The 66,781-nt window shown below is 34.8% G+C and overlaps 1 protein-coding gene across 2 annotated transcripts; it reads left to right on the top strand.

Annotated features, from left to right (window-relative positions):
* Positions 1-6,039: 6,039 nt before the first annotated feature.
* LOC132563814 (myosin light chain kinase, smooth muscle-like) lies at positions 6,040-42,964 on the top strand. 2 transcript variants are annotated; one of them, XM_060228569.1, is made up of 11 exons: positions 6,040-6,209; positions 14,734-14,807; positions 24,749-24,842; positions 25,307-25,510; positions 32,143-32,284; positions 34,078-34,277; positions 35,931-36,083; positions 36,452-36,497; positions 36,759-36,842; positions 40,050-40,119; positions 40,935-42,964. In XM_060228569.1, the coding sequence occupies exons 2-10, from the start codon at positions 14,738-14,740 to the stop codon at positions 40,101-40,103; spliced, it is 1,047 nt and encodes a 348-aa protein (XP_060084552.1). In that variant the 5' UTR covers positions 6,040-6,209; positions 14,734-14,737; the 3' UTR covers positions 40,104-40,119; positions 40,935-42,964. The 2 variants fall into 2 exon arrangements, with proteins under 2 accessions (XP_060084552.1, XP_060084551.1); XM_060228568.1 differs by lacking the exon at positions 6,040-6,209 and adding an exon at positions 6,521-6,566.
* Positions 42,965-66,781: the final 23,817 nt, after the last annotated feature.

The following is a 66,781-nucleotide window of genomic DNA, read 5'->3' as shown; positions in this document are numbered from 1 at the left end:
TAGTTGAATAGGTAATTCTGCGTTGGAAATATGTTACCATTAATAAGCAAAACCTAACAAAATTCCCATTGTAAACGTCATAGAAACATTCCTCTTCATTTTCTGTGGCCTGTTCTGATGTTCAGGCCTCTTGATGTAGCTTTTTATAGTTGAATGTAACGTTAATGCATGAGGTATAAAATCACCAGTATAATATGCCATTAAACGATTTCAAGTGGTCCTTCATGTTTAATTAAATCGAAACAAAATTGTATGAATATCTCAAATTCTTCCAATTCTTCATTGGCGTAAGATAACTGCATTTGGCTGCGATAGGTAAATAGGTTGGTTAGTTGTTGTTTAGTTAGTTGATTGGTTGGTTTTTGCTGGTTGGTTTGGTAATTTGGTTGGTTGTTGGTTGGTTGTTGGTTGGTGAGTTAGTCACAGATTTCCATCTCCATGACTCTTCCTAATATTAGGCGTTGTCTCATTGACGAAAGGCAGCAATCTGGCGACGTGAGCTCAATTCTAACCGGATTTGATAACATACAATGGGCCTCCCGCCTGGTGTTCAGTGAGGTACATATCAGCTACTACAAAAAGCCCACGTTACTGGCTGGATCCCCTCTTCTGAAGAATTATGAAATTGAATAACATGCTGGGGAGAGGCGATGAGTGGCGGTGATACAACATGCTAGGCCATTGCATTTCGATTCACCTATCATGTGTCTGTTCTCCAGATACTGCACATTTGTATTACGTTTCCCTCCCTCCCAACTCTCGCTCTCCAGTCCGAGGAACAAAGGTAATTGATATAATTATCTATAACTGGCGTCAACATTGGTGTTAAATAAAGGTATATTTCGGTCTGATAATAAACGAAAGTCATGTTTTCCTTTCACCACAGAATATCTTCAGTGATATCTTTTCTTACAAAGGACCACTGACCTGTTTAATTAATCTTTGCATTAAACCAGAATCATTTTTCATTCTCTGATCTCCGACCAGCGGCTTTCTCTAATATACAGTAGAAAAGAGGAGAAATAGCATGATAGATGCCAACGGTATAAGTCGGTGTTTTAATACACTATCAAAATAAACCAAAACAGTACAGAGTTAATGGTTTTGTAAGGTATTGCCATGGCCTGAATATAATACCAGATGCTTGCCTCTCAGGACATTCACATGGACATTCCAGAAATATTGAGATGTCTGGTGAATGAACACTGACCATTTATGAAATTAATTTCAATTTCTATTACCTTAGGGTCTCTCTCCCCTCCCCCCTCTTTCCTCTCCTTCTTTCCTCTCTACCACAACTTTTTTACATCCCTCCTCCTAGCTTCTCTATAACTCATTTTTTTTACTCCCCTCCTCCTACCCTCTTTACCACCACATTTTCACACCCTCCCCCTATCCTCTCTACCTCCACATTTTAACATCCCCTCCCCTATCCAATCTACCTCTACATTTTAACATCCCCTCCCCCTATCTTCTATACATTCACATTTTAACATCCCTTCCTCCTATCCTCTCTACCTCCACATTTTAACATCCCCTCCTCCTATCCAATCTACCTCCACATTTTAACATCCCCTCCCCCTATCCTCTATACATTCACATTTTAACATCCCCTCCCTGTATCCTCTATACATTCACATTTTAACATCCCCTCCCCCTATCCTCTATACATTCACATTTTAACATCCCCTCCCCCTATCTTCTATACATTCACATTTTAACATCCCCTCCCCTATCCTCTATACATTCACATTTTTACACCCCCTCCCCCTATCCTCTCTTCCTCCACATGTTTACACCCCTCCTCCTATCCTCTCTACCTCCACATTTTTACACCCCCTCCTCCTATCCTCTCTACCACCTCATTTTCACACCCTTCCTCCTATTCTCTCTACCTCCACATTTTTACACCCCTCCTCCTATCCTCTCTACCTCCACATTTTTACACCCCCTCCTCCTATCCTCTCTTCCTACAATTTTTTATACCTTTCCTCTTACCCTCTTTACCTCCACATTCTTAAACCACGTCCTCCTATCCTCTCTACTTCCACTTTTTACACTCCCTCCCCCTTTCCTCTCTTCCTCCGCTTTTTACACCCCCTCCTCCTATCCGAGGAGTTACTAAAGTGTCAACGGACAGGAATATGCCAATTGAGCCACTACTACTTCAACACCTGACAAATTACAATACACAGTAACCCGAACATCAATCTACCAAATGACTATGAGTAGGGCCAACGCTTACCAATTCACCGGAAGTTCAATATAATCCTACACCTACCTGTACATCAGGAACCGCACACTTACTTACTAATAGTTTATCCTAGTCTTCCATCTACATGTACACCAGAGTCACACAATCGCCTACTAGTACACAGGAAGTTCCGGCCAATCTTACATTGAAAAGGCACGCCAGAAGTCGAACTCTTGTCTACCCGTACACCGGAAGTTCAACAGAATTTTACACCTAACTGTACTCAAGGAGTCACATCTTTGCTTACCAGTACACTGGAAGTCAAACAATATCTTACGCCGACTTTACCTGTACACCAGGAATCACTTTCTTTGGTACACTTGCCTACCTCTACACCGGAAGTGAGTGACAATTTCATGACAGTGATTGCGTTTCCTGGAATACTCAATCTACTCGAGGATCATGGTTTAGGTAGGGCTGAATAATTGGATTATTGACTTTTCACATGAAAAGTGATAACCTTCAAAGTGGAACTCGATAGGTTCAATTCCTGAATTTGTGATATGTGCAAATATATCATCAAACTACGTCACGAGTTTCTGTGTTGATATCTACACACGAACTTATGACGTTACCTATCAACAAACAGAGTAAATCTATCCAGAACGATCTCGATAGTATCAAGTTTTCAATAACAGATTTCAAATAAAATATTTCATACCCACATTAATGGTGTGTGCGACTCAGTGACAGAACGCTTTAATCTCTATTTTCTCGAAAACCTTTATTTTCAAAAATAATCTTTCAAACTTTGTTTACACGGAAAAGGTTCAAGGGTTCAAGGGCAGCACACTTAAAGAGCACGCCTCGTTAATTTCAATCCGTTTAAGAGTTTTGGAAGTCCGTATATTTTAAGCACCGGCAAGGTTATTTTCATGTCTTTATTATTTAAATGTCAACAGGTTAACTTGGATAAATCAAAGGCAGTCCTTGACCTCTTGCGATAGTGTGCCAGCATAGAACATTAATCTCTTTAAAAGGGATATTCACGCGCACAAGCGAGCGTGTCAGCACGCATTTTGGTTAACACGTGAATTCAGTCAAATAACAAGTAAAAAACATCTGGAAACTTCAGCGATATTCTGTAAAAGGGACATCAAATGTTAAATCTTTGAATAAAATATCACATCTTCGAAGTTGTATGGCACACATCAGTATGTTTTGTTTACAAGTTTTCAATTTAAAAATCAAAATTAGCTTAGATATCTAATTTGATACGGTTAATTCCGAAAAATCCGGGATTTTGTTGTATGTTAATGTATAAATGCCCGATCTACTGTGCAAGAGTTTAATTTTTTGTGGTTCTTGCTAGTCTAGAAAAAACATTGAAAATTGATTTTAACAGAATACAAATCACAACAAGTTACATTCAAGAATTAGATAATTGTTTTTGACAATTTATTATGAATGCTGCTGTATTTTCCATTTAAAAAAGTAGACGAAAATACCTTGACATTTTGAAGATTTAAGACGGTTTTTGAAATCAACCAGACACAATTGAAAAAACCCACATATTAACAAGGAACTCTTGAATTTCGTAGATGGATCACAGAAAATTTGAGAATTATTTCAATTGTTTTTAAGGTAAAGGTAAAAACTTAAAAAACGAGTCAAATTGTGTTGCGTGTTAAAGTTTGCCACATATGACAATGTAATTATTTGTTTGTTGAAAACACACGACTTCTGCTATATTTGATGACGTCATAATCCTTTCCGGATTACAAACAGCATATTCGTGATGTTTATTTGTATATTAGAAATATTCTACCTGACTTATAACTATATCGTATCTTACTCAAACTTGTTATGATGAGGGTTGGTACTGTAAACACATCCCTGTGTCTTTGACCGAATCTCGCGATAATGCTACGTAGGACGACTGTTAATGGATCCGAGATTGAAGCTGTCTGATACTAGCCATGGTGGTTTTCTCCTTCGTCTTTGGTTCACGATTTGACGGGTAAACAGTGAGTTGTATAAATAAATAAGTAGACATACTAATCTGTGTGCCCAGAGCGCGTGCTTTTTGTTCCGACTGTGGGTAGATAACAACCGAAGAGAGATTTCACTTCCACAGTTCTTTGTGTGATAAACGAGGGCAATGGCACCTAGTCATGTTTCTGTATCATACATAGTGCAGTGTTGTTTAACATGCCAAAATGCCGAACATTATTATCAATCAGGCATTCGTCAGCGTCACAAGGTTGTTCCTAAATATCTTTTACATGTTTCGCTTCTTTTGTTTTTCATTTAAGACCAAATACTTATTTTCGCACAAAGCCAAGTAATTAGATATTGATTTTTTTTCTAAAAACAGAATCGCTTAACTTATTTAACTATACAAAACAGAAATTAAAATTGCCCGCCGATATTCTTTTTCCTTATAATACTAGTTACATGTAACAAAAACTTAAAAACAATACAAACCACGGGCGTGGAATATATTCTAAGTCTATGAATAAAGTAACATTCTTCTAGTGCCAAGTCTCTCTGAAAAAAAGGACAGTTGTCACCGTCACAAAAATGTGTGCAATACCAAAACTAATGAAGAGAAATTAGAAAAAAATACAGAGGAGGCGGTTATATCACAGTAACAATCAAAAGGGTATCAGACCAGACCTACAGACTAATGAACTTTCGTGTTAAAGAACATATGGAAAATAATGACATCAGATGCACTGTACCGATGCTATTATCGTTGTTTTATCCTAACAGTCTTAAACGTGAACTTGATTAATTTTACATGTACTAATTTCTTCAGTTCCAGACCTTCGGAGTAACGAGCTTTCGGTATAACGAACATCCGGATTAGCGAACTTTCGGATAAACAACCAAAGATACATTTTTCCCCGAACCATGGTCCATGTAGCACCAAAAGTGATTTTAAACGTGTACTTAATTGTGTTGTACGAAATTGTTGGGCGGGGCATATTCGAGCCAAACCCCTCGTGGTTGTTATTTATATTTCCTTTAACTATGCGATTACAGATGGTCGGTAAATGGTTTAACGCTTCTAAGGTACATGTAACTCGGCCGTGTACTTAACACGTGCATATTTACTACAGTATCGTAAACGTTTATTACGAGCCCCCTATGTAACTCGATATAAAACGCTAATCTCTTGTCCCGGTATCTCACTCTGTGCATGATGATTCTACCTAAAATCAATGTTTGTTTTGCAAATTTCAAAGCTCCATAATGGTTATTTGAGTACTCATGTCGGCCTAATAAGCTTTTAATGCCACGCTGGGTTGTGTAAAGCATGTTAATTATCATGCATGCTTCGTTCGATTGTGTATTGTTTGGTGTTAAGAGCAAGAACAAGGGTGTACATTTCATGCCCAGTATGTAAAGCAGTATCTCAACCTTCCCGACCCTCCTCCCCTTCCCACCTTAACAACAAATAAATGACATCCTATTCCAAGAATGCCAAATCATTTGAAAATCTTCCTGACAACAATTTTATCATTAGGAATATCACTTAACAGTGAAGATAATTAAGAGCCGGTTATCTGTGAGAGCGTCTGCAAAACGATCCGTGTTGCAAGCCTCAATAAACTAGTAATGGTAGACTACCAGGGCTGCGAGTAGGATGTCCCATTTTGTGTTAAAACGCGGACCTAGAATTACGCGGAATTACAGTGTTTTTTCCTCTCTCTAGCTTCCAACATAAACTTTGTAACATCAAGTATCCCGGTCCTCACTGCTCAGCCGAATATATTAAGCTCTGGCTGTTTCAGTAGTGCACCATTAGGCAGCATACAGGTTACAAAATGGAGGAACGCGACGATGTTCGTGCGTTGGTGAAATGACCATTGAACGGACTCCGAGTGACCAAGTGTTATTAGTCGTGGCAGTTGGGAGTAGGCTTTGTGACCTAACCATATGGACATGATCTGATCCCGAGCCAAGAGCGTCGAGAAACACCAAATTACTCAACCCCACTGGCATATTGGTAGGTATCATGGTGTGTGACGTCACACACCAGAAGTTCTGCCCTCGCGCTTTTTGCGCGTGCGAAGCATTGATAGGACCATGTTTCACCCCGCGCATTCCAGTCTGGTAGAGGACTGGTAAGCGATATGGTAACTAGTGGTAAAGGTGTGTCTGTAAAAGTCACAGTGGAATATTTACACCCAAGTAGTTTTCAATATATGTGTCATAAGTTTATAACTTTAAGGCCAATATAGTGTCCGTGAGTGTTCCTTCATTTTGGGCAGTGTATCATTCATGTCATCGTGGATATCATTACAAACGGCGTGGCGGACATGGGGCCCCTTAACACTGAACAGGTCTGCTACTACAAGCTAAAGTAAGTATAGAAAGGATGCTGTTCTATATCTGTCCGGACGTCCGAGATCTCGTTATACACCATACTTTCTATATCTATAATTATCCGTTTCTCCCCGTGTTTCTTTCCGTAGTTACGCGGTTGATACATAGTGAAACTCATCTACTGCTTCATAATGTCTGTCCCTCAAAACATTTTTACAACAGTTTCGATTTTTTGTGGGTAATAACCTAACTACATGTATTGCATGTATTTATCCATGCTTTTTATCTTTTTCTTTCTTTTTAATTATGAGCTACACAAAATAGGATATGGATTTTAACTCGACAAACATTTTACCTCTTAGAGTGAAATTCGTGTCAAATATCTCCTTACGTGGACGAGTTCTTTTTAACTGTCTTAGCAATAAGGAATCAGACAGGCATACTGTATGAAAGCTGTTATTTACAAATCATGTCTTACAGATTCTTTAGTACCACTTCTTTATAAAAAGTATAAGAGCTCAAACATGTACGTTTCATTCTAACAACAAACACAACTTTCCTGGAATAATCTTTAGTCTCTCAGCATTTGCTGTTAACACAAAAGCATTCGACGGATGTCCGTGTTCAGTTGTCCAATCCTGGGATAAGTCGGTCATATTTGCTGTCCATTCGTCTGATACATGTCTGCATAATTTGTAAAAACCTCCAAAATGTCCTAGATATTTTTTCGTGTGGTCTGTTATGTGTAATTGGAATATTTGCTCATTCCTTCGGTATTTCCCTAACATTTCTGTCCGTAATACCCGGTGCATCTGTCCATTTACCTGATATGCCTCTGCATAAATCTTATTCCGAAACTGATATGTGAATCAAATTGAAGTCCATGCCTCCAGAAATATTATATCGACAAAAACTGATTGTGTACATGTTGGCCCACATAAACAGTCTGTAGTTTTAGTTCGTCATTGTTGAACTATCTCGAAAATCGGTTAATAAGAGATGTGTTAACTTTTTCCGGGGTATTCTGTTTATCTGATGAAACTTCCAAACGTTTTCTACTTGTAATATCCGTCCTTATGCCGTGAATTGCATTAGTCTGATAATATGATTATTTACTGCAAACAGTTCAATCTAGTATAAAAATTCAAAACTGAACTGTGCAAAATATGTCTATTAATATATGAAAGATAATTTAAAAAGGATAAAATCTTTGACGAGACTATTTACATATTCTTTCTCCTGTGAAAATTTGTGCGGTCAGATTGGTAGAAAGTTATTTTATCCTGAGTGCTTGCTCGTCAGTTTTACACCTAATTTAATGCATGTAATGCGGACAGATGAACAACTGACACTTTGATGAGCTACAGGGACGTGCATTCTGGTACACATGCTGTAGCCGCTGGTCCGTGAGTCCGGAGTTATTTACGTAGATAATGAACTGCAATGTTCTTAATTACTGAACATCGACTAATTAATCATTGTCCGGTTTATGTGGCAAGAACTGCCTGGGTTCACGCATTGATATACATCTAGCTCATTACACGCACTTAGTTTAGGCGAGTCGATGAGTTATGTAAATGCAGCCCAACCGTTGAGCTCAATGCTCATATCAGGATGTTACATTGCCGGGAGTCCTTTCCAGTGGAGGCGACGAGATTATCGTGCTCGTTGGTCAGTTAGGCAGGTTGATGACATGTATCCAACTCATTTCTCAACGTCGGTGGCGAGACTTTCAAGCTCACTGCTCATTGGTGACAATAAGACTGTCAAGCTCATTTCTCATTTAAAGTTGTAGAGCGGACGTACTGACTGCTCTGCTGGCTGCGACTGGATTGTAGACAAAACATGCCTCCAACAAATGTTGACATTATAATCAATATTCACGCCAAGTTTTAGTTTAATCTGACCAACGGATTTTGTGTCATTGCCTGTTATATCTTAGTCAATTAAAGGCTCTAACGGCCATATTTGATGTATGCTATGCATCTATGCTCATGCACAGTTTCGCTGGAATAGGACCTTCGATTTTCGAGACGGACGAATAAAGATAATAATTAATGAAGTGTTTATATAATATTTATAATTTCTATGTTAATGATATACCAAATATACGATAAATTTCTGAGTACAGCATGATTACATTAGATGCTCTGACCACACGGGGGCGCTGTACAAGGTTTACTTGCCGACTTATACGTTATTGAATCCCAATTCAAGACAACTGGTCGGACATAAGCCACCATTTTGTTTGAATCACTATTGAAAACGCCTATCAGTTATCGACTACTTATTCCTTACGTAACGAGAGTCGATAACTTCATGGTGCTGTAGCTATATTATTTTTAACAAGGACCGTTGAAAACACCAGAAAATTATCGACTACTTTTTCCCTTAAGCAACATGTATGTACCCGCGTTATTTATGGGTTAACTGCTCATGTACTGTGGAGCAAACAGTCGATAAAACCACGGTGCCGTAACTGTATAGTGAACCATCTTGTCAACATTGTAATCTAACTGATAAACCAAACACAATCTGTTACTGCGATGATAAAATAAATCTTATTCGTCTGAATGTAGTTTCCAACCGACGGAATTTGTGTTTAGCAGTATGTATATTTACGGTCTTGTATCTATATCCTAATGTTATTTTGATGGATCCTGCTGGCGGTTTTTATTCAATTAAAACGCTGATTTCATGCATTTATCATCAATATATAAATATTTTTACCGGTTTGCCTGAAAGAAGAATAAATATAGTCTTTATAGTCTGGTTTGCATTGATGTAAGCGCGCGAAGGGTCTTACTGTGGGAGGAAACCAAAGTACCCGGCGGAAACCCACGTGGTCGGGCAGGTGACCTGTTACCTTTTTCACGTCCGTTCCGGGAATTGAACCCCGTACGGCTAGGTGAAAGGCGAGTGCGTTACCACTGCGACACCCAAAAGAAGAAGAAGAAGAAGAGAAGAAGAAGAATGATGATCATGAGGGTAAAAGCAACACGTTTAGTTAAGGGAACTAAATATAACCCTTCTCAGAATGAATTAGCCTTGACAATCACGAGACCTTAGACCCGCAAGGTGGTCAGATAATGATTACTCGGGACAGTGAAGGATCCGAAGCAAAATCTGCTCCCTGTCTACAGTAAAAATTACATTTACAACTTTGGTCACTTGGTGTTTTTTTAACTAATCGAAGTTTCGAACTAGCGGCAGATAACCTACATCTGGTATTTGTTTTTCTATTTTTTTTTTCACAACTCAAATATTTATTGCGCCATTCTAATAACATGAGTAATTTGATGGCAATTGATATACAAACATGTAACGATTTGACAAAATGGGTAGAGTATTAGATTACTCGGAACGCAAATCCAGTCTGCTAAGTTGACTGTTTTAAAAATAGACAAGTTTTTTGTATAATTTCAGAGATATTTAAATTAATTATATCGACATTTCTCTGACATCATCATATAAAAAACATTTGTAGAAAAAAATATGTCGTTTTCAATAACGTTATTACTTTAAAGATTGTCTGAATTTTCAGGTCATGCGTACAGAGTCTAAAACGTTGTATGCGGTCTATATATGATAAGCGGGCTAGTTGTCAGCCGATGGTCTGGTCAGAGGTCGTGTAATAGCGTTAAAATATATGGGGTGTTAACACGCCATCAAAGGGAGTGCTATGAGCAGCGATCAAACGAAATAACTCATTCCTAGAGTGCGAGGTGATTTGTATAAAATTCCGCCTCGTCCTGAGGTTATGGAATACTCAAACACAACGTGAACCTCGACTATCTGTTATATTAAACAAAACACATATATTATATATTAAGTTTACTCGGTATCGGATGACATTCCGTGGTAATGGTCTAGACATAGCGCGATCTTCTTTACGACTGTTTCAAAACCAATCCCTTTTCTAAAAGTGGAAAATCTTCAAAAGTCCACAGGGCCCACATATTGTAGTCTGCCAACACGCGAAAACGCGCACGTGGGAGGCACGTTCCCAGTGTTTAGAAACCACAAATATTCTGTTCTGTATGTAGAGCGGAAAGGCACCAGTTATACGGCCGTCGAAAAACATCCCTATTTAAGGATTTCACAGGTTATATATAGAAAATCTCTTGTCATTTTAAAAAAAAACAGATAAGAGATTTGTTGATACAAAGATATTTATATGTATATAATATTTCTCGCTTGTAAATTTTACTGTTGTAAGTGCCAAGTACACGTGAATAGCGATACAGGTAGACCCGTTTTGATAACTTTTAGATGTTGTTTTCTGACAAGCGTATGTATGACAAGTTAACAGATAAACGTACATAACTTAAACCGATAAGTAAGATACAGTTACTTACAAAGTATATGATATACCGCTGGGATTTCCTTATGTTCCGTCTGTGGTTTCCCGAGTTTTTACATGAATGAAACACCGTCTCGGATTCGCAAATTCCGAGATAGTTGTTTACCTTTATATAATGATATTTCTATATAGAGCTGGATTCAGAGATTATAGTGAAAATTGATAATTCAATAGTATTGAGCTAGATTAGGAGATTATAGTGGAAATTGATATCTCTCATAGAACTGAGCTAGATTCCGAGATTTTAGTGATATTCCGCCTATTGTTGAGCTAGATTCGGAGATTATAGTGAAAATTGATATCCCAATAGTATTGAGCTAGATTCGGAGATTATAGTGAAAATTGATAACCCAATAGTATTGAGCTAGATTCGGAGATTATAGTGAAAATTGATATCCCTCATAGAACTGAGCTAGATTCCGAGATTGGCTAGATTAGGAGATTATAGTGAAAATTGATATCCCAAAAGTATTGAGCTAGATTCCGAGATTTTAGTGATAATCCTCCTATTGTTGAGCTAGATTCGGAGATTATAGTGAAAAATTGATATCCATCATAGTATTGGGCTAGGATCCCAGATTGTGAAGAACGCTGATATTCCTTGTAGTGTTGAGCTAGATTCCGAGATCGTAGGGAAAAAATATTCCACATAGTGTTGCAAATATAGAGGATAATATATGGCGATTCCAAGATTGTTATGATATCAAGTAGAAGACATGTTGAATTTAGAAACGCTCAGGTTGTTGGATGTTTGTTTAATCCGAGAAGTTTAGGTACACTGCTATTCGATACGGTGGTAGTATCAACTTTTTAAATCTCGAGTTTTTGTTTGGTATCAGGCCACGTAGTACTAGTATTGAAAATTTACTTCCCGAGATTGTTTGGTATAACGCTATTCCACACGGTACTACTGTTGAAATTTAAGATTCCGAGATTGTTTGCTATATAGATATTTCGAGACTGTCTGGACAGATATTTACTAACTTGTTGAACTCCGAGATCGTTCGGTCGAGCAGACACATTATTTATCTGGGTTGAATAATTCATGTCAAGTAATTTAGATAAAGAGAAATAGGACGACTTGAATTCCGTTAAATTGTATTTTTCAAAACATAAATCGAAACGTAACATTATCTCTGCGGAAGAGGTTAGTTCATCCACTTTGTTATCACAAAAATGTTTTAACTAAACCATGTCCCTTCTGCTTTTTGAGGACAACTGATTCTTTATTCAGAATCTGCGTAATAAACAGGCTTAACTAATAATGATATACAATTTTCGCCGATATACCATTATTCAACTGTAGTAAATACACAGGTTTTCGGGTTTCGCTCTCTCTAATTCCGACTTAACCGGTCCTTAATTGAATTAATTCCGTGTCTGTGACTTCCCCTCGTCTTGCTTGTTCCACACCCCCAATATTTACTTTGTCTTAGATAAGTTATGTAACAAAAAAGGACTCGTTACAATGACAGTTCATCTATATGATAATCGCCCTACCGGATATCATCGTCCGGGGTTCGATTCCCTGAAAGGACGAGACAAGGTATGGGGTCACTTACCACCTAGGATTTCAATGGGTACTCCGGTTACCTTCCACAGTAAGACCCCTCGCACGCTTCAATCTGGACCAATTCTTGTTTTGCAAGTGTTGTAAAATGAATAAAGTTCATGTTATCTATATTTTTGTTCTTGTCAGAATGAAAATGTCACATGATTTGGTGACTTTTTTTACAAAATATCTCTGTATATCTCTGTATATCCTTCATACATTCTAACCTCGATATATTGTCCTTGTTACGTCTGTCACTTCACTTACTACCAAACTTCCGCTATATCTTGAGGTGATTTTTCTATACTACCTGTCTTTCCATATAAATGACCAATCCTCCTTCACAGAAAAATCTTTTCTCTTGACAAATGGCAATATAACGATTTTTATTTCTTTTTCTGTGAAATGTTTTTGCCAGTGTTCAAAATATTTTAAAGTCAGATCTAAATACTTGCATGTATAGAGTCAATTGAATTCCCAATTGTATTTCTAAACATGAACACGAGGTTTTAAAGTGTAGATTTAAAATTAGAGTCCAAACTCTTATTTATAGTACATAATTGCTATCTTAACGTACTTGCTATAGAGGTTAACACCATGAGTTGTTTTTAGAATTCAATTTCTGAAGTTCTTGTGCACTAAATTTTATCTGCTGAAAGGAATGTGGGTAGGTCTTGTACTTCCGGTAAGGTCACGTGATCGAAAGGATTCTTGAGATGCTTAGACGTATATCGTTTAAAGATGCTTATCGAGAATTTTTTTTATCTCTTACCAGACTTGTTCATTTCGCACATCCCGTTTTTACAAGGTAATCCTGATATCTCTGACCAATCTGTAATATTTCATCACAAACGGTTCTATCGCATCGGTAAATCTTACAAATGGAGTTTAGGGAGAGATCCTGCTTTATAGCGATACACTATGAAAATTTTCATTTTTCTTTTTTTTTTCATAAACTTGAAGAAAAAGTTATATTTTCTAACAGAAGGCATGGAATTGATCATTGTTTTCTGCATAGCATTGTGGGGCTGATATTTATTTTCGCAATTTTATATCATCTCAGGGATAGCAAATATGAAGCATACCCCGAAAATTTCAATTTTTACATTATTTTTGCCGACTTGATCAACTTCGAAATAATAATAATGTCTGTCTATAAAACTGAATATGCCGATATTGATTTCGACGACGTGACCATGTAACGAAACATATATCAACACTGCGCAACCACTGACTGAGGTTTGTCAGAATAATACAATATAGGAGTATGGGCGTTAGATATTTTCCAATTTATCGTTTATATGCATATATACATCTTTTTTTATAAGCTTTAAATCTGAATTGTATGATTTTCAACGAAATCATTTTTGTATACCCTCATATCACAGTTTTACTGGCGTCAGACAAACTCCCGAAATTAACAAACCGAGCAGTACGGTATCAGGTAACTTTTACGATGATACAGACTAAATTTCATTATCAGTTTTACAATCATACAGGTCGATTTTGAGACAAGTAGTTGTTTATAGCGCGCATCAAAGGACGATATTCGTATGGCGCCTCAAAAATTATCAGGGCTAAAACAGAAATCACGCCGCTTTTATTTTGTTCAACTGAAAATATTTTGTAATTGAATCTTCAAACACTCGTCAAAATACAGGATTTTTTTAAATTTCAGAAACAACATGAAGAACCCCGTGCGTAATTAAACTTATTACATAATATTAAGAACCACTGTTCATGAATATATTTTCAGAGCTAAGTGCAACGATTCAGTCTGATCTCATAGTGATAAGCAGCACGCTTCACGCTGGTATTTCACTGTGTTGTGTACATGTGTACAACTATTACTTTTTTTACAATGTTAAAGTATTCCAATCAGAAATTAATTCCTTAATGTTAAGTGCCACGACAAGCGAACCTATTTTAAAATAGCAAATAACAGAATTCATACAATCTTTCCCTAGTTTTGTGTACCGAGGTAGGTATTTCTGGTTTACCTTTATGATCTGTACACTCAATTTTAATTATAGGTTGTCGTCAGGATTTGGAAGTGGTTAGAATGAGTTAGAAGGTAGGAGGACGGCGTGGGTAGGAGGAGGGAGTTGATAGGGAAATGGTTGGATAGGAGGAGGGTGTGGGTAGGAGGGGGGAGTGGTTAGGAGGAGGGAGTGGATAGGAAGAGGGAGTGGGTAGGTATGTACCAGCAATTTCATATTAATTCTTTATAAATGTTAAATTTTTGGAACATTGTAATAATTCATAATGGCTTTCTTTGTTGGATTTCAGGTGTATGGTCCTGGACTCAACAAAGATGCAAAAATACACCAAGGTGCATGTCGACGAGAGCGAACCAACTGCAGGTATGTGCATGTATGGTCTTGACTACAAGCCAAGAACATTCTCGCAGCCGCACTAACTTGCAAAGAAGACTTTAAATAACTCCCAATATTTCCGTCCCTACAAACACCTTTTAGTGAAGTTCAGTTCAGTTTTTGTAAATACTCTACGCAGTTTTAATGATTATGCAATTTCCGCGTCGTCTGTCAGCAAAGAACGATGTAAAGTAGCTATGGAACTGTTAAAATAATAAAGATAATTTAAAGTTTTCAATTTCACAAAAAAGCCTACACGTACCACTTGCGTTGTTTGTATTTAGTGACATTTACATTTTACGAACAGGCATGCGCAAGAGCATATGATCTTGTCTTGTTTTACATGGTTGTACCAATCTATCATGTCTACTTATAATGTACATAACGAAAATGCTTAAATGTTAATAGACAGATATCGAGAGGTAATGCTACATGGGATATGTACAGTATTTGCAAAAAGTTAAAAACATAAATTTGACAATTGAATCATGGAGTTAAAAAAAAAATAATTCTTTTGTTGCTGTTCGCGTTGTCAATGACGTCTAAGTTATGCACCCTATTGCTTCCGGTATGATATAGCTGTTTATTTGAACTCCTCACTGTTCCAACACTGTGTAAAGATAATTGTTTTAAATATATATATTTGAAAAATCTGTTGCTATCAAATGTAAATTTATAGAGCAAGGCAGACATAAATACACTTTGATACATGTACAGCAACAAAATCAATCATGAAATTTAATACTACAAAATCGTATGATTTTAAATGTACGTGACTGAAAAATAAGATAATCACAATATATATAATATCGTTTTATATTGAATCTCAAATGATTTTTCATTTCATATGAGATTTTTAGAACGAGTTTTAGAAGAGTTTTTTTATCTTTATTTTTATTTTTATTTCGAGACAAATTTCATTAAAGCTCATAATAATTGAAAACAAATAAAAGTTTATTTTTATCACACAATTTTTAAAAATACAGTGAAAATTTGGAGGACAAAATCAAATGGGACAGCCATATTGTTGCGCTATTTTCAACTCATGACGTACCGTCATTGTCCACAATGTGATACCACTTTTTTTCTGTCGTGCGCGCCTACTGAAAATCGCCCCTTCGTACATTACAGTAGTTTAAAATGTGACACGACTTTGCCAAATTGCCAAATGATTAGTTAGCTATTTAAACTTTAAGATAAGTTTTCATTTTAAGTTAAACAATCAACTATGCCTTAATTCGTACGACGACAACCTTATTTACATGTTTTAAAAACTAGACATTTTGTGTTTTAAAATAGCAACAAAGAAACACAAAGAGTGAAGTTTTCAATTTTACTTAATGTAATAGAAACTCGCATTATACGAAATTGCTTGCACATAAAACAAAATATTTTACACCTAATTGTAAGCAGAGAAAATTACAGACTCAAAATAAAGTGTTTTTGGGGTTTTAAATAAACGTTTATCCTTTGGTTTTGGATGGCTAGCAATTTAGCAGGTAGTATATGTTCATCTCTTGAATACGAGTCGAGGGCATAACGATTAACATTCTTGGCAGGGTAGTCCCCTAACGTCTTACACTCTGTTGAGGTGTTGTCTGAATGGGTCATCAATCACAGCCTCGCTGTGATGGTTGTGTGAACGTGTAAAGCACGCGCAATCGTCCATTTGGCCCTGCAGCGAACGGCCATTCCCTCCGGCCATAACTCCATCCGGAGCCGAAATGAGCTGACCAGATGGCGATATGTATAGTAGGCGGGCCAGTGTTTATCACCAGTCCCCCATTACGTGCAAACAACAACAAATTGTATACAGATAGTTTATTAGTGAGGAACTGGACGTGCATGTGCTCGTGAATGTCGACCATTTCATACAGTAATTTCACGTTAGCTGATGCACTTTATGTGTTATGTACCCTACCGATGGCCATTTTCGCGTAATGGTATCTCCCGGTGGTGATAAAGAGCTAAACAGACACACAAGATCTTATAAACATAAACAAATAATTATGCAAGACATAAAGATAAGTCCATCCTACATGATGATCATAATATGAGGTTATGTTATGACACATATATGATAAGCTTCTTGCGTGACCCTTGACAGACCCTTGAGTGACCCTTGAGTGACCCCCTGCATCTGTTAACACCTTCCTCGCACAACCTTGTGGCTGGAGATTACTTTACTTGATCACGAAACCATGGAACCATCTTGGTACGAAAAATACACACACAATATACATTTCACTTTTTTAAAGTATCACGGGATGTTGTGCATCTAGAAAGTATTTAGATTGCAGAAGCGCAACTTCTCTGTAGAGGTCTCTTGCACTTTTCGAAATCATGCATGGTTTCATATCACTGCCAATGGTTGCTTTCGATTAAGATACTTTTTCATTATAGCTATTCAAGATTATTAGGTTAAATTAAGATAAGATGTTTTCATGATTGCTATCTCGTGAGGATGGCATGTTAACCATATCGCCTAAATCACATCATGTATAACCAAAGAGACGTAACATATAAGAGTTAAGCCAATCTTATCTTATGTAAAAGTACAAATATATTCATCATGTTATTTCGTGAAAATTTATTTACATTTGTTTAGATATGTGTTATTTTTTTGTTTATTGACTGAATTACTAATTATCTAATATGTTTGTGTTATATAATCATTTTTTTTATTTATTTCATTTCTTGATTCCGTCAAATCAAATTAAAGATTTCTTATTAATTTGTAATACAATCGCAAAAATAAGCTGAAACGAAAGCAACATCAGAGAACGATATTTTCATCACGTTAGAGAACTTCCGATACGCAGTTAAAAATGGCTGAAAGTAACAGATAAAAACAAATTAATAGTAACTAGAACTGCAATGTGGACGATAGCGGAAGTCATCCCCCCAATACGTCCTGAACACTGCCTGGTCCTTCTTAAATGGCTCGTGGTTTCAAAATACACTAATTTCATGGAAATCGGACGATATTTAGATGTCAACCAAGAAAATGGCGGCCATTTCTTTAAAATGTGAATCTGATTATACGAAAGTGAAAGGTGTCCCATGAACACTCTACATAAGAAATTTCAAAGAAATCTGATGACATTTAATTTTCGACCAATCAGAGGCCAGAAAAATGGTGGCCATTTTCTTTAAACGTGAAACAGGTTACATACAATGTACCAAATTTCATGGAAATCGTATGATATTATGTCTGATAATAATCCTACATACAAATGGAAATCAGACAATATTTGAATTTCGACCGATCAAAAGCCTGCGTTTGGCAGCCCCCCCCCCCCCCTTTTTTTTTTTTTTTTACAAAATGTCGATTATTTATTTTAGAATCGTTCGCTGTCACATATTAATCCCATGTGCAATCTTTCATTATGACTGATCACGTAACAAAACTTATTGGTAGATATGTTTTCGGCCAATCAGAGCGTGCGGCAGACATTTTGGAAGTCAGACACAAGCAAAAAGTAAGATGCACAACTAGACATCACACTGATCATAAGCCACGGAAACAAAAGACGGAAGAATAACAAGAATCATAACAAAGAAACAGAACAATAACAATAAGCCCCCCCCCCCCACTCAAACTGCGTTGTTGGGACTTAAAAAGACCTTTCCAATGCACCGCAAATTTCTTTGTTTTGCATATTCGTATGTCAAAACACATGCTATGCTCTAACAAAGAAAACATTAATGCAGCAGCCACTTTAAGATACAGATGTCGTCCATTGACACAATAGCCTGTGAGGTCCAAAAACCTCAGAATTCCTGGCAGAAGTTCTAGTCTCACTAATTAATGTCAATACGTGTGTGCAGTAACCTTGACAAGTCACGTGATAATAAACAGTCGAAGATTTTTTTTTCTCCTTGAAAAGAGAAAAATATTTTTACGACAAGAAACACATGTAATTCGTACTTATGTGTGCTCGTGATTACAATTCGTTATTTGTTGAGGTTTTTACGTTTAGTTACGGTTCGTTGATACATTTTTGGCAGCTGTGACCTTATTTAATTGCGGCCTTACTTTCATTAATTTCGACCATGTGCCGAACACCGCCAAACCACACGGTCTAACGAAAGATAACTACTAGCAAACATTGCCCGTGCATTACCGTGAGGTCAAGGCCGATTTGTGCACGGCCATGACTCGTAGCCATATGTTCGTGATATGAACCAAAAACAACCTAACGAAACGGGATTAAGAATTTTTTAAGTGTTCGCAAAATTTGTTTCGACATCTGTGTTGAACATGCACACGTATTTTTCTACGTTTTACAGTCTCGAATACAGAAGGCGTGTGTCTTCTTTAAACAAACTCAATCATCCGTTATGTTACTTAATGCACGGCTTCATCATGGATGGTTAGAATTTTGTGAACCGATTTATCTTGCTAAGGTTAAGTTTGATATGAAAATCGTTCATGAAATAAACTACCGATTGAACTTATTATTATTATTATTATTATTACAATCTTAACGGCCCGTCAACACATAAAAGGTCATTAGGGCCATCAAACGGTAAAACACACAGCGATTCAAAAGGAAAAAAACATTAAACAAACCAAAAGGTAAAAGACAAATGTTAAAAATCTTAAATGGGTATGTTAACACAAAAGATTGAAATGGTACGTCATAGTCTATTATATAGACCAACATCGTTAAAAACATTCTCGAGTAGACAGAAGGTCAATGCAGTCCAATAAAAAATGTTTAACGGTGAATGGCTCATCACATCCTACGCACCGAGGATGATCTTCGCCTTGCAACATATATGAATGTGTAAGGTATGTATGACCCATCCGAAGACGGGCAAGGACAACTTCGTCCCGGTGGTTGTCTCTATAGCCTGGAGACCATTCACCGATAACGGGTTTAACGGAGTGCAATTAGTTTTTGGTATAGGAATTCCATTCCTCCTGCCACTGAGCTTTTCAAATTGGAGCATACTTATATTCAAACATTGTAAAACATAGTAAAAAGATAAATAAAAGAGGAGTTGGGTAATATTGCATTATTACCTGATATCGATATATCAAATTAATTTTAATGTGACGTCACGCCATTTTGTCGCCGTCATTATATATTTTTTATATTATTGACCAAGACGTAGAATATCGTGAAAACAGAAACGGTTCATTTTTATTTCAAATTCCATACATAATCGATTTTGTGGAAGCATTTTGACCCTCTGTTAGAATAATGAATGTGTTTATTTCACGGCTGAACGGGTTCTCTTTTTATTGACTTCCGATTACAGGAAATGTAATGTTTCAAAAATTGAAATCAGAGCGGTTTGCTGACCAGTACGTTGTGTATATGTCTGGAGCTACCATTGGATATAATGAAACACAAAACGCTTGGTACGAGTGTGCAATCTATTACACATAAGCATCCACTGCTTGGCGAGTTAAATAACAAAGAGATTTAGGCCTCCCGGTCGCGTGCCCCTCACGAGTTACTCATGAAAAGGTTACATGGCAGGTCATGTTCCCGTGTGTGTAAGTACGCCTGTTATGTGTACACCCGCGCGTGCAGTTATGGGAATTATGAGAGAAAATATCACCGAGGGAGGATCGTTGAAGTCACACTGTTTCTAGATTGTGTTTATGAATAACAAGCTTACCATCTAGGTCTCCACAAGTACCAACAGCTTTTCACATTTATACCGATTTGGAAAGATATGTTGACCGTCTTCTGTTTTATTCAGCGGAACCAAGCGGAACCTAGTGAACGGGTACAAATACACACTAACAGGGTTGAAATCGGAACATGTAATCAGTGATGAAAACGGCAATGGCATTCATGGGCGTATGAATGCAATATGATAACTATGGCGTTTGGAAAATCTTCACCAAATGAAGGGCTCACAAAATGCTGCAAAAAGATAAAATTCAAATTAATATATAACTGGCCCCACTTGTATAAAACATCTCAATTTGAGATTTCCTCAAGTCGAGATTTTCCTCTGCTGATATCTCCTTGAAAATATCTTGTATGAAAATTCCTCAAGGAATTTCAGGACATCCTAGCCGATGCCTTCCTCCTGTTCCTTGAGAAAATTTTATATAAGCCGTTTTTGAGGAGATATCAGCTGAGGAAAATCTCGACTTGAGGAAATCTCAAGTTGAGATGTTTTATACAAATGGGGCCTGATCATCAAATTTGAATATATCTATATAGTTCAAACCTATTAAACAGAAATTAGCTTATTTTCAATCAGAATATTACATGTTTAATCCAATTGTCATTACATTATTAGCAATAAGATTATCAGTCAAAATTTTTGGTTTTTGAAACGCTAATGCGGAACTCGTTTAAACCGTCTTAACTTCGTGTTTCTGTATGAAATAATTGCTCGACAGAAATAATTTGTTTTACGCGTTGTCAACAGGAAAAAATCTGCACCGTCAGTAAGGGCGACGTCAACGAACAAGTATTCGGCCCCCTGGTGTGGAGCTTTCTCGCGTGCCTGAGTTATGAATGAGTGATAAACGCCTACGCGGAATTGATTAGCGCGTGCTGTTCTAAGGGCCTTTAAGTAATTAGTGCACTATGTCACGTATTCACGTGTAAATATAATCAGGGCAAGGCACCTTGGTCTCTTTACCTAATGATACATATATCACGCTGTAAGGAGATTTCGGGGATGGTCAATGGAGATAAGTTACATTCTGGACACAATATTATCATCGTATGCTAGAATATGTTGTTGACGAAAGTATTCTCTTTTTTATTACCATTCAAAGTTTGAATATTTGACAGTCAAGTTTAACAATTGGCTATTAATTTGAGCTTTGATCGGAAATATAATTATACAGCTGATGGTATTTGATTAAAAGTTAATTAACAATTGTTAATATGCGATTTTATCGGCTGATTCTGTAATTTTGATCAGTGAAATGCATTCATTCTTTTCAAGATTACGAACAAAAAGAAAAATAGAATTTCAAAAACCATGTAAAATGAAGAATCATTTACATTTTTATCTGAACTATTTTCCTATTTTCTGCACGAAGGTTGTGGAATGCTATTTATATTTAACAGGAATAAAAACCCATGATTCCAACAGATTGTTCAATACATTTATAGATTGTACCAGAGAAATATTATCTATTCTTTTTTCACAAAAAAAAAAAAAAAAAAAATAAATAAATCTCAGAACACGTGTAGTGTAAGTTATACATATGTTTGTTACACATATACATGTATGTAGTGTAATACACAGTGGTATGTTTAAAACATGCAATTAACACGTGTTTATTTTGCACTGAGATAACATATTTATCTTATTATATGTATATACATACATCTGTATATACTGTATAACTGGTAATTTTTACGGGTCAAAAGTTTCGCGATTTTCTTTTCAATCGATCGAATCATATTTTAACGAATACAAATTTCGCAATCTTGATGTAAAAAAACACATCTTTACACACGTGTCTCAATATTTCACTGATTTTATTTTCGCGATCACGTTAATTTAACTATGATACAGCGAAAATATCATCCTCGCGAAAATAACCGACTTTACAGTATTACATATTCTAAATTACGGTAATATAACACTTCCCTGTCAGTAGGTGTTTAGGTAGACAATCTATGTTATGAACCCATTCCCTTAATCACAAGCGGCCTTGTGACTCGGATAACCTTCACATTTAATGATAGCTGCCAAATTCACCGCTAGAGTCTCGCTAGGTTGGTTGTAGCTCACGTGGTCGTCTGGTTTTGTTCTACTCAAACTTTGGTCTTTCCTCCTAACATACAATATATGTATATTTCTGCCTAGTCAGCTCTCAGGTATTGTAACTGTAGCAAATACCGAACTCATTGCGCTGTGAACAGAACGATTTTTTCCGTTTGGAGAGTATTTGTTGAGGTTACACAGAAGTATGAATAACCCTGATAATTTACCCATTCAATAAAGCGTCTTGTCGATCTTATACCGTGCTGCGAATAATATATTCATATCAAGTAACTCAAAAATCCATGGATGGATAAATTCAAGACTGTCTGAGGAAAAAGATTTACTTCAATGAGTTACCAAATATAATAAAACGAGGACAAAATAAGCGTATTGAAAAGAATTACACCACCCAAACTAAAATAGGTGTCCTACCGAGGTTAGCATTTCTGCTTCACCGACGACACCTGTTATGTAAATCTTGGTCAGTGGTACAATGCACGTTCTCGTTTGAGAACTGTTTTAATTACATGTTATCTCCGAGCACTTCATAATGTACAAAGAAAGAGAATACTTTCCATCAACATGCATCTTTCGTGTTAGTATTTCCGTCAACAGTTGTTGATAGGCGTACCTGGTTATGCGTTTAGATTGGGATGGTTATGTTTTCAAAGAAGACATCAGTTCTTCAGTGGAACCTTTACTCCATCCTCGATTCTAAAGGGGTTACGATCACTTTCGTTCTCTGAACCCCTGAAACATGTCTTGGCAAAATTGACGGCACAGTAATTTGATTGGTTCCAAAAACAACCAATCACTGGGTGATACGCTCATTTTTAAGATTACATAAGAGCAACACCCGACTTCAAAGCCATCACAATATATCGTTATGCGACCTCGAGATTCCTTTGATGTACATCAAAGTGTCAAACTAGTCTTTTCGTCTTATCAGCAAGATGTCGCACAAGGAACCTTCAATATTGAGTTATTCCAGGGGTGCAGAGTACGGAAATGATGGTAGCCCCTGTTTATCAAGGATGCCATTTTTCTTACAAATAAATATTGTTGATAAAGCTGCATCTGAGCTCGATTGAAGTGTTTGATTTATGTTCAAACAAACAACGCTGTGTTGTTTCGCTTCAACACGAGTCACGGATATAACATGAAGAAGAAACTACGCACATCACTTCTTCATGAATCACATACAAGATCTAAGCCTGACTCCGGTATATTGACTTTGGCTGATAGATCTGATGCTGATATTGGTGTTTTAAAGACTTTCTTAATTATCAGTCAACCACTTGTTTATTCTAGACAGGTTTTAATCTATGACGAAATCGGACATCTTTGACAACGTAATGGCATGATACAGTTCAGTGACCTACAATCTCTTTGTTTCGAGTTGACCTCTGGCCTATACTTTATTTACTCATCCTTTACATCTGATTGAGCTTCAGCCTAGCAGGGCCATTGTGTAGCCAAACATACTTAATATGAAGCCGTAGCGCGACGCTCTTTTTCAAAAAGAGGATGAATTCGATATTCAAATAATCCAGCCTTCTTAAACACCGCATAAAAATGTTGACATATATAAGTCAAGAAGGTTCAATTTTTGTTTACATAGCTATAACGACGATATACTGAGAGTTTTATTTTAAATAATAGTATTTCAGAGTAGATAAAAAAAATTGTTTAAATTGTGAGAAATCTAAAAAACACAAGGAGAAAGTGTGGGAAATCTTATCTAAATTATTGAAATCAGAAAGGTTATAGTAGTTATAGTCATGTTGATTTTGTATTTATTATATTTATACAGATGGACACTAGGTATTGTTTTTCATTGTTTTACTATTCGAACACCTATGTTAACGTTTGAAATCATACAAACTTTTAGTGATAAAAGCATAAGATTTGTGGTAGACGGAGTTGATTTAATGCACAAAATTGTCAGAAATCCGCTTAAAATAGTTGAAATAGTTGCGGAAAAATATAAAAAAAAATTGTGAATTGATGAGTTTTAATTCATTTGCAAAACACTTATTGTACTGAGAATAACATCAAGTTTGCAGAAAAATTAAAGCACGTGCCTGAAGCTTTTCTCTCGTTGCCTTATTCCATTTTCTCTATGTTTGTTTTGATGGATAATTCGTATTTAAGGATTTTTTTTCCATTTCACTGTGTTATTACAAGGTCTATTTTCAAGATCGATCATAACTGATATTTTTCAGTGGACGAGTCATCGTTTGAAAAACGAGACGTGCACGTGAAGACATCGCGATGGGTTACCCAAGACTATGACATCACGGACTTGCTTCTAGGGAGGTAAGTCAGTTGTTGTATTTCATAACACATAATAGGCTCGGACGTGTCAAATACTGCAAGTTAGTATTTTTTGTGCGTTTAAGATCCTAATTTGACCACCAAGGCCACTGATACTTACAATCAGCTGGGAAAAAAATCTTGATTTTTTGATAAAAAAAAAAAAAAAAAAATAGTAAAACTATTTTAGACAAACAGTAATCACTAAAAGAATCATGCCGAGAAATCAAGTTTAAATTTTAACCAAAATTCACGCATGGATCGAAGCCTGAAGCGTCTCTGACTAAAAAAAATAATGTTTCCCTGTTGCAAAAAAAGGTATATTTTTCCTAACTTTAAAACATTTTGTTACATATGAACTTTTTTTTCGTTATTACTTTAAAAATAAAATATACAGAGAATTTCCTTTATTTGTTTTCAAAATTTAATACAGAACATTGATCATGGTTTTCTCATCATTTTTACAGGGGTAAATTTGGAGAAGTAAAGAAGTGTCGAGAAAAACGAACGGGGCGCCATCTAGCCGCGAAATTTATCGAAATTGAGGGTCCACAAGAGCGCAAAGATGTCATGAATGAGTTCGACATAATGAAGTCTTTACAACACCCTAGACTTCTACAACTTTATGACGCATTCGAGAACAAAAACAAATTCTGCCTTGTTACAGAACTGTAAGTGGTTTTCGTAATACTCACTTCACTTTTCTCGGTTGTGGTACATGGTCATTGACGGTTACTTCAAAAGATGTGCATGTTTGATAAAACATAAAAATGTTTGGTGCATGCGAGTTGATTTCAAAGATCTTTTTGTCTGCAATTTGCACTGAAATCGCAAATTCTGATAATTGGCTTCATTTATGACTGCGGAGTTTAAGCAATAGGCTTATTACTTGGAGAATATTCTAGAACCTCAAAGGTTTTCTTGTTTCCACACATAGCAAATTTTTGACAGCTACAATGTCAGTTAATGTACACAATGTCAAATTTGAAACTTTTTAAATGGGCCTTCTGTATGTTGTTCATTGAGTCAGCCACCAGCTCCTTCCAGATACCCGACTTCAAAATGATTCTTATTGTTCACGGGGCAATGAAACCCCGGCAAACATGTAAATACATATGGAGACATTTATATATTGCAAACGGCCTTCAAATCATTAAGATATTGAACTTTCATAAAAGGTTCATAAGTGAATTACAATGCAGACTTTGTAGATATAATGTATGTGGATTTTTTCGTCCTTTTAGGATTCGTCAGTTATAATACGTCTCGAGCAAAAAATGTGGAAAGTCGGAAGAGGGGATATGTGAAGATATGTGTTAACTATTGAGAGCAAGCTTACATTAGAAAACAAAAACACCATAGAGAAATACAATATGTAATAAAAGATTCCATTTCTCTGACGTCTCAAGTACTTCCGGTCTTCCTATGAGTCCAACTGTCTGCGCAGTTGCATTGAAATGTGTAAAGCACCTTTATGTTATTAGCTGCATGGGATTTCAAACAGATCGTGTACGATTGTTTTATCATTTACAAACCTCCTGAAACATAAGTAGACTGTGTAGTACCTTGGGATGTTTATAGCGTTTATACCAATGCCAGTATATATAGTTCAACTTTGTCCTGACGCTACCTACAAAAGGTACGTTTTTAAGTATCCCTGATCGCAATGTTGCTCAAGCATAGATTGGATGTGCTAAAGAATATAATAAACTGTGATTTGATTATTTATGATAATTATCTAAACAACGTTTCATAAAATGTTCGTACTGGAAATTGGGGATGCCTGCAGACGATTGTTAGCGCCGTTGAGAGAGTAGCTTGTCTTCAACGTCTTTTGATAACACAAGGTGATAAACTGCTCTCTTGTAGACCTAACATGCAATATACTGGCAGGATTCGTGATATGCAAATATAGTCAAACCTCATTATCTCTAACTCGGTGGGACCATGTGAAACCTCCGAGATAACCGAGTTTTGTGTAAAGTTATGGAGGGACCGACGAAATGCTTGGAATAAAACGGGGGCTTCGAGATAAACGAGTTCCAGATAACGAGGTTCAACTGTTCTGTACACTCTTCTAAAAAATTCAATAAAATGAAGTGCAATTGAATTTCTCAGTGTATGTTTTTAGGCTCATTCTAGCTAATTATGATTTTCCTAATTCGCCTACTACTAGAGTTCAATACTTTAGGTCCCTATCATCTGTGGCGATCCCTAAAAGGCGAAATCATTCGACAAAAAGCTGTATTACATACTGTGAATAATGATGATATCGAGAAATTCAGTTATTTGCTATATTCGAGGAGGAATAGAATAATCCCTTAGAAATAAATTGACTTCCATTAAAAAAATTTAAACAGCGAAAGTTTGAAGAAGTCGAAAATAAAAGTCATTTAAGCTTTCAGCGTTACTGTAAAGTTGTTGAATTGCGGGGGCTAATATTTCGCGGTTGTCCCGGTTTGAGCTAGATCACGATTATCATATTGTATACAGATAATTTATGAGACTTTTATACGCTGTAAAATGTTCGCTGGGGATTTCATTTCACGTTACATTTATTGACCGTGGATATATCGAAATTAACCCCCCCTCCCCGTCCACGAACATTACAAACTATGCAGTATTTAATTGCATGTTTTTTGCTCAGATAGTGGCAGTATGGAAATAATAAAATTCATATGCAGAATATTGCTGTTAGTGGACACTAAGATACGGTATTTCCTTAACAGAAAGCTTGTAGCAGTAGGCCACAAACGGATGTAAGTGGCATTTTGCTAATTGTAGGCCACCATGCTAAACAGAGATTAAATGCCAGCATCCATGCAATACAGAAATGTTACGGTGCCAACAGTAGCAGACCAAGTTTTGTCCTTAACGCCCCTAAACGCTGGCGAGAGTTGCAGTGTTCGCTGGCAAAGCTTCATGATTCACAGACAGAAAATGTCTGAAGAAACATCTTTGTGTGTCGAGAGATACGTTTGAAATGTTTAGGTCAAAGGCAATGCTCCACAACTTACATAACGGTAAACTATTCTCCTACCTGTTATCATTTAAAAAAATATTTATCGCTGTTATTAGGTCACGCTTAAATGAACAAGACCGTGATGATTATGAATATCTGCCGTCGGATATTTTCACATGCCATGGGTTGGGTTATATTACGGATTGGAAATTAAACGGAAAACTAAATAGAAGTAAAATGAGATAGGTGACTATAAAGATAATTTTTAATTCGACAGTTTTCGTTTTCATGTATTGATTAGTCTTTCTATCTTTCACACCTCAATAATGGTGCTTAGGGCAACAAAATTTTCTTGAATATGACTAAATACGTGACAAGTCCGTATCCTCACCGGCAAAGTGTCCTGTGTAACAAACACGATATTTAAAATCTATCTTAGTTTATATTCTTTATTAACAAATAAGTAGAAAATGGAAGTAATGCAGCAGTGAAATTAAAATTTCTATTCTGACGTTACGCTTTTTAGTTTGTTTGAATTATTCACTGTCGAGATAAAAAGGGACGTCCGTTTTATTCAGTCTGTATGTAATAGATATACATTTGTTTAACTATAAATTTATGACTATATTAGGAAATATACTTAGGTGTACTCTTAAATATCTAGATAGATAACTAAAATAAATAAATAAACCCGATACCACATTTTTCTATAAATCATTCCTAAATTTATATCAACCACGATAGACACAAGGTGCACACAGATATGCGATAGTATTTCATCCAGTGTATCCCACAACTGTACATTGAATGGGATATCGAAATATTGCGAAGTGTTAAAGGAAAACGAATAAGTATCATTATTTTGAGGTAAGGAGTACTTAAAAATCATATGTTTTCGTGATGATAAAATTTTGTTGTTTCCCAAAAACAGATATAGTTTTCTCGGTTCTTGAATTGACGAAATAATGTTGATCACGAAAGTCACTGGTACTACAATCTATTTCAACTTTTCTCTGTTTATCATTTCGTGAACACTTAAATTCATGGATCTTAAGTACACGCGAATTCAACGAATATAAGTCCCCCACGAAAATGAGCAATTTTACAGTATCCCAAAATCAGTATTACATTTGCTGATCTCCCCATCTATATTTCAGTATCTATATATTCCTAATTAAGCTTTACAAAGTCGCCTTTCTGATTTCAACATGTTATGGTCTTCGCGTCACCGACGAGTCCTAAAAAGAACAAACCTGTGCATGATTTAGCTCTATTCTTAATTTGATGATAATATATCTTTCTTCTTAATTCGTGATTTTGACAAAATCATTCTACTATATGTAGGTCAATGTACTAACAACGACAACATGACAACACAATCACAATGTGTTGTTTGTTAGCTAATAAACCGGGGTCATCAAAGTCAGAAGTCATGCGATTCCTTTGTGATGAGGACGTATTATGTTAGATCCCGGGTTCCAAGTGTCCTATTAGGTCCCACAATACACGTGTGACCACTTACCCTAGGCTAAGTGAACGTGATAGTCTTAACCTCGATAGTACATTTTTAATGTACACCCAAGACACCTTTATGTGGGATGCTGTACTCTACAGCCAGACTTGACTGGCCATCAGTACCTAAGTTTCGTAAAGAAACCTTTACTATATTTTTCTCCTAGCTTTCTCCCATTCCTGTGAAAGTATAGAATCAGACCTATTAAAGAAATTAGAAGTTTAGGCATTGGTTTCATTTATAAATAAAAACTTTTAGAAACTAATATTTTCTGCAATCAGACGTGGTAACTGGATATCAGAGGCTGTCCCATTTGTCCTACCGAGCAAGATGTAAACGTCCAGATATTTATTCTATCTTACCTATACTATTGGTATCGTATTAAAAATTTCCCAATATGCTATTAACAGTTTTATGAAAGGATAAAAACTTTGGGGGTTAGTTTTCAAATACAAGGACATAAGTGGTATATATTTCATTGTTTCCTATCATCAAATTATAAAATGCTTATTATACAGGAAAAAATCCTCTACAGTATAAATTGTCAGCAGTTGCTACTCTTAATTCATTTGAAGACGGAAAGACATTAGCAAGAATGTATGAACTACTGTTTTTTACATCCATTTACTATTAAATTCCCAGTCGGTCAGAGGAAATGAATACGCCTGCCTTTTAGTATGAGTGTTAAGCTTCCATAGTTCTAGGTTTTATTTTAGATAAATTATACATCGTTCAGTGAAATTTCGTCAATCAGATAAAACAGGTCATAGGCGGCTTGAGTATGTATATAATTGCCTATCTGAGGTTCCGGTATATGACTTGTAGCGTCAATATCTCGTTGCTACTTCAACTTTCAAATATCTAAAGCCCAAATATAAACATCGTTACGTAAGATAGTAAATGCAGGCATGTTCACTAAAAATAAATATCAACAGCTTTTATATCAATACCAACTCACGGTATCGCCTTAGGTACTTCTCAGATAAGTTAATTTTTACATTATCGGTATACATAGGTTATATGTTCACTTCTCCTTTTACTGAAAGTTGCGTATTTAGATGCCTAAGGAGATTAATGCTCTCATTTTTGACAGGCTATCGCCAATTTTATTACAATTAAATTAAATGTTTGATGCTCATTAGTTTGTCTTTTGGTTCCGTTTTATACCTTGCTCTCATTTGAGAACATGACATTTCGTACTAGGATTGGCCAAGTTTTACATGGTGGATGTCGTTGATACTAGGATTGGCCAAGTTTTACATGGTGGATGTCGTTGATGAAACAGAAGACGCTTACTCTTCTGGGACACGTGTTCTTATTCTCCATGTACTTTTTTTCAGGAGTCACAATGCAAATCTTTCTTTTGTTCATAGCTTTTGAAATTTGAATTTGGATTTTGATTATGTTAACATGTTGGCATAATCTTGATAATTTCATCTGTAGAGAATATATTAAGGATATCTTGGACGTTTTTTACTCTCTCAAAAGAAGACAAAAAAGCTTCATATCTTTAAATTGTATAATTACGTATCAGATGAGAGAAAGTAAACAACCAACGAGCTGTTGATTTCAGAATACCAACCCTGATATAAAAAACACTTGTGTTAAAAGCCACCATGTATAACCCGATATGACATTCATTATATCATGAGACCAGATGCGTCATGGATGTCACCGAGATAGTTACTTCAGCGTGTTTATGAATGGGTTTTGAGGCCTGAGATACGTTATACCTCCTGATCTTGACAATATGGGCGTGTCTGTTTACTTGTTTATAAGGTCTGTGATGTGTAATGGGCGAGGTTTATGAGAATAATTGCTCTTATTTATAACAACAATACTTCAATGCATACATTTGTTCTTGTATTTTATTGAGAGCGTGGGTTATGCTGCCTTACGTCAGGTAATGATGCATAAAAACAAACGATGAACGTCCCGTGAAACAGATATTATTGTTGAAGTTGTTAGCATCTATCCCTTTGAAGAGAATTATCAGAGAAAGCAGAAACTTCTAACCAACAACGGAAAGTGTCTTTAATTTCCATGAACCTAGTTCAAGTTCAGATTTTATTTCAACTTCACCGCTTTGGTTTTACGCTTTGAAACCAACAAAATTAGCATGCCAATTACATTTCCTTTACGTCATGTGATTTGTCAATGGAAATCTTTACGTTCGTGAACGTTTATGAAATTGGAAGCAAAGTCCATTTCTACACAAGAAAGATTCTTTGTAACTTAAAAGACATCGGAATCTACAAATGCCTTCGTTTTTATTACACGTTTTGTATCTAGAAAACATTATATTGAATTTTGATATCACCACAGACAGATAGCAGTCATAGCTAATATCTATACTTCTCTCCACAATATCCTTTGATATAACGAAAACCTACAAACCCAAAGTCGATACCCCATATACTGCCGTTCAGTGTTATATATATAAATATTGAAACAGTATAAATGAATTAAATTGGACCAGTGAAATGTGTGGCAATATGTCGAAATGAGTGGCAGTATATCGGCTATATACAGAAATGAGTGGCAGTATATCGGCTATATATAGAAATGAGTGGCAGTATATTGACTATATATCGACATGAGTGGCATTATATCGGTTATATATCGACATGACACTCTAACCTCATCTGTATTTTTGTCATTTATAGTGATATTCTGTTTACCTTTATAAGGTCGTTGCATTTGCCCTTTATACTTCCATGTAGCATTTGTAATTTCATTTGAGCTTGACCAGGTACCAGTATTTTCTGGCTTTTTTATTACATTTAAAACGCAAACAATGTAATGTACGATTTTGTTGATGTTTACAGAATATCGGGAGGGGAACTGTTTGAACGTGTAATAAACGACGATTTCATATTAACTGAGAAAGCTTGTGTCATGTTTATGAGGCAAATCTGTGAAGGGGTGGAGTTTATGCACGCACGAAATGTACTTCACCTAGACATGAAGGTGAGTTTCTAATTCTTCATACATATCTTCTTAAAATCTTTCTATCAGATTTACTTGATGTGTAGTTACCAGACAATGTTATATGTTTGTAAAGAATCTAAATCTAAGGAATATTGATAGAAAAAACTGAGCTGTTTGATTTAAAGTATATACGTAGTATTATTATTCATCCTACGATTTTGCGAGGATAAAACGTTAAGTTAGTAACAAAACAAACACGATATTGTTTTCTTTTTGTTTTTGTTTACTATTATCCCTTTACCAATTAGCGTTCCCTTAGTTATACAGACACCAGAAAGAAAACTCTATTGGGTGTTTATCGGTGTTTACAACGGATAAATCCGTCAAAAAAACTTTCGAATACTCTCGTATAAAGGAAGCCAAATCCCTATCATCAAGATGTTTGTATTGCTTGTCTTTGCTAGAAGACAGGCTAACGGGCATATCGGCACCATGATGTGTTGTAAACTGAACACGTTTCCTCTGAACTGGAAGTAAAGATAACACTCATTTCACGTCTGTTAAATATAGTAATAGAAACGACTACGGTTGCTCCTCTGAGGTTTAATACATGTAGCTGAGTTAGGTTACCATGCCTAGTTACTTTAACCTTGAGTATATTTACGTCAAGGTCAAGTAGCTGGTGTACATCAACATGGCTACAGAGTGTGGGACGTAAAGTGAATTTCGGTAGCCAATGCAAAACACGTGTTTATGTTTCGAATGTATATTTTTAACATATATTTTGCTAAAAGAACGTTAAATCAAAGATCCCATCTTCTCTCTAGTCTCGTTATCAGAGATGCTTCCTTCGGATAAGTGTCGGTACATATGGTATCCATAATTGTTGTCAGTTATAATAAGTACACGGAGGTTAAGAGCTGGTTTAACCTGACATTCGAAAGCTTAGCAATCTCGTGTCGACTTATCATTCAATACTACCAATTATCAGGCGCCTTGAACTTTTCAAATCAACACCCTGTTTCGTTTTGTTTACATAATTCCTAAAACTGCTCCGACGTTTAACATTATACACTAAATTTACCGCATGATGATGGACATTTACAGACAAATCACGTGAAACATTCTTGAAGTCTACAATGGTGGCGTGTGTCTTCAACATCGAACTCATCAAATCAGAAAATATTTTTAAAAAAAGGGAAAAAACGTGGTTTTCGGGAAATATATATTTATAAAAACAGAGGATCAATGAGTAAAAACTATAGGTATACCATGGGTTGTTTATATATCGATAAACAATTAATTAATGCAATGATAAGCACAACTTATATCGTTTTGGTGTTTATTCCGTTTTTGTCCTGGATTCTGAAAGATAAATATATTTTGTTGTGCATCTATTCTGTAAATATCTATCGACATGCACTACTTCTATAGTTGCTCGTAACAGAAGGCTGTGAAGTTCTAGTTCTAGATAAGAAAAACACACACACACATATATATATCTTCAGAATAATCAGAGAGACTGGAAGTTGCGAAGAGGATAGTGGTGATTGCGTTGGGAATGTTGAATGCTCATTAAATCAAATATGTGCATTAGGTTACATCCATGTTGAATGAAGATAACGAATGTGCTCATTCATCATCAGATAAAAATATGCATATTTTCAAAGAATCATGCCAGTACACGTCTGTGTATCTTCTGCTTTTAATCTGTATTTAACTAGCAGACAAAGAGCGAAAACGTATTATGTTGTATTAATTGAACTATACTTTGTGGCTTTTTTATCAATGAGTATAGCATTTGATCCATGTTGTTATGTGTTGTGTTGCAGCCAGAAAATATCCTTTGTCTAACACGAGAGGGAAACAGAATAAAGATAATTGACTTCGGACTGGCTAGATCTTTTACACCTAAAGATGAGCTGCGGATTCTCTTTGGAACCCCAGAATTCATGGCACCGGAAGTTGTGAACTATGACCCCGTGTCTCCAGCCACGGATATGTGGAGTGTAGGCGTGATATGTTATGTGTTGTAAGTAAAGGACTTTTCTTATGGTGAAAATCTTTGCATTTTTAAAGTATTCTTAAAAAGAACAATAATGACTTAATAAAAATGTTTTATATGTGTGTAAAATTCATTTGAGAAGATCTGCTTGATAGATCCTGGGTAGCAAGTATCCATAAGACATTGTATATTTTATATGACCTGCCTTTAAGTGCAGATCTGGAAATGCAAGCACTGAAATGAAATGTTATCATTTTATTGCCTTCTAATGTTTATATAGAAGTGCATCTTTACGCATTGTATGTATATATAACCTTACCAGTTCCGGTCGTATATTCCTACAGTGATAACATCACCTCGGTTCTAACTAGACCAACAGATAACACGCACCTGTTGTAACATGCTTACTTACATAAGCAAAGCGTTTGTAAAGATCAGGTGAAAAATCTATACACATGCACACCAATGTCATTACATAGCAACATATATCAGTCTACAAAAAGTAACGTTTGACGTCAGAAAAATGATGTTTCTTTACTCTCCGAATGCGTAGCCTACACGTTTCTTAGTGGTATTTTATAATTGACGTCTGACAATTCAAAGAATGTTTTTTACGTCATATTTGAACTTTATCTAAACACACCCTCCTTCATCACCAATCTAATGTTTTGTTCATTTCTGAGTTTATAGTCTTTTTGAAAACCCCTTTAAAGTATAGTTAATCTGATTAGGAACATCAAGTACAGTCTGTTGTGATCATATTAACTCCCACTTTAGCCCCAATCAACTTAACTGCAATTTCATAGTAATTATAAACTGAAGTTAGGCTTTGATTCTCGTTTTTAAAGCTACATAGCTATTCAAAATAACATATTTGTAATGTACTAAAATGGGTCGCTATTCCAGCAGCAACATATCACCAATGCTGATATCTTATAACAGTAAACAACATTCCAGCATATGTAATATCTTGTCTTTCATAACAGGAATCACACATGCAAATCCGACTCCATTACAACCCTTTTTATAAGATAAAAAACAAAATAGTAAACTGAATTAGATATTCTCAATTTTTTACTATAAGTATTTGCAAAAGTGAAAATTAAACGAAAAAATGGTCACATCTTCTGAAAAAGTTTAAAGTAAAATAAAAAAACTAATGGCCGACAAATGATAGACAAAATATTACTTAGGAAATTATCAATAAGCCTGCACAATTCGACGAGCACATATTTACGGATTGTTATTTATTCACCGTTGCTACGTCGAAGTGTATTTACACAGGGGTGACTTTGTGTTGCCTAGTGAACCATACCACCAAGTACTTGGTTACTTAAGCATCACTAACACACCAAAATACTTCAAAGAACATCAAATCTAATTTTCTATTTATTTTTAGTTACTTTAAGTAGATTTATCTATTTTATTATATCTAAATGACTTACATATCTCTCAATCAACAGTAAACATAAACAGAAATAAAAAAACAAACAAACAAAATAACTTTTTACATGATATAGTGATACTGTGCATGCCAAATCGCCAATAACTATAAATATGTATACAGAGTATGGGGTTGTGATAAGCTGTATCTAGAGAGATGTGTAAAACGTCACCTCAGTGTCATTTATGTGTTTCAATTTAGCATACAGATCATTATCAATGTTATTTCTGTTTCAGATTGTCTGGCTTATCTCCGTTCATGGGTGATGCGGAAGCGGAAACACTTGTAAATGTAACATATGCTAAATGGGATTTCACGGCGGAAGAGTTTGAAAGTATTTCAATGGATGCAAAAGATTTCATCTCTCATCTTCTGGTAAAAGATCCCAAGTAAGTATTCATCTGATATCTACCCAGAAAGTCAATCGTAAGGTGAATGAGGATTAATATTATCAAACATTTATTAACAAAATATACTACTTTTTATTTAAATGAGAGAGTCAGTCAAACAGTTTAAAGGAAAAATAAATGTCATATCGTTAACCTAAAGAAAATGGCTCATATTATCTTAAATAGATAATGAAACCTACGAGAAATGATTTTTATAGAACCAAGGGAACTTTACAAACATTCATTTAAGATATTTTTTCATTAGCAGATCAAAGCAATTTTATGTATGGCGAAATCCAGTATATTCTCAGAAATGTAGAAATTGCGATTTTTTAGTACTTATTTTCATGCATTTTTTTCTTCAACAGGAAGCGTATGTCTTCAAAGGAATGTATGGAACACCGTTGGCTTCGGGTAGGTTTTATTCCCGATAAATCTTCAATAAATCAGATACTACCGAGAACATTATTATGTTACCATTAGAATCAGACGGATATAGCGATGCAGTACAAATGTTTCCAATAAATTTCGAATTCGTTCTAGATATCGACGTTTAGATTGGTTGAATAAAAACTGTTATTTCATATTGGTTGAACATTATATTTTATTTCGACATATATGTGTGAAATGAACTAGAACGTGAAAACTTTATAAACGTTGTTTTTGGTATTTCAGCGGTCTGTGAAAAGAGAAGTAACGGTCGAAAGGTCATTGTCAAAGAAACGTTTGAGAAAATTCGTTTTCCGGCGAAAGTGGCAGGTAAGAACGATATCCTTGTAGTGGACAGTGGTCATTTGATGAAAGACTAGACTCTCAATTAATGTAAACTTAATTTTGTAATTGCTGTTGATAATTTCCCGAAAAGAATTATTTTTGCTCGCATGACTTTGTGTGGAGATTCCTTCACAATGATTTTTAGTACCTCATCTTGTGAACGTGAAGATAGAGATCTTTACAATAACAGAATGCATTTAAATATTTTTTTGCTGAAAACAAATTCTTGCCTTTATATCATAAAAATGTAATTTACTAAAGCGATAAAACTGTTTTTGAAATGAAAAAATACCATGACAACTTCGCCAGGATCATACTATAAATATAACACTCTGTTGTTAAGTTGCTATAAAGTGTTTACATTTGCTGTGCTGAACCGATGCGAATTGTAGACAGAACACAACAAAGGTCTGAGGGAAATAATAATGCTTATTACGACTTTCAGTCCATTAACCGCTTTATTTGCAAGTAACAATTGACTCCATCGAAACAAAGGCATAACGGTACATTATTTAATAAACAAACAACAGGGGTTCCTTTTACATCGGTAATAAAAATTAGTTATTGTTAGGAACGGATGCTGTTTGTAAGTAATGATTTACGTCAATCATCAATTACATGTTTTTACTCGAATCTGTACATGATGTTCGTACCTCTTCAAATACTTATTGAAAAGTCCTTTATTTTGAAAATGTCCATAGTTACTCGTTTGTTTTTGTTTGTATCATACAAATTGTTTTCAAATATTGATATAATAATCAACATTAATATCATGATTTTCAACAAAAGCGAATAAATAGTTTATCAGGAGGAAGATAATGTTGCGAAAAATAACATTCTTGGACATTTTTCTTCTTTTTTTTTGCAGGATTTTTGTTCTCATATATTCTAGAGATAAATTCATTTAGTAAAACGTTAAAAATTATATGAGTCAACTTTATGATTAGAATTTATTTCTATTGTCTTAATATCATTATGGATTAGGTTATTACAGATGTACTCGCCATTCAGAAACATTTGTATTCTTTACAGCCATGTATTAACACAGGTGAGACTATTATCAGCGTGCGTCGTTAACTGGTAGCCACCAATTTTTGCCTTTTTTAGTGTAAACATGTATATTTGTAGCATTAGTTGATGAAAGGTAAGCCATGACTGTTTTTATTAAATGTAGTGTCACCAGATTGTTTCCTCCCCATCAAAAGAACCAAGTATAAACCATTCCAGATTCATTGTTGATATGTTTACATAATACCCTCATTGTGTCGCCTTCATATTCAACCTATGGAACATATATTTTTTAATTACGGCCTAATTGTGTTTTTAAAGACGTTTCTTCATTATAACAGTGTGCTGTAATCTTTAGTATATATTTCAATTGTGTATTTCCCCATCAACAATAACAAACTGACTGGGAACACCATCTAGACCATCATTTGGCTACTCCCTGGAAGTGCTGATACCATACATTCATAAGATATTCGTCTAAAAACATGCATAACTGTTGAATAAGTTTTATCATATGAAGTCCGTTCATAAAATGATTGATAGAAAACATTAATTCTAGTTTTAGGTTTAGGGACACAATTATAATGAGAAATTAAAACCTAAATTGAAGATCTTTTCTGTTGCTTTGGACTTTTTTTCTAACATCCTTCTTCGAATTAATAATTCTTGTTCGAAGAATAAATCAGCTGGCAGACAGACTGGTGTATTGTTATGTTAAATACATGAAAAGTGAAAGTAGTTTATCAGTGTTCTTTTTGAAAATGCATGTTTTAGATTCTCTCTTATCGAAACTTCTAGAAAAAACATAGAAATAATCTAATTTGTAGCACTGACGGTAGATTTAGGTTGTAATACTACATGTTGATTTACGTCGCGATTCTGGTAGCACTGAAAGTTGCATATTGAATTCTAGCTACAGATAGAGAATGAAATTATAATGTAGCTTTAGGTAAGCTCTCGAGGTGTTCCAAAGATTCCCCTTTTCTGATGTATTTTCTACATTTTTCGCATGTGTCATATAACTTTTTTTAATTAACGCTAAAATGATAGTGATTGAGAGACTCATCTGAATTGGAAATAAATGAAAAAAATAAAAATATTAATTCTAACTTTAGGGGATAGACTTTTCAAGGACGTTTAATTAGAAATGACAGCTGATCGCCTTTTATTAACGCTAGTGTTTGATTTCCAAAGTACATGTGAACCAGGTTTGACATATATAGCAAACATTGATAAAGCTCTTTCAGTTCTATACGTTCAGACATCCATTGGTTATATTGGTTTGATTAGATCACACTCCAATTTTTCACTGACATACGAAGACAAAATATTGATATTTATTCTCGGGTAAAGATATTTACCATACTAAAAACATTTCGTGTTGTGTCAAAGAATGAAATTTTAATATAGGCATAACCTGCTTTGAAAAAATCAAGAAATTGCCTGAAAACCAAACGGATCTCGTGTTGTAATCGTGAAATCATATTCTTTTCATATTTTGTTTGTTCATGTTTGTAAACGTCCGAGTCATTCATTAAAGGTAAATTTCCAATAGCTTAAACCCTGTTGCAGACTTTAATTGGGTGATTATTGAACTATTGAAGCAGTTGACAATTCTCTTTTACAAATAGATGGTAACCAAAACGTTTTGATGTAGGAAAAACACACATATATATTTTCAGTTGAATTTCAAGTTACGTGTACGTTCGCATGACACTTAAGATAATCAGATTAGACTAATAAACATATTGATAATTTATTTAATAAGTGGCAATCACTGTTTGGAAAAAAATATTTTTGTAAAAGTTTAATTTTTTTGAAATTCTGTTCCGAATTTTCACATTGTTTGATCCCAAACATCACTGAAGAGTCTTAGAATGACTAAATTGATTGATGGTGCTTTTTAAGCAATTTTTGATTAGTTTAACTCTAAATTTGTATTGAAATATTATTTTTCATTTGCGTGTCTTTTCTACAAATCTTTAACAACAGTCATAAATTGAAATAAATGCTTAACCTAGATATAAAAAACTGGGTCAAATAAATACACTTGACGAGGTCCAGAATCAGATGGAATGAATCCCTATGTGAGTTCTACCTAAACCCGCTACTGTTCCTAATAAATGTTGTAAGTATTTATACCTCACTTCCAGTCTTATCACTGTATCCGTCTTGTATTTGCAGAAAGCGGTGAATGCGATGTTGGCCCTGAAGAGAATGGGAGTCAATCTTACCTAAACACTGACACTCCACGGTAAGGCACTGTTATCAGGGCGTCACTGAGCAAAAGATGTTTTTGTTGGTATTATATTTCAATTAGTACTCGAGAAAAGATGTTCGCCAAAAATGATATCCCGGGAAGTTTGCCTAATGGACGTATATCGGTGTATTATATCGTACAAAAAATATAATTCAATCTTACAATCCATATCGGTAAAGTGCATTTTTTCTCGGTGGGTCAGATCGAGAATAAGTTTAACCTTCTAAGAATACTCTTCCTCTCGCGATTTTGTTGTAAAGTTCGAACATACTTCACTCATATTTGATATTTGAATTCTAAATTGATTAAATATTCTAATAAAAATGTGTATATATGAGAATGATTTTCATAAATGTTAATGATTTCTATCAAACCTGTAATGTTAAAAAGACGATGGAAATATTTTACTTGGTTAAATGACTTCAGATCGCTCAAAAATTTTCGCGAGAATGACATTTTCGCTTTTGTTACGGTTACTATTGTGATCATAAAAATTAATGCGTGAAACAATGATATATGTGTGTTTTAGATATCCTATCATATCCAGATTATGAAACTTGCATTCGTTAAAATACCTTTCGTTCGTTTCGAAAGGAAATCGCGAAAATTCTGATCCTTGAAAATTTGGAACTTTACGGTAGTAGCAAAAATAGAAGTCACTAGAAAATGATTGAATCAGTAGTATACAACCCACTATCAACATCTTCATTTATTTTTCAACTTCTTTCACAAAAAATATTAATACATAAATTTAAGTATTTGTCTTATCTTGTTTAAAGGATTGAGAGCGTGTTCTTTTTCACTTGCAGGTGATCGTCAAGTTTATTTAACATCAAACGACTGGAGTTTGGATATTAAGGACTTTCACACATTCACAGATAAAGAAGGATGCCTGTTCTTTCTTTGAAATATGCCACTCGCTTGCATTATAAATTTAACACAAACATTATCGGGATGGTGTGAAAGGGACGGAACCCTAAACGGGGATAAGGTGTTCTCATCCAGGACGTAACAAGTACATCTTGTTTTGTGCTTCGTTATTTTTTTGAACAGATCTATATTTTGCTTCATCCATGTGACAAGATAAAGAATATGCGATCTTCCGGTGAAGCAACTTCCTGATACTATCAAAGCTGATTTTAAGTTTCATTAAATAAAGATGAAAAAACAATTTACGTCATGAACATATTGTGTGGTAGGATTATAACACAAAGTATGTTCCTCGTATCAATTTTCATTTTAATATATTTCTCATGTATCGAATTGCCATTCTGTTTGTTTCTTATGTCTATTTATTTGCTTTTGTTGTTATCAATTACGTAAATCTTCTGTATTATAAAGATATGTTTCAAGTAATCCACATTCCGTTGGTTTTATGTTATTCCGGAATGCGACTCTCTATCAGATGAATCGAAGAGGAAGTGAGTCTCATATTAATTTCATAGTAAAACAAAAATGTTTTGGTAACCATAGGAACTACTGAAATTTCTATATAAAATTATATCGGGACAGATATTCAGTTTGGTCACTCACCTTGTAGATCTATCAGGGTAATTAATTTTCACAAACATCTGCAATATTCAGATTATTAATAACAATTCCTCAAATATAGACCCGGGTCGTCTATTAACCTCAAATACCGATATGAAAACTTCACTAACACATACTAGACCTGCCCCCTCTACTAGCGATCTTCCCAATTATCTCCCCTTCCTTTGCCACTAACATATTTTCTAGAATATAGCAGATTTGTGCATTTTATTGTAACAAAAATATATCTGGATACAATCACTTACTTCGGGAATTTTTTTTATGCAAAACTATATGTATAACTCTTATAATTGAAAAAAAAATGTACAAATTCATGGTTTAAAAAGTGTGCAGCGGAAAATAAATAAGAATCAGGTTATTAATTTGTTTTAAGTACATTTTGAAATGTATTCGCACAAAACTGACAGGAGTACGGGTGAATGTGTCGCGAGTATGTGAAAATGTTCGGGATGGGTTACATTTGTAATATAAACAACTAATTATTGGTAATGTGGAGTACATATACATTTATTCATATGTTGTCTGTGTGGTAATATTGTGTGTCTATCATAAAAAGTTCATTGTAAACTATCGTATCTACAGTTCTTTGATTTAGTTAATATAATAGGTAGATAAAAAAGCCTTAATGCTTTTGTTGAATCAAGATATAAATACAGCCTTACACACAGTAGGGTCTATTACAGGTAAAGTATACCTCAGTGAGACTTAATTTGAGAGCAGTTAATTTCACAATCGACATTGCCTTTACTTGTTTGTAAGGGGAAAATACTTATATCAATAGCTCGGAAATATATTGTCATGCTTGAATTAGTAATCAGTCTTTAAAGCGAATTTAGGTGACGTTAAATTCACGTGCAATGTTATTTATTTTTGAGTTGGCGGTATATAAAATATTGAATACAATTACAGAATAAATACAATTTTTGTGAGACGTATTTTCTGTTTAATTATTTAGAATATCCATTTTATTTAGATAAAATTGAATAATGTCTTAAGATATTGATGTAGACTATGCCTTAAAGTGTAGTCCAGTTACCTTTATAGTCAAAATTGTTGTCTGATATATGCTTTATTCTAATTTGTTTCTTCTAATTATGGCGATTAAATGAATTATTCACGTGAATTGCATATATGAAGATGAATATACCACATATATTCATAACACGTTCATTTCATAATCAGATCCACAGCAATATCTTAACGGCAGTGAATTATTTTGATAGTTAAGCAAACTCTATGGAGTTATTTTGGAATGCGCATGCGTTTTAAAGTTGATGTGTGGTATAGATTAGAGAAAGATCTTTTTAATAAATTTTAATTCAGAAATCTTTCTCGTGTTTTGATTATTTTCTTTTATTTGTATTTCTTTATTAAATGGTTTTTTAAGGACGGCAAAGTGTTGTGCAAAACACTGTCAGGTTAAAATGCAAGTTTGAATACAATTTTAGTGATACATATACAACTAGATTTTATCGGGAAACGAATAACTTTGCATTATCCAAATGTTTCGTTTATATTTATGATCAACCAATGAAAATCCAGAATGGAAGTTTATTTAAGAAGGAAAAAAAGCAATAGAAAGGGGTTTGTGCTAACTCGGAATTCAATCAGTTATGCTTGAAGTACATATAAACACCTTCAAATATTCTACAGAGCAAATATTTTATGACAAACAGTAAAATGAGTTTTTTTAAAATATCTTTTCAAAAATTAATGTCAGTTTTCTTTCGAAAACATGTGAAAATTGTGTTAGGTGCCACTGAATAATTCTTAGGCAATGATGGCTATCGACCTAATCCAATAATCCAACAGATTTTAACATACACATAGAAAAATGACAATGTGGAAGGTGATTTCTTGTGAATGGCTTATCTAAAGATGCATTTATCATTTATATCATAACGATAGACTTAAATACAATACCTAACCTTCACAATTACTCTTTTGAAAAGGCTGGGTTATCATCCGAAACAGGTGTGAAATCGAGCGAGAAGACAAAATTCATACCAACGTCTTTTTTATTCAAGACATTTATTATTTAAGATAACATGCATCAAGTTTCTTATTTTTACCTTGATAAATAGACCGTTTGTTAGTAATGTTTGCAATCAATTGATATTCAAAATATATTTCTAGATGTCATACATAACACGTGCATCATTTTGAGAACTTGACATGACTTGGCTTGGTCTATATGTTTATTGCGGGAGTTTTATCAATGAAGTAGAGATCACTTACCCTTTCAGGACACCTGGTCTTAAACTGTTTCCCTTTGTCTCTAAATAATTTAAATTGATCCATCGTCATCTATGAAGCCGAATTTGCTTCCCGAAGTTTGAAGTATAAAATCATGAAACTTTAAGATATACTAATGATCTTTCTCTTTAAATGACAAGAAATTTATTTATCATACCCATGGTAGATACCCACCAGAATTAGAAATCAAGGTCACCGCAGATTTTTGCTATATTATAAGCCTACCAATTATTTTTACTTCAGCGAAAATAAGTAGTTTTTAGAGTTTTTCTCGATAAGATTATTTCTCATTTCTAAAAAGCCATAAATCTGCTTCTCCATCATATAATGATTATTTTTTCACGCCTCAATTGATTTGATATCAACGGATTTATTCAAACAACCTTGACAACTGATAGAAAGGTCTAAAACACACTTTGAGAAAGGTAGTTTCGTTGTTGTTAAAATTATTCTCAATCGAAAAAGTACCAATACTTGCTTGAATAGAGAAAGATTTGGACAAGGGTGCCATCGATGAAGCAAAAAACGATTAACCCTACGGACTACCTGGTCTTATCTTATGTTACGTATACATTTTCAAGGGTTTTCGTGTATCTGTTTTGGTTCCGTTGATGTTTGGCATTGTCTCATCAGTTTTGAGATAGGATTATGTTTTTGTTTATTTGTCGGTGTTATCTTGTGTGTTATTTATTAATTCAAGCAGAAAAAAATCGTACATGGTGTTAACTGTGTTTTCACACATAAACACCACAAAAACTCGTATCATGAACATACCTTGAATACATATGCCAGCCATTTACGATAATGTTTGGCACATTCTTGGTAATGGAAGAAGTCTGTTCCCTGAAGCCTTCCCCGTACATGTACAGCTGTCAGAGTGCAGCGTATACCAAGATCATATTGTATTATCAGCTGAATAAAGACTTTATCTTCAAAATAGCAAAATTGCATTGTTTTATTAGAATATAAATTTTCATATTTTGAGAAAAAATGAACTTACACATCGGTTAATATTACTTAAACCTGGTTCATAAAAATGCTCAAACATCTCATTTTAAGAGAGTGATTGTATTTGTCCAGTATCCATATACAAACCTGTAAAATTCATTCCGAACTCACAGCTATTGGTTGGTTCTCTCCGGTTAATTTCTGTGCGTAACATATATCTATATCATTTCTCACATTAGTTGAAACAATATCGAATAATGACAATTTTTGAATGAAATGTTAAAAAGTTAATAAGCTGAAGCTGGTTATGTTATCGATTGGACCTACCGAATTAAAACAGAAGATCGAAATACCAGGCCTAAAATTTCTAGCTGTAAAAAATGAAGAGATAAATTTCAGAAGAAAAGTAATAGCTCATTATTTTCAAGAAATAAGGAATTCATACTTTCACGTTACACAATACTATAAAAGTCAGTTTTGTACACAAACTGTCTTTAACACGTATTTAACCTTTAAATATTTACTGTTGGCGTTCAGTACAACAAACGTGTATTGACCAGGGTATTTATAAATGTAAACTTGGTCAATGCTAGTGGACGGTGTCCTAATTCGTGTCGGGGTCATGTATAATCCACATATACTATTATTATACTACAGTCTTCTATGTGTGTCCGAGCGGAACGATTACAAACATATATAACTTCTGTAAGTAAAAACAGAGATCTATTTCTCCGACACCGATTTCAGAATTGGTAAGTACTAATATTGATCTAGGATATGATATGTATTGTTAGGTTCTCTTGATTATGAATAATTGCTGGCATATTTATATTTTTTCATATGGTGATCGTTTAAATGACCCGATTTCCGTGGTGTATAGAACTTGCTTGTGACCTTTAATAAATGATAATACTTTGTTATACTCATCATTGAGGGCCATAGATAACACACTTACTACATATTGATGATATAATTCACACACATCCTTATCACCTTGATTCTTATATATGTATCTAAATTAAAGAGAATCAAAATATCGTTTCGGATATACTGGCAAAATTGTAAACTCTAGATACGTTCCGAAAGTCCACAAAGCATACAATATCTACCGCATATTGTAATTCATCCCTTACGGGAAAATGAAAAACAAACCACCGATGCGAAGGTCGTTGAGATTTGTAAACGTATTGATGTAAATATCTCTACCGATGACATCAACAGATCTCACGTGATTGGTGACATACGTAATGGAAAGTCTCAAATCATATGTAGATTGCGCAACTGGAAAATCAAGACCAGTATATACCAGTCGCGTCTCAAATTAAAGAATCTCCAATCCGACCAGTTTCGTGTTTTTATAACTGAAGACCTGACATCATTCCGACAAAAGATCATCGCGGGTTTGTCAAAAGCCAAAAGAGAGAAGAAAATCCACTCATTTTGGACGAACGACGGTCGAGTATTCTACAGGGCTACATACAATTCCGCGAAAATCCTAGTGAAGCAGTACGAGGATATATCTCACTTGACTTCCTCTAGTTGAGCCAATTCATATACAAGTACATTGTACCTGACATCACGTGTCTATCATCATGTGGACATTCTATTGTGTTAATAAGTAACAATGTCTTCTGGAAATAAGGCTAACCTTGATTATACATCACTTTGAAAAAATTGAAAGGAAAAACGAGTACACATACCTATACTGAATATATTCATGCAATTAATGCCCATTATGCCATTATGCGTATATATCTATTTGTATTTACAAGTACCAAACTTGGTCTTCTGGTGACAAGTTTAACTTTATATGCGTACATTACTCTCATGCTTCTGTTTTTTTTTTTTTTTTTTTTTTTGAGTTATTACACTTTTGTACAAGTGCGCTTACGAATGCATACGTAATACAAATATATACTAAATATATACTTACCATCTGTGTTCATTCGGCGTACTTTACTCACATGTTAAAAATAATAAAAAAAGTTTTTTTTTTTTTTTTTTTTTTTTTTTAATCATGAATACGGAGTGATATTTTTGTACATGAGCGCTTACGAGCGCATACAATATACTATACATATACTGAATATATAAATACCATCTGTCTTCATTCTGCATACATTTATCACACGATAAGAAAAATCCAAATGCTTTTTTTGAATCATGAATATGGAGTTATTACATTTTTGTACATGTGCGCTTACGAATGCATACATTATACTATATTCATACTGAATATATACATACCATCTGTGTTCATTCAGCGTACATTCCTCACATGATTAAAAAAAAAAAAAAATGTTTATTTTTTTTTATTTTTTTTTTTTTTTTTTTCCTTTTGAATCATGGCTATGGAGTTATTTTTTCGTTCATGTGCGCTTACGAATCCATACATTATACTGTATATATACTTACCATCTGTGTTCATTTTGCGTACATTCCTCACATGTTAAAAAAATCAATTGTTTATAGTGTGGTATTATTAATACCAACTTATATTTATACATGTGTGATATTCATCGGATGGATATATACTTTGCGCATATGCGTTTTTCTAATGTAACCCATGTATATAGTTTTGCCTTTAGTATTACCAACTATTCCTTACGGATATCCAGTATATAAACATACAATTTTGTTATATGTCTTTACATACGTTAATATACCCAATACCTACCCCTCATTCCTCGGTATTCGACATGATACTTATCTGTTTCATTGTTATACCTTCCCTTTGCTGTCTACTATACTATAGCTTCATCTTTCCAATGGCGCATTGTCATCCTCCCTCTCCAAAGTTATTCTCTTTTCTCGATTCCTCCCCAACCTTAGGATATGTCTGTGCACCCCTTTTTTCGTTGGTAGTCCTCCACCTATTTCTATTTTTTGTCAACTTCCAACCTCCATGACAGGTAACGACGTGTGTGCATGGAGGGCTGCCATAGGTTGTTTTTATAGTAAATTATCGTGTATTTCAATCACCTTTGTTCTTAAAGTTAAAAATTGTTTATTTTTATTTCTAGCATTGCTCTCCAATCTAAATTGCCTCCATCGGATCTATCTTTTGCTTTTGCAGTTGTCCCATTGCATCCACAATCCTTATAATTCAGCTTTAATTGTTTTATTGATAGCGGGCGATATTCATCCAAACCCCGGACCTAGTTCTAATAGTAGTTCATCTATCAGTGCTCTTAGTATATTACACCTAAACATTCGTAGCTTACGTAACAAATTAAATTATATGTCCTCACTAGTAGACGATGTTGATATTTTAGCCATTACTGAAACACATCTCGACAACTCTGTACCAAACTCCGACATCATAATTGATGGTTTCTCTGAACCATTCCGGAAAGATAGGAATATGTTTGGTGGTGGAGTTGCCATGTATTTTTCTGAATCCCTTATCGCCAAGCGTAGAACTGATCTTGAATTTGGGAACTCTGAAATGATATGGTCACAAGTCAAACTCCAAAATTTTCTTTATTTAATATGTAATATTTACAGACCTCCCTCATCCAACGCCAATGTCTTATGGCAGCATCTTCGACATTCAGTTGATATAGCACTCGAAGAAACACCAAACGTAATAATTACAGGTGATTTAAATATCGATTTTTTGAAAAATGATAGAGTTGATCTAAGTAATATTCTTTCCCAATATAATCTAACAAATGTTATTACCGAACCAACCAGACGTACTGATACTTCTTCTACACTCCTTGACCCCATTATTGTTAGTGATACTGTAGATGTAGTTTTCTCTGATGTGATCGAAATTGAGCGAGCAATTAGTGACCATGATGCTGCTTTCGTCGTCATTAATATTCCTGTAACAATTAAACACAACTTCAGAAGAAAAGTATGGCTGTACAATCAATCCAATGTGGACGAACTTAAAAATATGATCAATAGTATTCCGTGGCTAGAAAATTTCACCCATATGTTAAACGTTAACGAAATGTGTAATTATTTCACCGAGAAATTCTTAAATGCTGTAAATACGTGTATACCCTCGAGAGAAGTATTAGTGCGTGATGGTGACAAGCCCTGGATGAATGGTCTGCTAAGACGCAATATCAGAAAAAGGGATAGACTTAAAAGAATAATGTTTAATAATAGTACTGAGCGTAATAAAAATAATTATAAGTACATGAGAAACAGAGTAAACAATATGATTAAAAGAGCCAAGGAATTATTTTATGAAAATGTAAATACGGTGATTGACAAAAGTAATAGCAATCCCAAAATGTATTGGAAACTTCTACGAAGTATTCTTAAGGGCAAAACAAATATTGAAATTTCCCCCCTACTAGACTCTTTTACAAACGAAATTTTATATGACAATGACAGTAAATGTGAATTGTTGAATAACTATTTTAGTTCTGTATGTAATCTATCAGAAAATGACATAGACAAAGATTTACCTTTTTTTGAACGGCGCACCAACTCCGTTTTATCTGAAATCCATATAGCTCCTGGTGAAGTTGAAGATATTATAAATATTCTTAATTTAAATAAAGCAACAGGTCCTGATGGTATAAGTCATAAAATGCTCAAACTTGTAGCCAATGAAGTTTCCGTACCACTGTCTATTATATTTAATCGATCACTATCTTCCTCTGTATTTCCTGATTTGTGGAAAATTGCCCACGTAATGCCCGTATTTAAAGCTAACGATCCAAGTGTCACTTCTAATTATAGACCAATTTCACTCATAAGTTGTATAGGTAAACTGTTTGAACGTGTGATATATAAGCACATCTACAATTTTTTGATTGAAAATGATCTTATTTACAAGTATCAGTCAGGATTCCTACCTAATCATTCCACAACTCATCAACTAATTGAGTTATATCACTCTATAATTACCTCCTTAGAAAAATTTGAACATTCTATTTTAATTTTTTGTGACTTTTCCAAGGCGTTTGACAGAGTCTGGCACAAAGGCCTTATATTTAAACTAAACAACTACGGTATTTCTGGATCACTTCTCCGATGGATAACCAGCTATTTGTCTAACAGAAAGCAGGCCGTCTTTATTAAGGATTCATTATCCTCGTTCAAGACTATTAATGCTGGCGTCCCTCAAGGTTCTGTACTAGGCCCTCTCTTCTTCTTAATATATATAAACGATATTTCACATAATCTTTCTTCTTTATCTAGACTTTTTGCTGATGACACTTCCCTCTCATATTCATCACAAGACTTAATCTATATTGAAAATGTAGCCAAATCTGATTTGAGGAAACTTGAAATTTGGTCCAAAGATTGGCTTATGTCCTTCAACCCTAAAAAAACTGAAGCAATGATTATCTCTAATCGGCAACTTCCTTTTATCCCATCCCTTACCTTTGATAACACCCCAATTCAAATTACAAATCAACACAAACACCTCGGAGTTATTCTTTCTAACGATGGTAAATGGAATGCCCATATTCAGTATATTCTAAGCAAAGTAACCAAATATGTAGCAACCCTCCGAAAGCTTAAACTTATTTTAAATAGAAATAATTTGGAAAAGTTGTATCTTACCTATATCCGTCCCTTACTTGAATATTCATGTGAGCTATGGGACAACTGCGGTGTAGTAAATTCTTTAATTCTGGAAAATATCCAACTAGAAGCTGCAAGAATAGTCACAGGGCTGCCCATATACACAAAAATAGATTTTTTATATCAAGAAACTGGATGGGTTCCTCTTTCCAAAAGACGAGAAGCTCGAAAACTTGCTCTATTTTTCACTATTATTAATAACACAGCACCGAATTTCCTAATAGACTTATTGCCAAATACTGTAGGAAATGCTACTCCTTATAATCTACGTAACAACCATCTACTCAGAGAACAGCCTCTTCGTTTACAACTATCACAACTTTCTTTTTTTCCTTCTACATCAAAACTTTGGAACGATTTAAATGTTACTATCAGAAATTCTCCATCCCTTAACTCATTCAAGAATAATGTTAAAAAATCCATACTAATAGATACTAATATCTGTAAAACTTTTGTAAATCATGGTCCTAGGAAACTAAGTATTCTTCATTGTAGACTCAGAAATCGAGCAATTATGACCTTTTTAGAGCCAATTTACTAGCTAGTGCTGAGTGCCGTTGTGGGCATCCCTGTGAAGATTCCTATCACTTCTTTCTAATCTGTCCTGTTTATGCCAATCTGCGTCGATCTCTATTAACAGAACTAGCATGGTTTGAAGGTAATATTACAATAGATCTTCTATGCAAAGGTGACCCGAATATATCTGATGTTAACAATGCAAAAATTGCAAAGGCTGCACAGCATTTCCTCAACAGGTCGGGTAGGTTCGACTGATATATAATTATACTTCTATATACAAAATAAGGAGTTTCTCTCTCTCTCCCTCCCCCTCTTTTTCCGTCTCTCCCCCACCTCTCTCCCTCTACCTCTCGCCTCTCTCTCTCCCTCTCTCTCATTATCAATATTATAACTTAAGTGGCTATTCAATTAGTTTTTTTCATCTCTTGTGTATGATACGCATTCATTTATATATGCCACCATGTGACTTGTTTTTGTACTATATTGTATATATATTGTTGGGAGAAGTCGTCTATAAGTTGGCAAAACTTACTGACCAATCCCTTTGACTTTTCTTTGTCAATAAAATATGTTTAAACTAATCTGTTGTGTAGTTATAAGTAATTAGGTATTTACACGGAGACAAGTTTTACGTACCTGTATGTAGATACATTGTATCATTTATACCTACAGTTACTTACATATGAAGTACCACAAACATAAAGAAAGTAAGTATTGTACAGGTAACTATTCAGAGGAGTAGATCGAGCTATCGTTTGAAATGTGTACATGTTATTTCAAAAGGTATTGCTCGGTTCGTTATTCTATATAATTACAACACACGATTCGTTATTCCAAGAACTTCGACACATGATATATACTCTTGTATAACAAGTAGTGGGTTTGTGAGTTAAAGGCATACTCGCTTGTGCAGTATATATCAGCGGAAACCCTTTACCAGTGATACGTTTGATATTCAAAACGATTCGAAAGAAGTATTTTTCGTTTCCCATTTCGTTAGTTGTTGAATAGTGAAAGAATCGTATACTCCTTTGCAGGAGATCAATGGATCTCATCACGAAGGGTAAGATTATTAAGTTGCTAAGCACGAAGCTTGTCCATTGTTTGCGACTTCATTTAATCTTTCCCGAGGGTTGAGGTATCTACCTCACTAACAGGGGGTAGTGTTTGGGTGTTGGGTTGTGGTGTGTGATAATTAGTTTTTTCTAACCCCGCTGGCCCTTGTGTCGTTATCTCAATGTTTTTCGGTATGACGTCATTGTGCAGTGGGAATCACCGCATTTCTACTCTTGACAAGGAAATTGAATGTCGATGCACCTGTCCATGGTGAGATAAAAGAATAACCTTAAACCCTTTATTTCAGTTTAAAATCAATGGATGAACAGTCAACAAAATCACTTAAACCCACCTACCCAAACGATTTACCGGACCTCCCTGGTTATTGTGCTGACCCTCCTCCTTATCAGCCTCACCCCTCGGGTTCAGGGGCGGGGCCATATCTGGTACAGCTACCACCGAATTACCCCGCTCGAAATGTCCGCTATCCTCCTGGTGCTCAAGTAATCCAACTACAAGGGCCGGTAAGTGCAACAATAACACCAAAGGCACATCTTTTTTAGCTTTTTCGTTTCAACCTTATCCGTTAAATAGAAGGTGACGAGGTATGTTTTTTTTTCAGACAACATTTTGAACGATATATCAATTTTTAAATTCAGATGACGCCATTAACGATACTATTTGAGACCCTGTGTACCTACCAGTTAAACAAAAGGGACCAGTCATTGATTGTTTACAGAATCACGTCATTACTTTATCAAAATTAGTTAACCAATCAAAATATAGAGGGACCAGTCATTGATAATTTACAGGGATCGTTCAATTTATAAAGGGACCAGTCATTTCGCTATTGACAGGAACCGGCTAATACGGTAAACTATTGGTACCAGTCATTGACTTATTGACAGGGACCAATCGAATCTTTGTTTACAACATGGTAACTGAATGGTGTAGTCATTGACTTATTGACAGGGACCAATCAAATCTTTGTTTACAACATGGTAACTGAATGGACCGGTCATTCAACTACTGAAAAGGAACTGGTACTAGATATGATAATTTTCATTAACTATATTGAGTTGTAATTTCAATTTTTTTATAAATGTTATTTTACAATAATGAAACAATTAAATGTGACTTATAGTACACGTTAAACTAGTAAAATAAAGATCTGATAACAATTGTAGACTTCAGCTTCGGTCGATACCTGGGTTTACCAACCTCAGAAATCAATATTAATAGCTAATGTCATATATTACAGGTGGTGACAGGAAGAGCTCCGATTTCAGTCAGACCAAGACCACACGCAACCCTTGCAGTGATGTTGTGTGTGTTTCTGTGTATGCTGTTCTTCATTGTGCCAACCATTCTCGGAGTCATTTTCGCTATGATTTAACAATAAATTTCCTCTACAACCTGATACAACATGACCCCCACTCAGTTAAAAAAAGTGATAACATATTTATTTGTGATATTGTGTGAAAGCTATTTGTTTGTTATTGTTTGTTTTTCAGTTTTTGAAAGACAATTATTTAAATGACGGGCACACGCGTACTGAAGTAACGATGCAAGGGAAATAACTCCCATTTAAACCAGGAAGTCAAAAGTCATTTAAAATCATGACTGGAAAGGAACATAAAGCTTAAACTTTAACAGGTCCTTTTCTAGTAAAAATATTAAAAAAAATCGGTTATATTGCAATGGATTTGTTCTTGATTTATAGGATTGTTATGACCGTGTACGATTTCTGTTACGCTGGATTTTAATTCATGTTTTATTTTCAAAAATAAAATTACATTTTCAATATGGAAAGATGTTATCATTCGAGAAATCCGTTAAAAAAATGGAAAACATGTCAGCTTGATCGGAAGACAATGATATTGCTTTCCCTCGTGTTGTTTCCACGCTGATGGAATTTTGAGTTCTCAATCAGTAGTATTTTGTTTTTATTATGTCCGTTCCCAACGACCGTTGGAGACTGAAGAGAGACAGTTAAGTGTGTTGTTCAATTTGCCGGGAGTTACTGCCCTTCATATAATCTTTGACATAAATTGAAGGAAGCAATGCGTATTTTTTTCAATATTGAACGCTTTCTAGGTCTCCAATAGTAAAAGACGGGTCTGGAGTATAAAAGACACTCCACATGTGGTGACGCTCAACAATACTACATAAACCGTCACTCGTGTATTGTAACCGGAAGTAGGATCATTAGTCAGGGTTACATTATCGAACCGGAAATAACTTACAAAAAGCTATCTGTACAAGGGGAAACTCTTCCAGCGGCCACTTGCTCGAACCGAAAACATCCTGGCAGTAGCCACTTATTCGAACGTATTCTGTTAGTAGCCTCATGTTGGAATCGAAACAATATGAGATTTCACACATGTGGTTCTGTCCACATAGTGATATCCGTCTTTTGATATACTGTCTGTCCCTTAATAACGGCGAACTTCACTTACCATCTTTCTTTTTGTACGATATACTTCTGATAATTTTTCTTTATGTGGATATAATGAAATTAGAACGTCTTCATTTTATACAGATGGCGCCTCCAACACTCGAACAACTTGTCCTCATCGACAATACAAAATTGCCTAATATTACCATCGAGACTAAAAGAAAGCTTGGATGATCGTCAGATAATTACCAAAGGGAGATCATTCACAGTTTTCTCTAATCGCTATTCATCCAAACAAAACTTAGCGAAATCCATTAAATAGATTGTCAATATTAGATTCTAGCTATCAGCATGTCTAAAATATATCTTCTCCATGCGTCTGTTTATGAACTCTGTATCATATGATACTGCCAATCTCCATTTTTGTCTGACTAACACTTGGCATTGTCAATTGAGGAAATGTTTTCAACAATACAAATGTTGTGAAATTTTGGAGGAGTGTTTCATGTTTCCTTGTATAGCTTATTCTTAGGAGGATTATAAATCTCTCTAAGATGCTTAGAAATTTAAAAATTGTAAACTTCCGATCATAAATTACTATATGACTGTATTATAAAAACAAAGAAGGAAATAAATTACTATATGTAGGAAATACCGCATTGTCAGTATAATGTTAATTCAAACTCCATTCAACAATGCTATAGCAAAATATAAACAAAGAAAAAAGATGTAAGATCAGTATCCTTTGAGCTAAACAAAGAGAAAAAGACCAAGTGTTCTACAAGGGTAAGCATCTTCTGCTCCATCGACCACACCAGTCATGTAAATACTGGTTTATCTAAGTAAGAAATGTCACGTTCCCATCAACAGCAGCATAAAGGAACCATCAATTATACTAATACATATAAAATGCGTCCAGCTCCATTTCACACAAGGCTTTACTTTCGCCGTGAAGACAACCCAGAACATATTAAATGTATTTAGTAAAATATCTTTAAACCTGATCCCTATCAAATCAGGAAACCACTCTATTATGGACAAATCCATGATTTCTTTATAGTTTATAGTCGAAATTTATCATAAGCTTGAAAACCGACAAATTCCGAGTTTAATGATAATGTATACATCCGAATGACAAATTAAGAATAGTTTTCAAATACGCTAGCCTTTATGTTCCCCACTGTTCACAAAAAATAATGAACATCAAAGTTACCTGCACGTTTCAATACAGCATGGCAGAAAAAAACATTTTGTGCAATACAAAAGTCGGCTATCTCCCCACGACGAGGCCGATGAGAAATCATGTAAATCCAAATTTACGTACTTGGGCAGCAACCTTTACGTGTTTACTGAGTATTTGCCTTAGCGCCAATTACTCCGATATAGGCCCATTAGATCTAGTGACGTCAGAAGTTCAGAGAGATCACAACACAGTCATAGTTGATTTATCCTTGAAGTACTTGCATCCGTGCAAAATGTGAACTGCTTTTGGGAATTGTTGAGTGAGTTGTAATTAAGGTATGACAAGCACGTTGTCCAATCAGTGTAATGTAATCGGACATGTTGGGAGGTGTTTCCCTGTAAGTTTATTTCCCAGAGGGTGACTAAACAATTTTTCCCCTATGAGGTTAACGGTGCCCTGCTTTGTATTATCAAATTTTAGGCCTTCGACAATACACTTCACTAAAATTGAATGATTATCAATTTGTCTAATTAACTATTTTTTGCAATATGAAGTGAAAAGTCATCATCTTTAAAATCATTTACACAGTCATTCCATCTACAGTGTCAGTCTTTTAAAGCGTTTGATGTATATGCAACTTTTTAACGTTGTGGAAGTTATTTAAGGGTTTAAAGTGAGCCACCCTCGATGTTTAGTTGAATAATAAGAAACTTAACGGACACCCCTGTTGTATGCATATTTAGTTGAAAAAACAAACCAAACCGTCTTTATTTTATCATTAATGTTAACTTTTAGATTCAGTTTTGTAATTATTTTGGTTCTAGAAGTTATTTATAGAAAACTCATCTCTGAAATCTATAATCCAGTCAAGGTTATTTATATTCTTTGATTGAAGACAATAATTATCGTCTTATTGTCCTATTAATAGCAAATGTATTTTTTAAAAGACGCCTTTTATAGGACGTAAGTCGAGGAGGCCCTTTAACAATAAGAGAGAAGTTGCTCGTTAGTAGAGATAGATATAGATATCTTACAGTGGCCGATATAATAACTGACGAAAGTTCCGTAACATGAATATTTCCTGGTAGCGACAATTACACCAAGGTTACTAAGGCTTTTTTGAGTCACAGGGCGTAATGAAAAACAAACAAGCATCTTTCTAGAAACGAAAAGCAGGTACAACAGGGAGCGCTCAGCTACAACAGGGTGATCTTTCACGCAAACCTTGATATACCCATTACAAATAAGTGATTGATACAGCAATAATACCATGGGAGATACAAACCTTGGGGTAGTTTTACTAAAACAGAGTTTGTCTCCTCTACACGAAGGTAGAACCATAACTGAATATATATATATATATATATATATATGACAAATGCACGATGAACAAGATCTTACATGACGTTATGTCATGTCAAAGAGGAGGCCACAACAGGTAGCTACGATTTTACAAAGCTAGATATGGAATATTTTCAGAAAACGTGTGACATATAGCAAATGTCATCTACAGCTCGCTATATACATATTATAATGATGGTAAACGGGAAATCCGGATAAAGTACAACGTGTAGATACAACATGACATCTCCAATACTATCAATGGCATACCGAACACCAGCGAGAGGTTTCCCCACATATCCAGTATCCTGTATTGTCTAGATAATCACAGGCATTCAGACACACTCAAATGGCAAGAGGTTTAAGAAAAAACGATAAATGAAATGGCATCCACATTGGATTTATGCTTCAGGCGGTTTAATATGAAATGCAAAAATTGATCAATTGTACAGCATTCCAGCTGGATACCTACAAATTCAGCACATCAACATTTCAGATAATAACATCGCAGGTTTCATTAGGTCACTGTAGTTATATTGAAAACAAACTTTCAATAAAAGTTTGAAGGGTAGATACTATATATTATACATATAAACACAATAAATAATTTTGATCACTTACTTCAACGGGACAAAGCAGGTATTTGTACACTCCTTACAATTTCGGAAAATTCGTAATACCATACATCGGAGACGCCTTTGTGACATGCAATGGGTAGTATATTTTTAGTTTTCACACGATGATAGGTTCCATTTTCACACGAGTGATAGGTTCCATTTTTGACTCAAATATCATCATGTATGCATTTACGAGCTTATTTACGGGAAAGTATTTTGGTCACCATAGTGATCTCATGGAGAAATATTCTATTCCTGTTTGATATTGCTTAGTTTCCTTTTTGATTCCGTTGTTGTATATGTAGTTCTTATTTTGACATTACTTACTTGCATTGACCAAGGATTACATGTCTTCGATTAAGCAGAAGAAGCTTACTCCTCCGAAACATCTGGTCTTATCATCCTTGTATTTTATCTTTGTGTAATTCTTTACTTTGTTAACATTTTGTCATAGTTTTGTTGATTTTGAGTTTGGATTATTCTTATGTTGATATCTTCTTGTTTCTTTTCAAATGCTATTTTATTTAAGGAATAAATATATAATTGTTTTCTTAAGACCTACCAATTGTTTGGTTTTTCACCAAAAATGGCGCTACACCCTTGCTTACGAACATAGTTAGAAATGAATGGATACTTTTCCAACAGAGAATACAGAAAACTAGAGTAAACAAAGAAACGATATCATATTTCTTTCTCAAGCCACATTGAGGACATTCCCCTTCCAATCATGGCTCTTTTCCGCCTTTAACGAAACGCAAAGGACCGAGTAATCTTAACCATGATGACAAGGCAGAAAAAAATTTCTCTCTCTTCTTCGACCGAAACATGAAGGAGCTAGGGAACAAAAATATTACCGTGTTCCTCGTGTGACCAAAACAATCTGAGAAGAAAATAGGATGGCGAGAAAGCGATATTAGATTCGCTATCGTGTTATTGCTTCGTCGCATAATCGCATTTAAGCCATGGGTAAGAAGGATAGATAATGTGATTCAGTCGAAACGGAACACGATAATAAGTACAGAAGAATTGAAATGTCTATAAATACTGTCTTGACTACTACGAAGACACACATCACCAAACATTACTCGACATGAGGGATATCGCAAAGCTTAAACAAATTTAGACTGGTCTAGACAAGACTTCTTGTAAATCTTCCTTTTGTTCATATTTTGCCCTTGTTTTATGAAATTTCAGTGTGGCCAATGACCATGTCATCATGTTGGCATCTTCTTGATTATTTTTGGTATATGAATTCGTTGTTTAAAAACCGCGATATCTATTTGAGTATTTTTTTAAGAAATCTAATTATCATCACACAGTAAGAAAAGAAAATCCAGATACTAATCATTAACTTTTGAATGTATCCCAGTCAACACTTTTTAACGCATGCAGTTTCATAATCTGTGGATCAAACAATGCGATAGTGAGGATTAGCTGGTTGGTACATTAGGATCATGATTGGTAAAGTTTTAACAATAAAACTGATATCGAAAAGGGGGATACAGGATATGATTAGTGATATACCCTAGAGCTGGCTATTTTCGCTGCTCAATTTTTGGCGATGTTCATTGAAAAAATTACAATCTGATTTTATAGAATCTTGCAATATGTTGATGATTGTACCAGAAACACAAACAAATAAATAGCTTCTTTGAATACAAATATATAATTATATACAGTTGTGCCAAATTAAGTTGCAGCATCCAGTTTAAAAGAAGGGTATTTAATTTTCACAAATATTGCTGATCTATTAGTCAACATTCCAATAACTTATTATAATGTTAGGATTTACAAGTTTTCTTTATCATACATGTATATGTAAACAATTGATTTCTTTATCAAAATACTTTGTATTGACGAAAACTGTTTGTATGATTAGAAATGGCGGTAACCATATAATATAATAACAGTTTTCATTTTTATGATTTTATTTATATGTGTGTTATTGTTTCACGGACTCAATTTTTGCACTGTCGTTTATGTGCAGCGAAATCGCGAAAATTTTCTCAACGCGAAATAACCGCCGATGTGGTATTGAAAAAACTCTTGTTATAAGGTAACAAATGATTTGTGGCAATGCGTTATTTAGAATAACTTTGCTTGGCGATGTTTCTACCGTAATGAGGTCTCTATGACATGAAAATCTATTTATTTCGTCAGAGAACAAAACAACACACGCAAAAACTATGCAAACACCGCTAGCTCATCAGCTTCGTTCCACATAAAACACTTTCCTGGTGTGCGTACATCCAGAGAAATGTCTTGTTATCATCATTAAACACTAAAAACCATCGAAAAAGTTTTCACCCACGATAATAGTCATCAGTTCTAAACACCGGAAATATCTCACGTCCTTGATTTGATATTTTGTCGTTCAGTTTTAATACCGTTGTCGTCCTATATTTCCTTTTTTAAGAAACACTCTTTTTTATTTCTTTTTCAATATAGTGCTCATCAAAGTGATGTTAACAATTAAAAAACAACACGCCTGTAGGCAGACACATTCATATGATTCCTGTTTCCAGGTTTTAAAAAAAATTGCATAGAAGCATGTAACATGTTTGTATTACATTCTATCTACATACCGTTGGGTGATGTTTTAACCATTTTTGATGAAAGCAAAGGTATTGATTTTCCTTATGTTTTTTTCTATAGTTAGAAGCATTTGTTTTGATTCGATGGTATGATTCAATGGGTACAATTTATCATACAACTTTTATTGAGTAGCAGTATTGTGAAAGTAAATGCAAAGGTTAAAGGGATATTTATCACATGATTTTCTTCTTATTCAAATAATATTGTTGCAGGTTCAACAGCATATTATGACGTCATTTTGATAATCAAATGACGTCCGACATTAATTGACGTCTTAGTGATTTAATAATGAAGACCTTAGATAAGGACCTGTCATCACATCATGTATGATCTAAAAATGTCCATTTGCCGAAAAAACCCGGATGAGATAAAATCCAATTGTTTCAATTGTTGTGTATTTTTAAAATAATAGCATATATTGTATTGGAATTAAGCAAACACTCTCTCGTGTCTCTTATTTCTATTTATGTGAAACTGTCGGTGGAATGTCGCATGCTTGTGTCTGATTTTTATCTAATGGTGTAGCGTCTGCCAAATTTCCCCGTTGTTATTACTTTAGAACCAATTAAGATATCCCAAAACATTTATAAGAACATTGCAATATGTGCTTCTCGTGTACGTGCCTTCGTTTAGATCAAAACATGTCAAGTTTGAACAAACAATATTCTCTTAACAAACAGATGCTTTTAACCATTCTTTTAAAGGTGAACGAGAGCGCTCTGTTCTTAGAAACACGGTTTTACAAATACGTTTGTGAACTAGACTTGTGCTTATGTCAAGGTTAAATATACCGAGGTTTAAATCATTAATTCTTTTCCTGTAGATACATTCTTCCTCATAGTCGTGACCATGCCCTTCTTTTGGCTGGATTTCATTTTTCTCCCTCGTTTCCATGCTAGAGAGAATTTACCGGAGATATCATAGACTGCGTAACCTTGCAAAGTCCTACAAATTCGCATTTAGGTCTACTGATGAACAGATGCCTTACAACTAAATAAAACCCACAAAAAAATCAAATCAATAAAAGCAATCCTTGTTGATCAACATCTTACCTCGATCTTTACTTACAATAACACCAATATCTATTATCCACAGTTTAAACGTTGTGAATTGTCAATTTCTTTAAAGTAATATTTCTGCTTTCCAAATCTATATTGTTGATATATTGCAGTTCCAGGGATTGTTATCAATATTTTGAATTCCGATCTTGATAGCTTTCGACAGCTGACAGCAGAACTCTGTACAGGGTTTTATGTCATACAGACTGATGCTAATATGATCTCATTGGTAAATGTTCTATTTCCTTGTGTGATATGGAGTTAGGTGCTTGTGATCAAGCCAGTTAGTCACTTTACTGCCGATATTGATTGCTTTTTACATTTGTACGAGAAATGAATATCTTAATCAATTACTTTTGTTTCAAATAAAAACATTCCATTCAATTGTAGATGTGAAACTTCCATGAATCATGACTCATATATTGCTATTAAGTAATATACATTTAGCTTAAAATATATTTGATATATTTGTCTCTAGATTTCAGTCATAGAAATTTCCGGTATAAATATTGCATTCATTCTTGCAAGCACATTCTTGGGTCACACGCATTCTCAAATCAATGCTCATTATCAATGCATGGCGGAATTTTGATCTATATTTGACAACGCCCGCCATTGTCCATAGTAATGTCCAATTTATATGGCTAAAAGACGGCATAAGATTTCCATGAATCCAAAACTCGTCTATATATGAATTACAACCCAAAAGTCTCATCGATCCGATGCATACCGAGACTGGATAATGCCAAAGAAAAAAGGGACAGCATTTCATGCATGTCTAATTACTGTCTGAACTTACAACTCTGTACCGCTGTGGTACATAAGTACAATGGTATATGTTCGCTGTAGGCCCAGGGAATTACAACTCGAGATGAATGGTATAATTGAGGCGTTCTAAGTGGGGCGACCTTCCGCATCTGGCTCTTCAGCATTTGTAACATCTATCTTTTCTTTTCTTTTATATTCGTTGTCTCCAATAAATTCATTCTGATATGGTAATAGAGTGAAATGAATAGATATAGATATGGTATTAAGATAAGATGAAAATATAAAAGGATATATAACAATGTATGTGGAAGATTGTCTACAAAGGAATATGTATCACCTTGGATGCATTCGAATAGTGTGTTACAGGAGGATTGGAATCCGAGATAACCGAGAATTACATAATTGAATAAAATTTCATATCAATTTTATAGAATACATGCGTAACCCTGGTAAAAGATTAGCAGCAATATTTCGCTCGGCGAGTAATAACTTCTTCTTAGCTCGATCGGTTGAGCGTCAGACTAATAAACAAGGGTCCCGAGTTCGAATCCTAGCAGCGGAGGCATTGAAATAAAAAAAGCCTCAGTTACACTTGCATCGGCAAAGAAGTGATTGAACTACGTCAAAAAGATGTTTCTAGAACTAGGCAGTGTCGCTCTTTACAAAAAGTGTTGATATATAGTGGGAAACCAAACACTACAGAAAGAAATATGGCTCGCCATTTACCTCTTTACTGATATATAATATAGAAGTGTTTTGTACAATCTTGAGGATTGCATATGTAGACAGTGCTGATGGACTCATTCTGCCTAAAGTTTCCGTAACCGACATGTCACGTTTTGATTCATTTTAATTGTAGCATATTTCAAAATATACATATGTACTTTTCGTTCTTCTGATATTGTCTGATATATAAAAATACATGGTATTTCAGAAAAGGAAACATACACAATTTACTTAATTACTGTGATAGTGGACCTCCTTATCTAGATTTTTTTCAATTAATTTTGATTTTCCGTTTATGTCTCTTCGGTTTCAAACTGTAGGCCCTTAATAGTCCTAGATTGAGGAAATAGCTGTATGATGCAGTTTGCTTTTTTGTTTTGTATTACTCATTGATTTAAAAGTGGCATGCTGAGTAAACTAACATGAAAAGCTGTCACTATTTTCATGCGCATTGTTATGTATCGGATTTGGAGTCTCCACTTCATCCGGGGACTTATTTTGGCGTTAGATGGAATGAGCAATGCTGTTCTGTCTTTCCAAAATGGCAGGAGGGACTAAGACCTATCGATGGTTACAGACATTTATCGGTGACGTTAAATTTAGAAACTCTAAAAAGCAAATCATCAGTATCATAAAAGAAAGAATAAAGGTCAAAGCAGTGCGATAAATCGGCTGTTACTGTGCCGCTAATGTGCGGTCTTAAATGGATGTTCGCACAGTGAGAACCTATTTGGCTTTGACGAGAGGTTGACATATTTGTCCAATGCGCATGGTGTGTTTTAGCCTGATTTCTGTTAAATTGGATCGGTAACGGCATGATAAGGTAATTATGACATTTATTTAAGGTTCATGTTCACTACGGGAAAACACGTGTTTTTGAGGACAGTTCTAATCATGCCACAATTACTTTGTCAATACAAAAACACAATAAATGATAGCACGAAATTAATAGTGATGATTCAAACCAAATCAAGGAAGGCATCCAGGAAGATTGTATAAAAGAATACACACCTGAATAGCATCTTTAATACACATACAGAGCACAGTAAAGCCAAATGAATTAAAGTGCAAACTTATTTAGAAACCAAAGAAAAATTTACAAAGAATGTAAGGCATTAAATTCGAGAAAGATTTTAAAAAATCTTACATGAGTCTGTTCCGTGAGATGGATATCTCAATCCGAGTGTACATGTAAGAGGCTTATTGCGTCCTGACCAGCTAAACCCCTACACGAGGTCTGAGATAAATATGTTCACGGAAGGCGTTCAGATTTGATTAGTTCTATCACAAAACAGTAAAAACTTGTAAATTTTCAATTGTAAACCCATTTATAGCGTCATCTTCAATGTCCCATGAGATGAAAGATGATGATGTTTTCGATTTGCAACGTGATTATGTTGCATGTAATGATACCCGGTGGCGCATCATAGCGCGAGTCAGCTACCTTTTGCTTACGGAATCACCATGTAAATTATTTGAGAAATGCTTGTATTTCTAAGTCACGTTATTCCTCATGGTGATTGAGGTTAAATATAGAAATGTCAAGGTCTCAAAATGTTAATCACGATATATACTTACTAAATAGCACCATAAATATAAAACTATACATCACCAAAGGAAACATAATGCCAATAACTAATTACATTAGTACTGCAGCGACAGCAATTAATCCCACCATAAATCGTTCTGTTGATAATCGGGTAATGATTCCTTATGCAGCGTAGACTCGGTAACCTAAAACGTCCACAGAAAGTTCGAAGACCTCGAGTTCAACTCTCCACTCTGCTTTTATAACAATAGAAGATGTTTGACTTTACTCAGCACTTTCTTTATCATTTAAAATTCCAAATTAGAAAGACATTTTCATGACCACATTCTCTCAGATTGAACCAAGATAAATGTGAAGATGTTTATTTTCCTATTTTAAATTGATCGTCACTCGTGAGCGTTCACTCTCAGTCAATCCTCAACGTTTGGTGTTTATATGATGCAGTAGATTCGTTAATTCTTGCTGGTATACCTGCAGATTCCATTGTTGTTTACCATGTTCTCATTCACGAACATGACATATATGACTCGGATTGAACGAAATTTACATGGCGAATGTCTTCACCTTGTGAGGAACACAAGTCATAAATATGTAAATGTCGGCATAAGAACAGCAATATGGACCCATGAACGGGAAATAAGTAAAATTATTAAAAATATGGACATTGAAAAAGCGAACAGTTGATAAAATGGCAGACAAGAATTGCACAGAAGTCTTACATATAGACACCAAAGCATATTAGCACCATGCTCCGGTTTCACAAATCTCTCTTAGCTAAAGGAAATCATTACTACCATAGAAAACATAAAGTAAGTTAAAAACTAAGATTTAAGAAATCTATGTAATGTTTTCCAGTGGGCAATTTTAATCCTCAAGTTTAGGAAGATTAATGAAAGTGGGACTAGCACCTTACTAAGATTTAACCACTTGTACAGTTCGTAGGTAAGGACATAAAATGTTGAGAATGAACGATAAAAATCCCTCCCCAAACGTTAGGGATAGATTAGCTATGGGGATTATCTATAATTTAGTAATATCTAAAAGTATGTAAGAAGTCATTTTGGCGGATTTCCAAAACATAATTAACACCAAACTTTATTTAGGGTAGGATCCCTTTCTCTTTCTCTCTTTCCTTAACCAGTGTTCTTGCCGCGACATGCTTAGTTAGTGTTAGGCTAGGACTATAATTAGGCCAAGGAAGTCGTCTTCAAAATTATAGTTTAAGAACAGGTCATGTAGTATAGACGGCGCGTCTCTACATCATCTCTTTATCTCTATAAATAGGGTGTCTCCGTGTCAAACCTCTTTTTTGGTCGTCTTTTCCATCGATTCTAAGTTCTTGACATCACTGAGGAGTCTTAAAAAGACGAAACAGTAGTGTGATATAGCCTTATTGATTTATTTGGCTTTACTGAGACTAGTTTTAAATTTGCACTGAAAGCTGTTGATCGCTTGATTTTTTTAAATTTCTAAAATGTTGATATTTTCTTTTTTAAACAGTTTCATTTACTGATCGTTTCTCCTCTGCTGACGTGGACCTATAATGGGAATTCGTGGAGAAATCGTAAATTGAGACATTCGTAGAGGTACCGTAGATCACATTTGACAATTACAAGAACGCGTTTTAAGGATGTCTCGGGAGACTGATCATTGTCACATAAACAGACCTGAGCAACAGGATTTAAACATGGCAACGTCTGTTTTGATTAGCAACGTGTTCAATGTATGTCTACGAAATATGTAGGTTTTTACGGGGTAAAAACATCGAAACTATTAGGCAAACTAACGAGCTTTGAACACGTCGGGCTTCGTGAGAAACCAGCCTTATATTAAGAGAGAAATGCAGAACAGATAAGAAAGACAATTTGCTGTTATTTGCCAATATTTTGATAGAGAAAGATAATTATATTAGCAAACAAGTTAAAGATATCCGCTACCAAGATATTCGATCTTTCTCAACATCCTATGCACGTTTTACCTTCTTAAGACAGCGAGCTGTTATAAAGCAAGTCATTAAACGGTATTGTACAACTTTTTCTGGCTTGGCTAATATTTCATCATTCCAAGATAGCAAATATACAAGTAGTATTTCCCTGCTTATCAAACAATTCCAGTCGTGCAAGTTTGGAATTATACACGATTCGCCAAAAGCATCAAGTTCATAGTTGCCTGTTTTGACGTCACCGTGACATGTGTTTGTTATGCCAATGGTTGAATAGAGAGTAAGATAAAGACCGAGAAATAAAATACCGACTTATCAAGTGAATTTGGTTCAGTCTCTGATTCAATAAAACTGGAGGAAGATATAACCAAAATAATTATTTTCACGGAAACTCAAAGTATAAGAAAAATAAGACCATATATTTCGGAAGAGTAAGCGTTTTCTGCTTTATCGACACCTTTAGCGAAGAAAACGTAGTGTCATGTCATGTTCCCAAATGAGAAAATGCTAAACAGTTAAGGAACCATCAGACAAACTTACTAGCATGAAACACTACCTACTCATATCGCATGAGTGACTACAATATTTTACAA

The sequence above is a fragment of the Ylistrum balloti genome, unplaced genomic scaffold, assembly GCF_031769215.1.
Source record: "Ylistrum balloti isolate Yb309-2 unplaced genomic scaffold, AGI_CSIRO_Ybal_v1 Utg371872, whole genome shotgun sequence".
In the NCBI taxonomy this organism is placed as follows: domain Eukaryota; kingdom Metazoa; phylum Mollusca; class Bivalvia; order Pectinida; family Pectinidae; genus Ylistrum; species Ylistrum balloti.
Note: the sequence above shows the minus strand (reverse complement) of the source record. Positions and strands in the feature narration are given on the sequence as shown.

Bases quoted from the DNA above. Each gene is read 5' to 3' on its own strand.
- LOC132563814 (XM_060228568.1), top strand. From the start codon at position 6,523: ATGGGGCCCCTTAACACTGAACAGGTCTGCTACTACAAGCTAAA. The intron at 6,567-14,733 runs GTAAGTATAGAA...GTTGGATTTCAG, and splicing joins GTCTGCTACTACAAGCTAAA to GTGTATGGTCCTGGACTCAA. The intron at 34,278-35,930 runs GTAAGTAAAGGA...TTTCTGTTTCAG, and splicing joins GGCGTGATATGTTATGTGTT to ATTGTCTGGCTTATCTCCGT.